The sequence below is a fragment of the Sceloporus undulatus genome, chromosome 1 (assembly GCF_019175285.1).
Source record: "Sceloporus undulatus isolate JIND9_A2432 ecotype Alabama chromosome 1, SceUnd_v1.1, whole genome shotgun sequence".
NCBI classification, from domain to species: domain Eukaryota; kingdom Metazoa; phylum Chordata; class Lepidosauria; order Squamata; family Phrynosomatidae; genus Sceloporus; species Sceloporus undulatus.
Window position 1 is genome coordinate 171,628,170 of NC_056522.1, and position 72,089 is coordinate 171,700,258.

At 40.2% G+C, this 72,089-nt stretch overlaps 1 protein-coding gene across 1 annotated transcript; it reads right to left on the reverse strand.

The window, feature by feature from the left end:
- Nucleotides 1-10,131: 10,131 nt before the first annotated feature.
- On the reverse strand, nt 10,132-58,901 carry OPN5 (opsin 5). Its single transcript, XM_042445391.1, is given in 7 exon segments — nt 10,132-10,417; nt 15,736-15,980; nt 20,681-21,015; nt 22,354-22,542; nt 26,425-26,544; nt 42,906-43,058; nt 58,681-58,901. Coding segments are annotated over 6 exon segments (1,095 nt in total). The 5' UTR covers nt 43,045-43,058; nt 58,681-58,901; the 3' UTR covers nt 10,132-10,350.
- Between the last annotated feature and the right edge of the window lie 13,188 nt (nt 58,902-72,089).

A 72,089-nucleotide genomic window follows, 5' to 3' on the forward strand; every position in this document is an offset into this window, starting at 1 on the left:
CTCTCTCTTTCCTAGCCTGTAAACCAATTACTACAAAGCAGATGAAATTAATTTTTAAAAACCCAACAAAGCAAAATATCTGCCCAAAATCTATCACTGGATCCCATATGTTCTGCTCTGGACCCCACCAGATAGATTGATTTCTTTTGGCATCAGGATTGTTTGCAAAGTTCCTCTCATCCAATACATACAAGGTTTTAGAGTTCCAGGAATATGCCTCCGAAGTGGTGGATACTCCATTGTTTGATTAATTTTGTGCAGAGCACTGTGCATACAACAATCCACATTTTCCCATTCCTTTATGTTTCTTTCTCAAACCTTTATGTTGTATTATATTAAATTTTATAATGTACAATGATATTTTTTAAAAAAAACTGCCAAAGGTAGTCTCAGTTTCCAGATGGACAATGTGAGTGGTGGTGTTTGTTTTGTGCCTTGAAGTTGATTCCTACTTCTGGTGACCTTGTAAGGTTTTCTTGGCCAGATTTATTCAGAGATTTACTGTATATATTCATGTGTAAGTCTAGAAATTTTACTCAAAAAATTGACCCCAAAAAACCAAGTCGACTTATCCGCGGGTCAATGTAAGTACTGCACTTCAACTCTTATTTAAAAAGGAACCATCTCCTGGTGAAAGGAAAGAGCATAATCTGACCTGAAAGTACTGACTCCCCTCTGCATTCTCATCCATCTATCCTTTAGTGTGAGTACAAACAGTTATTATGCCTCCTGGAATTTTATAAGTTATTTGGCATAGTTTTTCTTTACTATATCCTTTGCGTCATCCTTTACATCCTTGGTTACATGCCCCTAAATTTTACCCTCGACTTATTCATGAGTCATATTAAAATCCATAATTTTGGCCCCAAAACCTGCCCTCGACTTATACATGAGGTCAACTTATAGTTGAGTCTATATGGTATTGTTGTTGCCTTTCTTTAAGCCTGAGAGAGTATCACTTCACAGAGTCCCCTGGAAGATTGATGCTGAGGATGGGGGAGGATTTGAGGCCTGGTCCAGGGTGACCAGAGATCCTCCTTTTCTCAGAAATGTCCTACATTTTACCTTTATGCCCAGGAGTTCAGGAGGTATACCAAAATGTCCTCTATTTGAGTCATATGTCATCTGCTGCCTCAACAGGCAAGCAAGAGGTAGCTGAACAAATTTATTAATGCTGCCGCTTATTGGTTTTCGGCAAGCAATAAATATGACCAAAATGTTTAACCTTGCAACAATACACTGTAATGTCTACAGAAAAACTGTTGCCTGCATCAGAGAGTCAAAGATAAGGGGGTGTTAACCTGACCATGTGGTGGTTTTGTTAGTTTTTTCTGATGGAGGTGTGGAAAGGAAAGAAGGATCTGGGTTGTTGAAGCAGATCGGTGGCACCCAGGGCAAGAGTTGTGAACGTGGGTTGAGGAAGAAGTACGAGTGATAAGAGAGCAAACAGGAAACCGACAAATGAAAGGAATAATTCAAATATCAATTCAGTCAAGGGTTTGTTGCTAGTGAAATACAATTTTAAGCATTTGTCTTGCTCAGAGTTGTATACGTATATTGCAAGCCAACAAAGATAATTTCATCAGAAAAATATGGTTGAGCACATAATAAAATACAGTATATGTGCTATAGATGTAAATATACCTATATTTTTATATCAGTGATTTTAGCTTTTATTTGGTAATGTCTTACATTTTTCTTAAATGTCCTACATTTTGTGATGTCTTGTCCTCCTTTGTGATTATGACATCTGGTCATTCTAGCCTGGTCTCTTGGAGTCCAGTCCAGCATCAAATCACCACACCATATTATCATATCAGTATTAGTTTTGTGGAGCGTTCTATTAATGTGTGAAGGAGCACATGTGCATATTACTAAAAACAGCACAAAAATTATAATGGAATAAAACCTATAGTCACATTAAAATTGGGTTTTGCATAAGTTTTTATCAATGTACATTACAGATGAAGGGGGGAGCTGCAATTGAATGAAAAGATGTGCAAGTTGTAGTAAACTGTGCATACTCCAATTCCAGAGTTAATTTAGAAATTCTTCTGGTTACGTCAGGAGTCAGTACCAATGGAGCATGGAGAAGAACAAACTCATAAAAGAGTAAAGGGTTGGAAAAGGAGATCCCACTTTCCTTTCAAAATAATTTTGAATCTTGACTTTCTCTGCTATGGTTTGTCAGCTTCTTATCCTCAGAAAATCTGATGTGTGATCACTCTAGAATTTCATCAAGATCCTTAATAAAATGTTGAAAGGCCAAAAGAGAATTATCAGGGTCCTGGGCATGAAACTTCACTGCGGGGAAAACCATTCAGGAGCACTCACTTGGTATTGATGGTGGTGGTGTGTTTCTGTGCCTGTCTGTTTAATATGCTTTCCAGATAAATGAGACAGGACACAACAAATCAATTGAACAATATATCTAGAGTAACGTCCACGCAATAGTTAACACTGTGAGTAACAAGAAAAACTGGGTGATTAAAATATTTGGAGTACCTGTTCCACAATTGGTATATCAAATCATGGACAGAGATGTGTGCCAACATGTATAATTAAGAACTCAATCTGACATAGTACCTCCAGAGGCAAATATGTATTGTCTCATCAGAGTATTATATGAGCAGATGAGATACCACCTGTGCACAAGTTTAAATATAGGCTCTTGAATTTGAACCAAAAGAGTTTTAAAGGGTACACAGATCCAAATTATGCATCTGAGAATGCAAGGCTGAAATAATTCTCCCTAACTACTTTAGGAGCCATTTGTTTTAGCTAAGAGCAAGTTGCACAACAGAGAATTTTTTTTCTTTATTGGTGCATAGATTTTTTAAAATCAGGCATGCATTCTAGTAGCTTGCAGCTCAATTACGTATGAATATTTAAGTTTGACAACTTTGTATCCATAGCATATCAATCTCAATGGAGTACATCTATAATAAATAAATAATAAAACTTAATAAAACTTTTATTTCTACCCCGCTTTTTGTAAAAACAATCAAAGCGGCTTACAATAGTAAAAGAATACACCATATATACAAAATACCACCCCCTTAAAAAATTAAACAGTTTAAGGTTAAAATTACATGAACAATTAAAACAATAGCAGAAGGCAGAGTCATCAGTAATCTATATCTTCTGTATGCCTCACTCTCCAGTTCTGACATTGGGAATAATTCTCTGAAGCTGAAAACTGAGAATGAACCAAAATAAAACAAAAATAAAGTGGGAGTTCAGTTTAGAAACATTTCTTTTTTGAACTACAGTTCTCAAAATTACCCCATCCAGCATGGCTAGTGGCCATACTATATGAGGGATTCTAGATGGTAACATTTTCAAGCTCCGAGTAGAAGAAGTGAAATCCCTACTTCACATCTGTAGGAATATTTGCTATCTTTATTTAAGCTTTTAAAAGTTTGTGCGGGGGATTTTGTTTGTTTTGGGTTGTGTGCTCTCACATGGTCTGAGGGGGCTGATTTCCTTTGGGGTGGAGCTATCAGCCAGTAGTCTATATAATTGCTGCCCAAATCTTTTGTACTCAGTCTCTGAGGGCGGTCATCACTGATAGTAGGAAGAACAAGGGGTGAGGACAAAAGGACAGTTGGACTGGTAGCAATTGAAAGATCTGAGAAAAATAAAGAGAGGGTGAATTGAGGGGTCTGACAGGGGAAACAGCTCAGTCAAAACAAGGAAATGCATGGAATAGAAAGACAAACAGCTACTGGGCAGAAACAGTAGTGGTGGGTGACAATGATGTAGGATCTCACATAGAGAACAGCAGTGACACCTTAGCTAACACATGTTAGCATTGCACCCTGTGATGAGTCCGCTCAAATGAAACAAAAGGAAGGACTAGCACACAAGAGAGAGGGACAGAAAGGATCAACACTGTGAGATCACAACAGAGAGCTGATCTAGGACATAAATAAACTCAAAGATAGGGAGCCAAACAGCAGACATGTTCAACAAGGCAAAGCTTATCTGAAGCTGCATTACCAATATTATAGGAACATGGAATGCGGGAAGCATAAGCCAGGGGAAGCTAGAAATACAGTTGGCCCTCTGTTTCCATGAGGATCCCTTCCATCCCCCTGCCCCCGGATACCAAAATTTGTGGATGCTCAAGTTCCATTGTCCCCAATGGCAGTGTGCATACGCAGCCATGCTGCCATTAAGAACAACAGGACTTCAGTGGTGGCCCATGCATGTGGCTGCACTGTCATTAGGGACAGTTCCTGTTGTCAGTGGTGGCACATGCATGCGGCCATGCCGCCATTAGGGATGATGGGACTTCAGGTCCGCAGATACTCACATCCGTGGATGGCAAATCCACAGATACCAAGGGCCAATTGTAGTAGAAAAGGAAATGGGATGCATAAACATAACAATACTAGGGTTGAACAAGCTAAAATAGACAGTAATGGGTCACTTTGGCTCAGATTAATACACAGTGTTTTACTGAGAAAATGAAAAGACAGGAAAAAAACAGGGTAGCATTCATACTAAGGAGTCAAAGGATACAACATAAAATCAGGCTGAATCATGTCATTAAGGCTTCAAAGAAAACCTAAAAATATTACCATATTCCAAGTATATGTGCCAACCACAGAGGCAGAGGAAGAAAAAATTATAAGATTTTATGAAGGAGTCCAGGAATAAATTGACAACACACCAACACAGGACTTCAAACTAATCATAGGTGACTGGAATGCTAAAGTAGGCAGCAAAGAAGAGTAAAAAACAGTAGGAAGATTTGAACTAGGTATAAGAAATAAAGCCAGAGAGTGACTGATACAATTTTGCAAGACCAATTATCTGTTTATTGCAAGTACTTGCTTCATACAACTAGAAAGGAGACTATACACATGGATATCACCAGATGGTCAATGCAAAAAACAGATAGACTTTATAATTTGAAGCAGAAGATAGAGAAGCTCTATTCTTGCAGCCAAAACAAGATTAGCTGTGGACTGTGGTACAGATCACGAACTACTTATATCAAACATTAGAGTAAGGCTGAAGAAGAAAGCAAAAGCAGTAATCCTACCAAAATATGATCTCAATAATATCTCAACAGAATTTACAAACAATGTAAGAAACAGATTTGCACTATTAAGCATAATCAACTGGGAACGAGAAGAGCTATGGTCAGAAGCCAGGGACATAATCAAGGAAGAAGAATGCAAGAAGACACTTTTGATGACCACAAAGAATGAGAAGACGCAATGGATAACAGAGTAAAGGAGTAAAGGAGTTCAAGCAGGAAAGGAAAGAAGAGAAGCAAAACAACAGGGAAATAGCAACAAAATCAGAACCATGAATATAACTGTGTGCAAAGACAAAGAGGACTACTGTAATAATTGATGCAGAGAAATAGAAGACATTAACAAAAAAGGAAGAATGAGAGGTCTCTTCCACAAGATAATAGAACTCAAAGGGAAGTTCAAACCAAAGGCTGTGATGCTCTATGAAATCCAGGAAATCCAGATCAAAGCATTCCCAACAGATGGCCATCCAGCCTCCGTAGTGGAGTCTCTCTCCTTGGAGGTCTTCAAACAGAGGCTGAATAGCCATCTGTCAGGGATGCTTTGATCTGGATTTCCTGCATGGCAGGGGGTTGGACTGGATGGTCCTTGTGGTCTCTTTCAGCTCTATGATTCTATGATTCTATGAAGAGGAACATACTACAAGACCAAGAAGAAATGAAAACATATTGGTTGCAATACACAGAAATGCTATTTAAAAGAGATGAAAAAATTAACAACACATGGAATGAAAAAGCATATGAAGATGAACCCTAAATTCTAGAAAGTGGAATGGAAGCTGCAATAAGAGAAATTGGGAGAATAAATTGCCAGGAACAGATGATATTCCAATTGAACCGATACGCCAAAGAAACAGTATCAATTCCAATGTTAATTAAATATGCCAATAAATATGGAAAGCAAGATGGTAGACAACAGACTGGAAATGTTCATTATTCATCCCCACCCACAAAAAAGGAGACACAAAAGACTTCAGCAGCTATAGGACCATAGCATTAATTTCCCATGCAAGCAAAATGATGCTTAAAATTTTGCAACACAGACTCCAGTTATACATGGAGAGAGAAATCCCAGAGTTGCATGTGGGGTTCAGGAAAAGCAAAGGCAGTAGGGACCACATAGCAAACATATAAAGGTGAATGGAGTGCATCAAGGGATTCCAAAAGAAAATCAGAATCTCTTTATAGACTATAGCAAAGCTTTTGACTGCATAGATCATGAGAAGCTACGGATTGCTCTTAAAAGACATAGGAATGCCAATACATCTGATAGACCTGATGAAAAAATCTATACTTAGGACAAGAGGCTACGGTTAGAACAGAATATGGAGAAAGAGAATGGTTCACAACTGACAAGGAGGTCAGGTAAAGTTGCATATTATCATTATACATGTTCAACTTGTATGCAGAAAATATTATACAAAGAGCCAGTTTAGACTCAGAATGAGGAGGAGTAAAGATAGGAGGAAGTAACATAAACAATCTAAGACATACAGATGACTCCATACTGCTAGCAGAAAACATAATGGGCTTGGAACAATTACTAAGGAAGGTCAAGGAAGAAACTGTAAAGGCAGGCTTGTTGCTGAACATAAAGAAAACAAAAATAATGACCACGGAGGAACTAAAGAAATTCTACCTAGACAATGAGAAAATTGAAATAGTTAAAGGTTTTCTGTACCTCAGATCAAACATTGATCAGAACGGAGACTGCAGTCAAGAAGTAAGAAGACTAGGAATGGGAAGGGTAGGGATGAAATTACTAGATAAGATTTTAAGGAGCAAAGATATACAATTGAGCACCAAAGTTAGAATCATCCATGCTATGGTATTCCCCATCAGAGCTAGACAGTGATGAAAGACGATAAAAAGAAAATAATCTTATTTGAGATATGGTGCTGGAGAAGAGTGCTGAGAATACCATGGACAGCCAAAAAGACTAACAAATGGGTCCTTGAATAGATCAAGCCTTAACTCTCCCTGAAACCCAAAATGATTAAATTGCAGCTGCCATACCTTCGCCACATCATGAGAAGGCATGAATCATTGGAAAAGACAATAATGCCAGGAAAGGCTGAAGGCAGCAGAAAAAGGAAGACTGCATGCCAGATGGCTAGACTCAATCAGAGGTTTCCCACAATCAGTTACCAAATTTGAAATTTTCCAGTTTCTTAAGCAACAAATTTTCAAGAACAGCATAACTCAACTTGAGCTGGGTTCTCAGAGTGCCCTTCACAAAATTAAACATTCCACTGTATTAACAAAATGATGTTTTGGCATTTTGCTGCAAAGAGGATAGCCACCTCATTAGCCTTGGGATTCCCTCAATGCTGAGTTCTTCCCAGTGAAAAGATGAAAGAGAGTTTCACCACAATTTCTTTATAACTTTCTAATTCTTTCAAAAAGCTAATAGTCTGAGGCAGTACGTTTCTCCAGATCATACATTCCCCACTCATAGATGTTAATAATAATGGCAATGAACATACATGATATATTGGCATCTATGAGTGGGGAATGTTTGATATCTGATTTGTGCATAAAGGAGGTGGAAATGGTAACTGATAACTTCAAGAAAAGAAAAATTCCTGGGCCTGACAGAATTATAGGAGGATTCAGTCAAGATTCTAGTGATTTTAATAATTCCCAGGATTTTTTTTTCAAACTTACAGAAGAAAATAAAATGTGCAGTTCCTAGGCTGAAGCACTTAGCATTATGAAATTTAAAAAAAACACACACGAAAGGATGCTAAAAAAAGAAGATTGGACTTACCTGTGAGATGGCTATGTTCATCAGTGGAGGGGGAAACATCTTGTAGTGGTTGCTTCTCCTCTTTGCTCTGGTAAGGCAGGAAAAAATTCATAGAAGGGGCACTAGGAGAAGAAACCTTCTATGTCCTCAGCCCATGTCACAGCAAAGCAAATTAATAACTGGTATAGCACTCACATAAAAAAATTATGGAAGAGGTAAAGCAAAAAAGAGGAAGTACTTAATAGAATGTCCTATCTAATCACACCATCTAAGAGACATAGCTCCACTCTTTGATCATTGTACAATTTTATTGCCACTGTCATGTGATGATGTGTTAGTTTTTAATGGAATTATCACTGTTATTGTATTTGATTGATGTGTTCGTATGTAATTTTTAGATTGGAATCCCGCCTCAATCCATCTGGGAGCGATGGGAAAATAATAAATATTATTATTATTATTTATTGAGGAAAGAAAAGCCCTCAGTTCTGGATGAGAAGGATGTTCCATTGCTGAAAACAGATATCTCATGAGTAAGTCCAATGTTGTTGTTTTCCCCCAACAGTAGAGGGGAACCCAGTCCATAGTGGGACATACCAAAGCTCCCTTATCAATGGGTGAGCAGACTGAGGATGACTATTTAAGAAGTTACCACAGATTGTAGTAAATGTCTCCTGCGGGAGGCCTCCACTGATGTGAAGGTATATAAGAACAGTAGTGACATACAAATGTAGAAGGGGAAGCTTAAATAGCTGTCCTGCAAATGCATTGGAGCATTGGTAGAGAGTGCAGCAGAAGTAGCAGCATTCCATGTGGAATGAGTGACAATCATCTCTGGCACTGGCAACTCAGTCAAGGAACAGCATGTAAAATTATAGGCCCTTATCCATTTTGCTAGAGTGGAAGACAACACCTTCTTACCCATTATGGAGGATTCAAGATACAAATAGGCAATCGGATACCTGGACTTGTTGAGCACACTTGATATATATTTTCATAGCTCAGCAAACATCCAGAATGTGCCAGCACTTCTCTAGATCTTTTACTGCATGAGGACAAAAAGAAGGAATCATGACTCCCTGGGCTCTGTGAAAAGCCAAGATAATCTTAGGTATACAAGTGTCATCCAGCCTCAATACTACCAAATCTTGATGGAAAACGCAGAGTTCCCTACATATTGACAAAGTACTGAATCAGATTCTCTCGTGGCTGAAGTGATGATGTAGAAATAATCTTCCAGGTGAGAAATTTAAGTGACACCTCCTGAAGAGGTTGAAAGGGATGCTTAGTCAAGGCTGTAAAACCTTATGGAGATACGAAGTGGGATACCAATGAACTGCTGGTGGTTTTATTAATGTAGCCACACTCAAACAAATCTGTGAGCCAAGTTTTTTTCCTGTCCTAAATAGAGGAAATGGCTCAAACTTATCTTTTACGTGCATCTCATCATGGACCATTGTACAGTCTGTTCTGTAAGAAAACTGACAAGGTATTAATTGATACAGATTCACAGCACTGTCCTTTCCTTCTATACCACCTCACAAAGACTGGTAAAGACTATTTCAGGGGGAATGCACCCCCACAAGCTACCACCATTCATTTGTTATTTGGTATAAGCCAACACTACTATCTCTGTACCTTATTTAATTGTTCCAGGCAAGACAAATAGTTTCAGTGATTCTCCCCTTTCCCCACTCCACCAGAATACAAAGATTTTTGTGCACTATTTGGACTTTGGTGAAACCTATTTGAAAATCAATGAACCAGAAAATCAATGGTTCTGCTTTAGGAGACTAAAAACAAGAGGAAGAGGAGGAGGAAAGGAAATGACTTTGTGCAAGAAACACTTATCCACATAAGAATTGTTGTGTTTGCACAAACTATACAAAGTTTGCAATGGGTGAAAATGCACTGACTCCTGTGTGGACAGGATATTTCCTACACAAAATGCTTTCTGCTCTAAAACATGTTTTGTACACAGAAAAAAAAACCCACACAAACTCCCAAGTTGCTAAGAATCTTGTGACTATTCTCCTTTACCTTGGTGAGTTGCCTCAAATGCCAGGATACCCCTTTTCATTTCTCTTCAAGGATGTAAATATTAATAATCATTCTTCACATCCTACTTCAGCAAATACTAAGGGTGCCTTCCTGTTTAGGTGCACATGGCTGTAGTTGAGTGGATTGAGGATATTTGAATAAATGAAAGGTGAGTGAGCAGGCCAGGTGTCAACATTGACAATACGAACAATGACAAACATTTAACACAATTTATATAACAAACTTTATGAGGTTGTTTTTCTTTTTTTAAAAAAAATGTATGATTCTTAGAGCAGGTCTTTACATATTTCAGATATCTACAAATAAATCTGTGACATTTTGAAAAGTGTGAATTTTCCAATTAACAGGGAAGCAAATGCATTTTGTGCAACACACCAGAATAAGAAAACAAGAGCAACAGTGAAAAGGAGCTGCCATAATTTAAAATGTACTTGTAAAGGAAGCAATTGAGAAGAAAACAGTTGACTGGTGGGTTAACTGTTGAAGGGTTTCACACACTGTCCAGTTGGGTTTCCTTCATTACCTCAGATTTTTTGTCTGTAGCTATTATATACAGCCTGAGGGAAGAAATAAACACATATTGGTGAACTCAACTTTCTTGAAATTATTAGTCTGTATATAAAATAATATTCTTATTAATTCATACAAATTATATAAAATCTAGTGACTACATTCGCTTCTACTACTCTAGTGTTCATACCTTTTATGCAACGTTATAAGCAGGTTTGGGGCAAAAAACCTGTCAAACACACCATCTATTTCTTACTCAAAACTGTATAGTGTAGTGAGCCCTAATCTGAAGATAAGCCTGATTATTATCTTTTTTTAGAAAAAAATTATTGGTTAAAATAACATCACATCACATTCATCACATAAAACAAACAAAGCAAGCCTTTGATTGGTCCATAGAGGTTTAAGAAGACAAAAAAGTAAACTACATCTGTTGTTGAGTTTTCTTCTTATCTTCATATTCCGGACATCTCATGCACATTTACTGGTGTCTTCTTTCATTGTCCTTCTTCATCTTGTTCTTATCCCTTCTCAAATCTTCTCCTTACATACTCCAACCTACTTAAGTCCTTCTTCTCCTTAGCCTCTTCTACTTCACCTTTTCTTTCAACCATCATCAACTAAATCTCATTCATTCTCTTCCTCCACTCTTACCTTCTTACTATCTTTCCTTTATTTCATTCAAAATTCCTCGCATACCAACTACCTTCTCGAATCTTGACAGTTTCTTAACCTCTACTCTTATCGATTTCCAAGATTAGTATTATTTGGCTAACTTGTTTTTAATTCTTTGTTTGCTTATCTTTATCTTTTAATGCCACAATTGATATCTTTGCTACTATTGTAAAAGAAAAGAAAAAGGTGGATTATGTCCTTATTCAGTTATATACTATAATTGTATAATCATTTGTTTACATGTTTATTGTAACACAGAAGACTAACTAGACCTATATCTTCATCCATATATATATATATATATATATATATATATATATATGAAAAGTATGTGCTAAAATTCTCTCCCTCATTCTCTTGTAGTTTCTTATGTTTAATTACCAACAAATTAAACTGGCTTAATTACTGACAAATCAAAGAGCAATTTAAAATAGACAGTACAGAACAAGGGTTTTCTCTAATTCTCTTAGTAAATACATTTTAGGATCATTTGCTAGTTAATGCTCTTTCTATTTTCCAAATATGTTAAAATTGGTTCCCACTCTTTAAGGACTTCCTCCGGAGGTTTTAGGGACATTTTTTGGGACAATATGTCCATTTCTAACATATCATTTAATTTGGTTAGCCAATTCGTTGTTTCGGGTACTATTTTTAGTTTCCAGTTCTGTGCAAACAATATACATGCTGCCGTAGTCATATAAAAACAAATTTTTTCATTTTTTTTTCTACTTCAGGGCCCCACATGTTTAGTAAATAAAATTTGGGTTTTAATTGTATTTTTTTCTCTGGAATCTTTTCTACAATACTATTTATATTCTTCCAATATTGTTTGCTTTACTACATGTCCACCAGCAATGGTAGAATGTCCCCGGCTCTTTGTTACATTTCCAACATAAATTTGAGTTGTTCTTATACATTTTTTGCCAATTTTTCTGGGGTAATATACCAACGTAGATACATTTTGTAGAAATCCTCCCCCAAATTTTGTGATTTTGTATATTTCCCTATTTTGTTCCAAATATTTTCTCACTTTTTAAGTTCTATTGAATGCCCTACATTTTGTGCCTACTGAATCATTACATTTCTGGTTCCTGGTCCAAGTTAAGTATGAGTTTACAAATGTTACTAATCAGTTTAGGTTTATCCCCAATTATTACTTTATCTAATTCATTTTCCTCTTCCTCAAACCCTTGTTCTGTACTGTCTATTTTAAATCGCTCTTTGATTTGTCGGTAATTAAACCAGTTTATCTCCACCTGCTCCTCTAGAAGCTCTTCCAGTGTTTTTATGTTCCTACATCTTCCTTCCTTTTTAATTAAAGTTTTATATGTTATCCATTTCTCTCCTCCCATCATCTCTCTTCTATAAAATGCTTCCTGGGGTGAGATCCATTTGGGAATTTTCCTATATAATTTGAATTTGTATTTTTGCCAGGTTTTTAATAGTGAATTCCTTATGCAATGGTTGTTAAATTTTCTGTATGCCTCAACTTTCCCATATTGTAGGTAGGCATGCCACCCAAATTTCAGATCGTCTCCCTCTAATTCTAATAATTTTTTATTTTCCAAATTGAGCCACTCTTTTATCCATGTTAAAGCACAAGCCTCATAATATAATTTTAAATTTGACATCCCCAATCCTCCTTTTTCTTTGAAATCTTGCAGAATTTTCATTTTAACCCTCAGCTTTTTCCCATCCCAGATAAATTTTGTTATTTCCTTATTCCATATTTGAAAGGGTTTATCATTTAAGATTATTGGTAACATTTGAAATAAAAACATACATTTAGGTAAGATGGACATTTTACTTATTGATATTTTCTCTAATAAAGAAAACTTTAGTTTGCTCCCATTTATTAAATCCTTTTGATCTCTTTCCAAATTTTGTTGTAATTTTTGTCAAATAATTCTACAGTGTTCTTTGAGATATGAATTCCTAAGTATTTTACAGTTTTTTAAATTTTGATACCCATCATATGGCTCAACTCTTGATCTTCCACATTTGTCATGTTTTTTGTCAAAATTGCCAATTTAGCTCTGTTAATTTTGCAGCGCATAACTACACCAAATTCATCAATATTTTTCATGACTTCCAATGTGCTTTCTTTCGGATCATTCATTACAACTACTAGATCATCCACGAAGGCTAATGTATTGTAGGAATGATTTTTCTTTTTTAATCCATTTATTTTTTTATTTGATCTTATCTTGACTAATAATCTTTCCATGACCAGAACAAACAACAATGGGGAGAGGGGGCATCCTTGCCTCATACCTCTTTTAATTTGGAATCTTTGCATTTTATCTCCGTTCTGGCTGTTGAAATAATTTTTAATCACGTTTTTGGCTTTTAATATAATTTCTTCACTTAATAAATTTACAGCGCTTTATAAATAAAGGTTAATAATAATAATAATAATAATAACAACAACAACAACAACAACAACAACAACAAATCCTCATTTATCCTCCAACTGTACTGTTTTTTTCCCTTCTCTAAAATCATAACTAAAGGATTATGGTCAGAGAAAGTACATGGTAGTGTTTCAATACTCTTAATGTTGTTTGATAAACTTTTAGAAATCCACATCATGTCTAATCGGGAAAAGGATTTATGCCTATCTAAATAAAATGTATAAGATGGTGCTTTATCATGGAAGTGGAAGCCTGATTATTATCAATGAAAGCTGAGTAAACGATGAAGAAGCATGTGTGATAATCCTCAGAAAGGATTATCATATTACAGTACCTGGTTGGCCACATTTTAACTGGTCTCCAAGCATGCTAGTTGGTGCTCATTTGTACCATTAGCTGCGCTGGATTCCAAGGTTCCATTTAAAAAAAAATGTCTGTAGACCTCCCTGAGATCTGAATCTTTTTTTCCAAAGGATTCCCCAGGGTAAAAATTTTGGGAAAAGGTGAAATAGACTCTCATCTAGTTATACTAAAATGTTTATTCTGCATCTTAGAAGGAAATTACATCTTGATTTCCCCCTGCAATTACTGTTGATTGTCCTATGCACGTTTTGCTTTTAATACCACAGAAATGCCACAGGAAGCCCTTGTCATTCCTGGGGGTTTCCTTTGGCATTTCCATGAATCTATAGAGGGTTCCCCCCCCTCAATTAAAAAAAATGATGGCAAAAAACCTACAGTGATCTAATGAGAAACCCCCACTGGAGGTTCATGTGAATAACATTCTTGTGAATAACATAACATATTGTTATGATGATCCTTGTTGTTTTATTTGTGCAGCACCAGGAATGTACATGACCACCATATATGGTTGCCCTCCCCTCTTTAATCTCAACAAAAACCCTTTAAGACAGGTTTACTGAAGCATAGTGATGGCTTAAGATCACCTGGAAAGTTTCATGGCCAAGCAGGAAACTGAATTTGGGTCTCTATGTTCCAACTTCAGCATTATACTATTCTCAGATCAGTAGCAATGATAAAAACAATATTGAAGCTTCAACACAGTGGTAGAAAAAATGCAACACACACACTATTATGCCAGGCAAATTAGATACCTTGATTTGAGGAAATGGAATAAGTCAACCCTACCCACAAAAGAACTCTTATGAAAAGACAATAGATATGTATCTTATGGGAACACACTTCTACAAAGCCCATGTCTTTTCTTGTAGATGGACTAGATGTATCAGCTGGAATGATGTAATTCTTCTCAAAGGAAGCAATGAAGAATTTTAGCTATTTTCTTCCTAAAAGACCTTCTTGCAGCAAGACTATTTACAATTTGGGACTTAGTGTGCATAAAATGTACATATTTTTACACAGAAAACAGCATTTCCTAGATAGGAAATAATATAAAATGCTGTTTCCTACATATACAATGCTGCATGGTTTTCCGCACCAAAATATCATGTGTGAAATTTTTTTACAGAATAAATCCTGAAATGCCAAGATTCTTAGATATAGTCATGTTAGTCTGTAGAATCAGCATGCAAAGGGATCTTGTAGCACCTTTGAGACTAACTGAAAGAAAGAAGTTGGCAGCATGAGCTTTCATAGACTTCAGTCTACTTCTTCAGATGCATGTGATGAAGTAGACTTAAGTCTATGAAAGCTCATGCTCCTAAATTCTTTCTTTCAGTTAGTCTCAAAGGTGCTACAAGATCTCTTTACATGTCAAGATGCTTGTCAGTCCAGGATTCTTTTAGTCAGGGGTGGGTGTTGTTTTTTAAAAAATGAGAAACATAGTTTAACCATTTTTAAAATATTATCTCCATCCCTAATCAGCAGCCATTTTGTGTCAAAAAATAGAACTGTGCCAATCACATAGATGTGAGTGAATGTGAGAAAGATTCTAAAAGGCAAAAGGTACATGGGTTAAGAATGCCTCCTGTCTCCCCTCACCTTCCTACAACTTCTCTCTCTTGTTGTTTTTCCAAGGCACCTCCTCCCCCTTGGCCTTTTTTAAATGTCACCTAAACTGTGACATAAAAAGCATAATCAGCTGGGAAATAAGGGTTTGAGAAAAGGAGCTGCAGAAAGATATGTGCCTGGCGGTATTTTCAATACTTTGCAGTTAAAGTTAGAATTTCATTTCTGAGTGACTGGAACTACCATGATTTCTAGTTCAGCCCTTGAAGACAGGACCATGTTATTTTTGTGTGACATTTCACTCCTAGAAAATATTTTGTGTGACATTTCACTCCTAGAAAATATACCTGGATTTCTTCTCAGAGTTTTTCTTTTCTAGTGTCTTGAGGTCACGTGGCCTGCAACAGGCAGATTTGCAGTCAATGACCTGGTAAATAACTGGGTTGTACATAGCTGCTGATTTTGCAAGCAAAGTCGGTATCACTGAAACTTTGATGGGGACTGAATCTGGTCTTCCAAAAGCTGACCATACAGATACTACAGCATATGGGATCCAAGCAATCAGAAATCCTGCGCAGATCAACATTGCCACCTGGTGAGCAGAAGAGGTGGAATAGTGTTGTTACTTTGAATAGTCAACATATTTCATGCTACTCAGTCTGTTCTGTTTACTATTAGAGATACAGTTACTGCAAAGCAGGGTGCAAAGAATACACACATTCCAGTTATTAATATCAAGCAAACCAACACACATTCAACCTTTTGACATTTACTTTTGCACTGAATCCTACTCGGTATAACATAGATAACCTGTTAACAGATATCTTTCTCTCTTATAGGCCACTTATAGGAAAACAACTGTACAATACAATACACACACAATGTACACACACACACACACACACACACTCAAATTCCAAATAGCAAACTTTGGTTTTCCATTTTATATAAGGGACACTATTTTCCTCTGTCATTATATTTATTTTGTTATCCATGAATTTTGTTATCCACAGGGATTCCTGGAACCAAACCCCAGCGGATAAGAAGGCCCCACTGTAATAAGAGCATCCAGCTGCCATTTTGGCTGATTTTTTAGGTAGTCCTTGGAGGGCTCTGAAGAGTTGGGGAAAGAAACTGTTACTTCTGGCTGGTTTTGGATTTAAAAAAAATAATAACCTGAAAATTCTATAAAGGGTTTGACATGCTTTGGAGTTGTCAGGGAGGTTTCACAAAAGTGGGGTGAATGTAGACCTACAGCCTGCACCCCATACAAGCAGTTAGGTCCCACTGATTCAACAGATCTTGCGCACAGACGAATGTATATAAGACTGAAATTTAAATTACAAAAAGAGATAGTGGCAGGGTGGGCAGTGGTGGCAAACAATTAGGAGTGGTACAGTCCAGTAAAGCTTAGAGCCAATTAATACGAAAACTCCTTTTCTGAGGCATAGATGTAACAAATCACATGATTGTTTTCCAAGAAAATGTCACTCTTCCTAATGACCAAATGGGAAGGAACCACACCATACCTAATTTATGTGATTTGCGCAAATCCTGGAGCATAATTGTGCAAAACATCCATGCCTTCTGCCTACCTGGAGAGATTGGGCAATATCTTGATATGAAATAATCCTTTATTTTATTCCACCCAGTGACCTGCTAACATAGGTGGCATTTCAAGAGGATTACATCAATAGAGGAGTGCATTTTGTGTGTGTGTGTGTGTGTGTGTGTTTAAATCTATCCATGTGTACAATACTAATTTTTTGATAGTGCTAAGAATTAAGTACTAAAAAGAGAAGTGAGGCTTTCTGAAAATAAAATGAGGAAGATGAAATATGGACATGGAATTGCCAGAAATGAGTTCATATGGCAATTAGTATTTTGTATCTGGCCACTGTTTCTATATTATTCTGTTCATTGTCTTGGAACGTGAGCAGCTCCAATGTTTACCCTTAAGGCATGTCATTGTTTCAGATGAATTACTGGCTGAGCTCCTGCATCACACTGGCAGACTGTAAAGCTCCACCAAGCATAGCTACACGCCTTACATGTGCGCACACACACACAAGGACAGGCTCAACCTACCAGTTTTCCAGCTGGGGTGTGAGGAAGGAGAAGGAGCAGTGAGCCAGCTCTGTTACTAACATGGCAGCCAGCAGAAGGCATTGTCCTGGACTGCCTGAGGACTTCCAGGAGGATGCATTTGCCCTCCTTTGGGCAGCTGTAAGAATGGCTGCTCTTCATCCTGCCTCGCCCCCTCCTACTTGGCCACTGAATGGCTTTGGGTGGGTGTATTCAGTCCAAGAACATGTAGGTGGCTTGGGGATGAAGCTGTAGTAGAGGGCAGTGCTGAATGCCTCCATCTGTCTTGACAAAATAAAGTTAGACATGCAGGTGTAGCTGAGGCATGGTACAGACCTCCCCAGAAGGGTGGCCTGTAGCCGCTCCTTTTACCTCTGGTTGGTGTTAGGGCAACCTCACTGGCAGCCCTGCAGCCCCAATCCGGCATTTTTCCAGGCCAAAGAGAAGCGGAAAAGGGGTGTCCTTGGGGCTTCATGCCCCTGGACACTTCCGGCGCTAAAGAGGAGAAAGGCTGCTGCAGCCCCTTTCTCTGCTGCATTGTTGGGGCAGCTGTTTGGCTGCCACACCAATGATGCACAGGTTGTGCCTGGGGCAGCACGGAGACGTCACACACATGCCACCCTGTTTGGACGCAGTGAATGCATGCCGTCATTGTTACGTGCCCCATGTAGATGGTGCCATGTAACAATGGCTCTGTCCACATGTACTAGGGTTAGGGAGTGTGCGGTTGGTACACGCTCCCTAACCCTAGTATCGTTGGGGGCATGGCACATTTGGGCGGTCTGTACCGCACCCTAGTTATTAGTTAGTGCATGTCACTAACAGGATACCAGCTACTGTTTTTGAGGTGTGGGAAGCATTTGGAAGGGAAACACAGTAGAGGTAAATCACAGGATCTAATTTTTAAAACTTTGTACCAGAGATGTCAACCCAATTGAAATGTGCTGGTTTGGAGTATGAATTTTCACATTTGAAATTCCTGTTATTTCCCTCAGAGATTATCTACTATTTGAAATACAGATAGTGGCTGTGTGTGTGACCAAATCCAGGTTTATGTAAGTGGAATAGGGCTGTTGGTGCCATGCAGGCCCACAGCTCCTGCAACCAACTTCTGTGGAAATGCCAAGATAATAAGCGGAAAGCTGAGTTGAAACAAGTCTGAAGCACCCAACTTCTGTGGAAATGCCAAGATAATAAGCGGAAAGCTGAGTTGAAACAAGTCTGAAGCACCAGTCTTGGATGGTACATCTGCATCACCATTAACCTGCTTTGAATGATGCTGCACTCCAGATTCTTCCCAGAGGACTAGGTTCATTGTCCCAGAACATTTTATCATCTGCCCTTTTCACTAGAATCACTTCTCTGGCTGGCAGCACCTCATACTAGCTGTGGCTGAGGCTGAGGCTAGCAAATTACTTTTGTGGCTGACAGTACCTTATACAATAATCACTTGTGTGGCTTTACTATAATCACAAGAATCACTAGACTGAGTAGTGATGCTTCAATCATCCATGTCATAATGTTTGCACTGTTGTTGTTACTGTGTGCCTTCAAGTAATTTCTGACTTATGGCGACCCTAAGGCAAACCTATTATGGGCTTTTCTTGGCAAAATTTCTTCAGAGGGGGTTTGCCATTGCCATCCTCTGAAAGAGTGTGCATTGTCCAAGGTCACCCAGTGGGTTTACATGGCCAGGCCAGGATTTGAACCCTGATCTCCATAGTAGTCCAACATTCAAAACACTACACCACACTGGCCCCTTGGTGTTTGTGGAATTGCCTTTAAAAATAATCCAAGAGCTTCTGTTATTCTGGAATACAACAGTGAGATAATAAACTGAAAACTTGCAGTATGAGCAGATAATGCCTCCACAGCTTCATTAGTTATGGGTCCAATTCAAAGTACTTCTCTATATGGCCTCACCAGATGAAGTGCAGTAGTGAGAACCTGTTTACTGAATGGTCTCCCTGGAGAAAGATACTCCTTTCGTTATGTCAAGGCAAAATACATTTTCTTTAATACACTTTAACATTATGTTTTAGCCTGTTAAATCTGTTTTAATCCACTTTTTATTCTTTTATTTATTTAATTTTTATTTATAAATGATAAATGAGAAGCATATTTTTAAAGAATTTCTGTTTGTTGTTCTTCTTGTCTACATTTTATGCAAATTGTGAGCAAATTCTCAATGTCTTATAGAAAACTTTTATCTCAAAAGGTTTGTTTAGAGGATCATGGCATTATAGGATAGGGAGGGAGTTAGCAGAAACTATAGCAGGAGCTTCTATGTTTGTTTAAAGTGCTGGGAGGTTTCCCCAGAGCTCACTTATGAAGCAAAAATCATAGTTGGAAGAGACCTCAATGGCCATCAGATCCAACTCCCTGCCAGGCTGTGTCACTTCTTTTTCTGGTAGCTTGGGAGCATCACTGTAACTCCTATTCGGGTGGTTGGCTTTGTCTTGTGTCAGCAGCAACTTGTCTCCAGGACTTGGGACTAAACGTATAGGACATTTTACATTAATTTAATGCAACGCAAGTAACAATATGAGTTACTTAAGAATATACAAGTGGGAGTTATTTTCCCCCTAAAAATACTGATTCCCTTCCAGAATCATGGTGCAAAGTGCAAGCCAACTGCAATCTTTTGCCATCTACAAACTTTACTTCCCCTGCCTATTGTCCGAATTCACCTTTCCTTTGCTTTTACATAATATATACCATATAAACTTGACTATAAGTTGACCCCATGTATAAGTCAAGGGCGGGGTTTGGGGCCAAAATTATGGATTTTGATATGATTCGTGGATAAAATGAGATTAAAACTTAGGGGCATGTAACAAACAATGCAAAGGAAAATAGTGCCGGCAAGCATACAAAATTCCAGCAGGCATAACTGTTTGTGCTTGTATTAAAGTCTTTGTGTATGGGAGAATATAAAGAGGGTATGATTGTTTCCAGAAAAGATGACACTCTTGCCTTTCACCAGGGGATGGTTCCTTTTTAAATAAGAATTAATGTACAGTACATTATTTACACTGATCTGTGAATAAGTTGACTCAAGTTTTTGGAGTCAGTTTTTTGACTAAAATTTCTAGACTTATACATGAGTATATACAGTATGCTTTTCTCTATATATATTAAATTGAGCCCCTCACCTCATGCTTTTGTTCATTCTCTTCTAAACACCACCAGGCTTCCTATACCTACCTTAGTTAACTTCATTTCCAGTACATGTGAGTTTTGAATCCTGGTGTCATAGTGAGCTACTTCTTTGGTGGATGACTTGACTTTTGCTATTATTTTAACATAGCAAAACATAATCACGGCAGTTGGGAGCAAAAGACAGAAGAAAAGGATATTCAGAATAAAAGCCTGTCCAGCCACTGAACCTTGAGCCAGCCACCAGTCCAAAGTGCATGAGGTTCCAAATGGCTCAGGAGCATAATTGCCCAAGCCAGCATATGGTATTGTTGCCCAGAATGTAGCATAAGACCAGATGATTACTAAACAGATGAAAGCATGGCGTCTCTTCAGCCAGGAACCTAGAAGAGAATGAACATATCTCATTGTCAAGTGTAAATGCTACCTACATACATTTAAAAAAATCTCACATGCAAATTTTATCCCTAAAGTTATTGTGATGCTGGGGGTGGGGGGCAGCCTGGAAAAATGAGGAGGGGGCAAAGCTGACCTGCCTAGGGATAATAATTTTGCTCAGTGGGATTTAGGCTTTCATTCCCCTGCCTGACTTCTCCTGGGAGCAAATCTTCAAAGCAGCCTCCCTAGCAAAACAACAAAGAAACCTATGAGTTGCTTTGCTGGTAGACCAAAAGCCTCTTTAAGCTAAGAAGGTCCTCACACATCTCCCAAGCAATGTGACAGAAATGTTTCTTTGGTGTGAAGTACTGTTCTTATTTGCTTGAAAATTACCAAAATCTTCTCAGTTCATGAGAAGAAAGAACTCTGGACATTTCTGAGTAACTCCATTACCTATCTCTACACATTAATCTGAGAAGGTATGTGAGGATTTAAACAATGTGTGTATGTGTGCATGTGTGTGTCTTTCCATGCCTCAGAAATCTTCATACACTGATTTTCTAGGAACAATGTTTCTAAGAAGAATAACAAAAGGTTTTTGCTTAATTCATTATGCATGAATATGCTCCTTTTGTCTCTTGTGCCATGCCATGCATTTCTGGAAAGCTTAGAAAGTTATGTTTAAAAAGAAAGAATATAGTAACGTTAATTACATTCATGACTGAGCATCATCCTATCACTACTCAGTTATGGGTGGCTTCTGCAAGACATTATTCATTATTTTTAAAAGTATCCTCCCAAGTTCTGCTTCTGGGAATAAAAAGAAATGAGATCTGCATTGAATTCCTTTTTGTCTAGTTATCATATGTAATGCCATGTCCTTACACAATCCATAATTATTCAAGATTCTTGTTGTTGAATCTATAGTGAAGGTGGGCAGAAGTTACTGGTAGTGTATCTTGTTGATATGCAACATATGAGAAAATGGGAACTGAACTTAGTTCTGGTACTTAAATCAAATTTCTGCACTCACCAGCTAGTCCAAGGCATCAGGCTCTTTCCATGATGCCAACAGGTGTACTGGGATATCTTCCAATATAATCTTGTCTTCTAATACTAAATGTATTGCTCTATCCACGGCTTGAAAATATTCAAAAAAGTATAACTTTCAAGTATCAAACCTTGATTTGTCCATTTTATATAAGGGACACCATTTTGCTATGCCATTGTATTTAATGGAACTTGAGCATACACGGATTTTATTATTCACGGGGGTTCCTGGAACCAAACCCCAGCGGATAAAAAGGGCCCACTGTATTATTCTTTTACATATTTTAACTTACCATAGGATAAATAGCATATCTATCCTATAGATGATATAATGAAATATCTATCCAGGCTTACTGCTGTCATGGTAATAAGACTCCCAATGCCAAAGAAGAACCCAGCCCATCCATACCAACGGCAACCACTCCAACCGAAAATCCAGCGGTGGGAGAAGAAGGCAATGATGCTGAAAGGCTTTCCCACCACTGTAATGAAAAACACAGTCAGTTGGGTAAATTTGCTGAACTACCATATCAAAATCATATTTCAAGAAAGCATTTCTTCATATAAAATAATACCGAACAGCTAACTGAACTGAGGGCTATATTGGCCACACTGGAACCCACTAAGGGTCACATCCCCTCCCCACAAAAGTGTTGCCAGCTGACTGATGATCACAGCTTCACTTAGGAGAGGAATTATGGTGTGTCCAGTCCTTCCTGTAGGAGCGAGTTCTGAAAGTGGTGTTGAGGAATACCTGTGAGATGCCTACAGGATCTCTCAAGGCTCTATCTTGACCAACATGCTATTAAACATATATATAAACCCTCCGAGAAATGTTGTGTGGAGCTTTGCAGTGTGGAAGATTGTACCCAACCCAGGTCTACTTTTCCTTTCCATTTAAAATCTAGAAAGTTGTATGGATTCTACCAGTATCTGGAGTTAGTAATGAACCTGAGGAGGGTGAACAAACTGAAGTTTAATCCAGATAACACAAAACATTATCAAGTATAATAACATTACCCCAAATGCATGCTTGATTATTTTATATCCTCTATCCAGCCACATCCGTGGTAGAAAAAATTGTCCCTATACTTCTAAGATCACATGAAAAGGCTGCTTTGACTCTTTAAGCCTGAATCAACAGACCTACTTTCTAGGTCTGCCTTTCTTCAGGCTTTTTAATCCATTAAAGCCAAGGATTTAACACAGAATATATCTATATTTAAATAAAAGCCTAAAAATAGCCCATATTTAAATAAAACGTACGGTGTGTGGTGTGGTGTGGTTTAGTGATCTGAGCATCAAACAATGATTCTGGAGATCAGGGTTCAAATCCCCACTCTGCCATGGGAACCCATTAGGAACTTGGGCAGCCTCAGAGAAAGGCAAGGGCAAACCCTCTCTAAACAAATCTTGCCCCAAAAAACCCATAAAAGAAAAAAACACCTTAGGGTTATCATAAGTCAGGAACAACTTGATGGCAAATAATAACAACAACAACAGATCATATGTGAAATCCCACTCGTATCTAAAGCAGGACAGCTCGGATAGGTAAATAGCAAAAAAGCTACAGAATTAGACAGAAACCAAGTAACAGTTCATTAACTGTTTTTACTACCATGTTGTTGTTGTTGTTGTTGTTGTTGTTAATATTATTATTATCATTTATATCCCACCTTTGTCTCAATAATGAGGCTGAAAGAAACTAAGCAAATATTTAAAAACAGATTAAAACTATACAAAAACTTCTTTAAAAATATAAATAGAAAAGTTTAAAAACAATTAAATGATAAAGTTAATACATTAAAATCTATTAAAAGAGAACACACAAATCGTAAAACACCCTTAATTGTAAAATAAAAGCCATTTATATATTTATTCTTAAGGTCTTTTTGTTGACATTACAGATACATTTGTCAGTTGAGATGCAAGTTATATTAGTTGGTTCATTCATTCTGATAGCATCATAAATATGCACTGATGGAGAAATAGTATCTGTATAACACCTTCATAGGAAACAGAAGTGAGAAAGAGAGTAAAAAATAGAGAGTTCATGGGTTTTCAAGAGTTACACAGCTTTTCTTCGCAAGATGTCTCCAAAAAACATAAAAGGAAGGAAATAAGGAGGACAATGATGAGTTGACTAACTCTGCATCAGTGCATATAGTACAGGAAGTATTTTAATTTCCCAAGGAAATTAAAAGCATATGAGAGAGGAAAAAAAACATTTAGAAAGAGAAGCAAAATGTTAAGATGCACATGACAGAAAAAGATAAGAAACTAGGCAATTATTCTTGAAGCTTGAAAGTAATTCAAAGAGAGAAATAAAAACAGAAGAAAATCTAAGCAGTTTCTGAATTTATGTATGTATGTAATTTTTAAAAAAACTGTCTGAAACAAATATATTGCCATCACAACCAGTACAGACAGCCTCATTGTCTACAAATTGTATTAGGCTATATACAAGATTTTTTAAAATAATAAACCAAAAACAGCTGATACATAACCCAAAACAATCTGAAAAGCATTATTTTCTATAAATTCATATGAGTATGTTGAACAGTCCCTTATCATTAATCAGCATCAACATTGGAGTTTATCATACGGAGGAAAATTGGAAGTTTAAACAGAATTTATTCTGTGAAAATCATGCAACTACCTTTAAATTGCACACACACATTGGTCATTATGCCTGGAATAAGCAGGGAATAACCAGGCAATAAACAGCAACAAATCATTCACTGGATTTTCCAGTGAATGATTTGTTGCTGTTTATTGCCTGGTTATTCCCAGGTTAATGGTGCTTTAATTGCTTTTAATCATTGTGTGAAAAACTTTATTGCAATTGCACGATTTTTGCAGGATATTCCCGTGATAATGGTACTTTATTCATGACGTCGTGTGAAAATCTTAATTGCAAATGCACAATTTTCAAGGGATAAAACCTGTTTACACTTCCAATTGTCCCTGAATGATAAACTCCTCTGTCTGTACTCAGTGGCAGGTTATACAGTAGTTCATATCCAAGGATGCACCATCAGTTTTTATAGTGGTTGAGATTCCTGATCAGAAATTTTTGAAAAATCAAAACTGTCATATGAAAACAGATGAAGGTCCCATTCCCACTGGGCAAAAAAGCAGCTTATTTTGCTGCGATTCTGACTCGGATATTTTTTTCCGAGTTGTAATCGAATCTGACCCATCGTTCCCATTAAAAATGGGTGCAAACAGACCTGGGTTTTTTTACCCTTGTTTTCGTTCCCATTGGTATTTTCCCTGTGGTAATTTGAAGTGGGTTATTTTGCTCCCTATTCCCATTGCCCTTCTGAGACCTCTTTTTTTAAAAGCAGCTGTCAATCAAGCGCCTGAGCGCTTGACGTCACAGCCAATCAGCTGCTTAGGCGCTTTTCCCCTCCGGAAAAGGAAGAAGGAGCCTCTATTCCCCTCAAATCTATTCTCTGGAGAGAGAAGTAGCCACTATTCCTCCTAAACCCTTCTGCATCCAAGGCTCTTTTGTATCTTCCCAGACTCCCTCTGGAAGAGAGAAGTAGCCACTATTCCTCCTAAACCCCTTTGCATCCAAGGCTACTCTGTGTCTTCCCATAGTTCCTCTGGAAGAGAGAAAGAGCCTCTAATCCCCCCAAATCCCTTTGCCTCCCCCATTGCTCCCTGGACTGTTTGGGGGGCGATCAAGCAGGCATGTACTGCAAAGTCCATCTGCTGCTCAGGCGTTCAGGCAGAGGCGAAAAAAGAAAAATAATAGTTTAAAATGGTGTTCAATGGGTCTCCTCACACGCTGGTCTATTAATGTGGAGCAGGGAGGAGGTTGCAGGGGGAGTAATGTGTTTACTGCATTTGTAGTGCGATCGCCTTACCCTGCTTCCCACTCCACCGGGGGAAATGCTATGCGAATGGAAGAAAATAGTGCTGGTAATGCAGGGAAGAGAACAAGTGGGTGACACTCCCAGGCCAGCCCCTTGAGCACTACTCCTACCATCCTCAAGATCCCGAATCAGACACCCTTTTGTTCCCATTCATTTGCCCCGAATCAGACTCGGGAGACACAGGAAAACTGGCTAAAAAGCTCCTATTTTTAAAACTGCTTTATCGACCTATAATTCGGATTTTTCAAGATAAATGAAATCAGATTCGAATTTCAATGGAAACGATAACGGAGCAATGTGGATCGGATTCGCGCTCAAATGGAAACGATGCACCCATGATTTGCGTCCTGATCCACATTATAAGCTAGTGGGAATGGGGCCGAAGATATATCACTTTGCATACAGTGTCCACCCATACTGACCCACCACTGCTTACCAGTCGCAATATTTTCATTCTCAGCCCATTTGAAGTTAAATTACCTGAAATTCCCAGGTCACACACTGCTAAATTGACAGTCATTATTTCAGCAGGCTTCAGCTTCTTTTTCCGTTGGATAGACATGTATATAACATATCCATTTCCCAAAGTTGACAGGATTCCTGGATTAAAATAATGATATAAATTATATAAACTACATAAAACAACAATAGATGGTGTTAGAATATATCAGAAGAAGATTCCAGACATTTCCTCCCTAATACAAAAGATTGCTGTTTCAGCTCCAAACACTGAAATCCTTAAAAAGAGAGACCAGGATTAAAACATCTGAAAAAGTAACATGTAGAATATGGATGCAGAATATTTTAAAACCTGAAGGTCACAGTCACTTTTAGCTATCTTTGGGACTGAGGAGTGGACAGGATTACAAATCACAGTGTTTGCACACCTCTACACCTGGTTTGTACATACCCATTATTTCTCTCTCTCTCTCTCTCTCTCTCACACACACACAACATACAATGACACATTACACACAGAGAAATACATTAAACTTTTCATTATACAGTATGTAACCCCTTCATTATATTATATTATATACATTATATACCTTTGTATATTATAAACATTTGTACATTATACATTACATGTAAATCCTTCAGTACATTCTTGTCATCCCACAGCATATTCATATAAAATATCCAAGTTAAGATCATGACATAGAATCATAGACTTGGAAGAGTCCACAAAGAGTCCACAAGGGCCATCCAGTCCAACCCCTTTCTGCCATTCAGGAACTCACAAAGTACCCCCAACAGATGGCCATCCAGTCTCTGTTTAAAAACCTCCAAAGGAGGAAAATCCACCACTCTCCAAGGAAGGAGTGTATTCCACTGCCAAACAGCTCTTATTGTCAGGAAGTTCCTCCTTACGTTTAGGTAGAATCTCTTTTCCTGTAGCTTGCTCCATCCTCAATGTGACACCCCTCCAAATACTTAAACCGGGCTATCATATCACCTCTTAACCTTCTCTTCTCTAACCATACCCAGCTCCCTAACTCTCTTCTTATAGGGCATGGTTTCCAGACCCCTCACCATTTTGGTCGCCCTCCTCTGGACATAATCTCATACCTTCCAGTTGAAACCATACATAGTATAATATCACACATCACAGTTGGATCATAAACATGATACATAACATGGTCCCCCAGCACAATAATCATGGCAGGATTAGCCCAATCCTGAAAGCCTTCAGAAATGTAAACCCATCCAGCACAGTCAGAAATCTCTACTGCCTGTTCTGCCTTTCTAACCAAGAGCAATTCATCTTGTCTGGATTGTTCACCTTCATCCAATCCATTAATAAACAAGCAGTAATTTAGAACTTCATTGGAGTTACTTGGAAAGTGGTACAGTGGATTTTTACCATCCACAGGTGTTTGGTTACAGGCCTCTTCATGGAGGGCAAAAAACGTGGCTGGTTGTACCCCATGTTATTCAGTGTCAGCAATGTATGCATAGAGAGAAGGTCCTCCCCAGCAGATCTCAGAGCACTGACTCATAAGGGAGACTATAGTCATTCAAATAACCTGGGCCTGAGCTGAATTATGCCTGGAAACAGACTGGCAGCCAGTGGACCTGTTGCAACAAGGGAGTTGTGTAATCCCTGTAGCCAGCCTCAGGTAGGAGTAGGGCTGTGATTCTTTGGACCAATTGAAGTTTCTGAACACTCTTCTAAGGGAGCCCCATGCAGTGCACATTGCAGTAATCCAACTGGAATATAATTTAAGCATGTCTCACCATGGCCAGATCTGAAGTCTCAAGGAACAGGTGCGTCTTGCACACAAAATTTAAGTGTGCAAATGGACTCCCAGTCACTTCTGAAACCTGGGCTTCCAGGCTAAAAGATGAATCCAGGAGCACACCCAAGCTGTGAACCCGTGTCTCCTGGGAGAATGTAACTCCATCTAGCACAGGTTGAATTCCTATTCCCTGATCTGCCTTTTAACAGACCAAGAGCACCTTCATCTTGATTAGATTAAGTTTCAATTTGTTCTCCCTCATCCAGTCCATTACTGATGACAGGCACTGGTTTAGGACCAAATCAACTTCTTCGGCTTGTGGTGGAAAAGAGTAATAGTGTTAGGTGCCATCTGATGGCATTGAACATCAAAGTTTCAGATAACCTTTTCCAGTAGTTTTATCTATATGTTAAATAGAATGGGGAACAGAACAGAACCCTGAGGGATCCCATAGGCCAACAGCCAAGGGTTTGAACTGAAATCCCCCAAAACCACCTTTTGGATTCACCCAGTGGCATCATTAGGGAGGTGCAGATCACACCAGATGACACCCAGAGGGGTGATATACCTGAAGGCAACCACCACATGAGACTCGGAAGGCTTTGGGTGGACACTGCCTTCCACGTCCTGCCCAGCAACTGCCATACAAGAATCAGAAGGCCTTGGGGGGTACCTTCTGAGAAGGCCAAGCACCATGGCAACAAGGTGGGGGCATACCCTTTTGCCCCGCCTTTGGAAGCCTCACCCCTATAAGCCCTGCCCTCTGCATCAGGTGACACCCCAGGTGGGGACACTACTGGGTTCACCCCTCCAGAAAGGAAGCCACTATAAAATAATGCTCCAAGTCCCATTCATGCAAATCAACTCAGAAGGATACCATTGTTCCTGGTATCAAAGGCTGGTGAGAGGTCAAGCAAAACCAGCAGAGACATGCTCCCTGTTGAGCTCCCAGTGTAGTTCGCCCAACAGGGCTACCAAATCTGTCTCTATCCCATAACCAGGCCTTAAACATCAAAATGGATCTAGATAATCTGTTTCAACCACAGAACAACAGGAGTTGAAAGGCTACCACATATTCCAAGATCTTTCCTAAAAGTCAAATACTACAGACTAGCCAGTAACTACCCATAATAGTAGGTCTAGGGATGGCTTCTTTAGTAACAGTTTTATTGCCTCCTCCTTCAGGCAAGCCAGAACTCTGCTTTGTTTTAATAAGGCATTAGCTCTGTGCAACCTCTCCCAGCTGTTTTATACAGTCATATAGTTGAAAGAGATACAAGGGCTAACCAGTCCAACCCCTGCAGGAATACCCAATTAAAGGATTTCCGACTGATGACCACCCAACCTCTGTTTAAAAAGCTCCAAAGAAGGAGACTCCACTCCATTCTGTGGGAGAATCAATTAGAACGTGTCTATGAGGCTTGAAAGTGCCTGACTAGTTGGTATTTCATATAGAAGAGATGATAATAGAATTCTTGAGTTTCTCTTAACTCCCCAGGGAAGATCTGCCTCACTTCCAGAACCTAGCCACAATAAAACACCAGATTTTTCAGGATGCCAAAATCCTTCAGAAATGGTCTTTATTAATGGAGTGAATTTGGTTCTGTCCTATAGTTTAAATAAGACCCTTTACAGAGCAGCCTGAAAGGCCGGCATGGGGGCAGAGTTGGGGGATAGCATCCTCACAATGCACACCTGACTCCGCCCTCCCCACACGGTGCCCTGATGCTGTGCGCCGCTCCACATGATACATGGTGTCATGGCACATGCTGATGATGCAGTGCCAAAGGAGTGCCATATAGCCGCCGCAGCTATGGCACTCTTTCTAGGGCACAAGAAGGACCAACTTTTTGCAGCTCCTTTTTGTGCCTTCGAAAGGCTGGACCAGGCCGCAGCGTGAGGTTGCCACGGCCCTGATCCGGCTAGGAAAGGGGTGGCTGGAGGCTACCCCTTAGGGGCGATCTATTGAGCGTTTAAATCTTAAGGCTGCAGCTGGCTTTGGTTTTGTATGTATCAGTTGTGAGAACAAACAGCACATCATCTTTACACACATCAGCAGGTCACAGTACTAGAAAAACTATTAATAAAGTCATGAGACATGAGGCTCTACAATAGATCCATTCACATTTTGCATGAAATGTTAAGTGTTTACAGAAGAAAAACTCAACAGGGAATAAAGTCCCGTTAAGTGAAAATGCAGTTTAAATGTAGAAAATTTATTCTCATTTGGTGGTTGTTTCAGTCAAAAATTTAGCTACATACTAATGTTTTTCCAGAAAGGGACTGGAAATTTTCACTCTTCATATCTTCTAATCCTATACAGTATAAGATAAAATATGTATATATGTATACATACAGAGAGAATTGTACTACAGTATTCTGATGTACTTCAGGACACAGCTCAATTGCAGTCAACTCCAACACATATTCAAATCATAGAAGGAATGCTATGAAAGCAATCCTACACTTAATCTTAAAAAAGAAAAGAAATTTCTTTGGAAAAAGGTGGAGAAAGAGGACAGGAGTGTATAAGATTACACAAACAGACTTGGAAATAAAAATCACCATTTCAGTCCAACTTACAATATTTTAACTACTTCAGTGAAATCTAGGTTTCAGGAGCCCTGGTGGTGCAGTGGTTAAATGCCTGTACTGCAGCCATTCACTCAAAACCACAAGGTTGCGAGTTCAAGACCAGCAAAAGGGCCCAAGCTCGACTCAGGCTTGCATCCTTCCGAGGTCGCTAAAATGAGTACCCAGACTGTTGGGGGCAAATTAGCTTACTTGCTAATTAGCTTACTTGCTGTTCACCGCTATGATCTCTGGAATAGCGGTATATAAATAAAACAAATTATTATTATTATTATTATTATTATTATTATTATTATTATTATTAATCAACATGAATGCCTGGTGCAAAGCAGATCTGCAGATCTCAGATGAATGATTCCCCATGGGAATATCTTAAAGACATGATATAAAATATGTCCAAGACAGACAGACAGACAGATGTTAACTATACATGCGTGCATTCATATGCACACAGAGCAAATTGATATGATAGCAATATTGTGGTGCTATGAGCTTCATTTGGTATTAAATGTGTAAATAATATAATTCCAACACTGAAATGCCACCACTGCAGTTGCTTTCCTGGCACAAATCAAAGTGTGGATATTAATCTTTAAAGAGCTAAATGGCTTCAGGTCTGGCTATCTTAGAAACCATCTGACTTGTTATGAATCTGCCCAGCTGTGGAAGTCTTCAGGAAAGACCCTCTTAAGAATACCATCACCTGAGGAGGCTTTCTTGATTGGTATATAAGAGAGGGATTTCTCTATGCAGCTCCCAAGCTCTGGTATGAACTCCCCATAACTTAGTTATGATTAGTTCTCACTATCAAGGCTTTTAGGAAGGGTGTGAAGGTCTTATTATTTAATTTATTTAAGTGATGTTGCTGCAACTCCCACTCCAACTTCGCTTTGTTGATGGGAGCTACAATAAATTTTTAAAAAACCCAAGCGGGAGGCCTCAAATTGCCCATTCCTGCTCAAGGCACATCCAATACATACAGACATCAAAGAGAACCATGATCAGTCAACACAGGTTCACAATTATGCATGCACTAAAGGTCAACGGGAAAGGTTTTTCTTGATAAGATTGTTTAGTCATATCTGACTGTAGGGGGCTGTGCTCATCTCCATTACTAAGCCGAGGGAATCAGCGTCGTCTGAAGACGACTCCAGTGGTCATGTGGTCAGCATGACTGCAAAGAATGCTGTTACCTTCTCACCAAAGTGGGACGTATTTATCTACTTGCACTTTTACATGCTTTTGAACTGTTGGGTTGGCAGAAGTTGGGACTAGTGATGGGAGCTCACTTCGTTACACGAAGTTTGGGTCTTGAACTGCTGACCTTGTGATCATCAGAGTCAGTGTATTAACTGCAGAGCCAGTTAATACTACTTACACTACTTGAAATAAATCCATAACCTGCACTACCTAAAATAAATCTAGCTCATGTTTCTTTCAAAATTATTTTAACCATCAAATTAACATCAGATTTTACTTTAGGAGAAATTTTGTGACAACATTTGTTGTTTTTCAAATAAAGAAATATATGCCTCTTCTTCTAGTGCTTGTGCACCACTCAGAATAGTTCATGACAATTTATAGCAACAATGAGAAGGATGATAGAAGTGAAAAGCCAGGCAACAGATTTCGGTAATAACAGCAGAAATCCCTGATATTATTAAACAGAAAGGGTAGTTTCTAGCATGGGGCTGAGGAGATGAGAACTGAATGCACAAGTACATGGTCCATATAATATGGAGACATGAACAGTGGCATTAAAATCATTCCCATTACAACATTTTAATCATACAATATTTCAATCCTTTTACTTTGAAACACATAATTCTGAGGAACGCATTAGATATCATAAAAGAAATCCTGTACAGCATATCATTTTGAACTGTGAATTGCTTCTGCTATGTAAGCACAATCTTAAAAAACAGTAGCTACAACTCTTTCCCACTAGACAAAGAGGATAAAAATCAGCCAAAAATACACCAAAAGAAGTTTCATAACAGCTGAACATCTTCCATCAAGCTATTTTATTGCCCAGAAGTAAAACAACAAGAGTGCAGCAACAGTCTTGCAATTTGTCTTTTTTTTTCATACTGAATCAAACCATCATTAAAAAAAATAGAGCCTTCTTATTCTCTGAACATAATCAGAACAGTGAATTCTAAGACTGAATTGAGGTAAATTTCAGTTTTTCCATGTATACTTTTTTCCAAAAATAGTTTTACCTCCACGACCAAGTTAAATTTACAAAGACCTATTTACAAGGAGGGACAAAAGATACTACAATATTTTGATTCTTTCACACAACCTTTTGAACCTGTAGTGGATGTGGTTTTTGGTCAGCTACAGATCAGCCATTACTGTGGCCTCAAAAGGTCATGTGAATAAGCTCTGGAAACAGTAAAAATAGTTTTACAATAATTTTCACATGTGTGTTTTCCTTTAATAATTTTTGCAGACATTGAGCTTTGGACCCAATGTGCTAAGCTGTTTCAAATTGCACAACCCAAGTCAAGGCAGCTAATAACAAAAAAAGAAAGTATCAACCATAAACTGCAAATCAATGTTCCACAAAACCAAAAAAGTTTGGGATGTCACATAGATCCAATATAAGTGTAAATTTGTTTATTTGCTTACTTACTGTATTTATGTCAGGATGGTAAAGCAGACTGAGGACAGTTGAAGAAGCAGCTCATCCATACAGGTGCCAGCTGAGTGAGCAGCAAGTGTACATCCCAACTGAGGAGGCAGAGAGAGAGCCAAAACTAACAGAGCTGCAGCTTCAAGAAGTGTTTCTTGCTACCATGGCACAGTGGCTCTCTTACATTGGAGATTATTACACACAGACAGGATAGGGACGGGATTGCTCCCCCGTCCCTGTCCCATCATTAATCCATTCGCAACTGCGATAGTGCAAAGGGCTTTCAAATTGTAGTGCCAATCCTGCCATTAACCCATTCTTAAAGCAGCATTGCAATAACACAAATCTCTGTTAATACAAAATGCCGGCCAGTGTTACATTAATGATAGGTTAATGACAGGATCTGCATGATGTCATCTGACAGTCTTTTGTGTGATTGTGGTCAATCACGCTTTTTGGACAGGTTAATGATGGGATCTGCTTGACACATCATCTGAATGTCCTTCCCGTGGTCGCATGGGAAGGATGGGACAAGAACAAGTTAAGGATGAGTGTAGCCAGGAGGGGAATGGGAGGGGTCAGGTTGGTAGGGCTACAGTTCAGGAGATGGAAGAGGAACCCGAGCAGGGAGTAGAGGGGTTACAGGACCCGGGAGAAAAGAAGGAGGTGGAAGCCGAAACTGAGAGCAGGAGGATAAAAGGAGAGGGACAGGTGAACGCGGGGAGGAGGAATCGATGCAGAAGAGTTGGGCAAGGAGAGTTGGGACAGAGACTGTGGTTTGCAGCCCAGGGAGAGACGGCTGGCCAGTGACCCTGCAAAGAGGACGATGTAGACCTAGGGTGGGACCCCACATGGAAGTTTGACTGCAAGATGCAAGGTGGGAAGGAAAGCTTCTGGGGCTGAGAAGCTGAAGGTACCATCTCTCCTGGAAGCTCGAGTTTAGAAGGGGTGTGGTGGGACCCAAAAGGACAGATGTGGGAGCAAGGACCCAGCCCGGAAGAGGCTGACTGGAGAAGACCTACACGTGCCCCGAGAGAACCGCTTCTAGCCCTCAGTGATGCAACTGAGGAGAACTGGGGGGAGCCTGGCTGTGTGAATGGAGTTTCTTTGGTTGTTGGTTTCAGTTTGTGAGTAAACAGTTAAAAGCATTTGATTGGTTGGTGTCTTTTTGGAAGGTAAAGTGAAACTAAGGACACACACAGAGCAGCCGCACCTCTGAGACAAGGATAACCCCTGTGTGATAATCTCTATTATCTTCTTTCTAGAAGGGCACAGGATTTCAGATGGGCCAGATGGGGTAGTCTTGGGCCAGACGGGGTAGTCTTCCAGGTCAAATTCCAAGTTCCCCATACCTGCCCTGTTCCCATCTCCTAGAGTTGCTATCTGGCATGGGGAGAAAACAACCCTTGGCACCAGTGAGAGCTTCCCTTATCTGCCAGAGAAGGGGTCTAGTTTGAGCAACAGATATTCAACAGGGCTGTGATGTCAGAGGAAACTTCTCATATTCACACACATGTGTTTGACTCCTGACTGCTGGTTGTTCTTAAAACACAAACACACACACACACGTCCAGTGCCAAATTACATCCTCTCTATGTAAGCATGTTTTTTGCAAGTCTAATAACAGCTCCTTGTTTGTGGTGTGGGGAAAAAAGGGTTATGTTTATTTTTTTTTTTTTGTAGGAGCTGTGAAGGGTGAGTGACTATATTTTTGTAAGCAAAGAATGACTATATTTAAAAGTGACTGAACAACATTCAGCCTTGTGGATGAAACACTAAATTACAGTCTTCAGCAATTTCGCCAGATGTTAAAGAGAGTGGGAGCAAGAGTAGAACCTAGTGGATCATCAGGGTATGATTGCTAAAGGGATGAGTGGTGATCTACATCAAACCCAAACTTTTTTCAAGCTGCCTGAGGAGATTCCTGCATTATGAATTACAGTACACACAAGATAAAATTCTAGCTTCTCCTGTCACATCAGATAAGAGATACAGGTATTTCTTGGGTCTTGGATGGAACAAAATGACTCTTCAAAATTAAGGTGGAATTGGAAAACCAGGAGGCAGATAGTAGATTTAGATTTTAAAATAATTTTTAAAAATACACCACATGATTATGCAGGAAAAAATATCAGTCTAAAGCTGTCGCTTCAGATTTCTCTTTTTGAAGCAAGAGAGTCATAGCAGTTAACTTTTTCTCAATACATTCATGATGAAAATGTTAGAAAACCCTGTGGCTACTTTGGAGGAACTTCATTTCAGGTCATCAAATGGAAAGCAGAACTCTTAATGTTATTTTTACTATGTGGGCAAAGTCATTCAGAGAAATTTTAACTTCAGCGTTAAAAATATGATGATGAAGATGGTCACATTCTGCAATATCTGTTGTAGATGTTTAAATTATATATGCAGATTTTCAAGATTTGCAATTTTGTATTGCAAAAAAGACACATAGATTTTCTTTAGAAAGTTAACTTCCATCCTTTCTGGGTCAAACTCTCTTTCCAAAGATACATTGAGGCTACCAGTAAAAGTGGCATTGATTAAAGACAGAAACTAAAACAAAAGATCTCCTCAATACAGACTACTCACCCCTACATAACTTAGCAACTCACCCCTTTAAGTAGAAGTATCCAGGGCAATGGTGCTCAACTGCTTCTGCATGGGTTGCATTCCCCCTAAAGTAACAGTCAGGACATGAGGGTTGCTCCTAGATCCCACATTGTCAATGGGGGCATATTGCCTCTGTGACAAGAAGCCTCTCTCCCCAGTATCAGTGGCTGCATCAATTGTGACCTTTCCTGGGTCCCACTCTATTCTGCTTTGGTCAGACCTCACCTGAAATTCTGTGTCCAGGTCTGTGCACCACAATTCAAACACACTGAGAAGCTGAAACATGTATAGAGAAGGATGACCAAAATGGTTAAAGGTCTAGAAACCACGCCCTATGGGGAGCAGCTTAGGGAACTGGATATATTTAGCCTGAAGAAGAGAACCTTAAGAGGTGACATGATAGCCATGTTTAAATATTTGAACAGATGTCATATTGAAGATGGAACATGCTGGTTTTCTGTTTTCTGCTGCTGCAGAAACTAGGACATGGAGTGGCGGTGGATTCAAACTACAGGAAAAGAGATTCCATCTATATGTTAGGAAGAACTTTCTGATGGTAAGAGCTGTTCAACAGTAGAACATGCTGCCTTGGAAGGTGGTGGCATCTCCTTCTTTGGAGGTTTTTAAAAGAGGTTTGATGGGCATCTGCCAGAGGTGCTTTGATCATGTATTCCTAAACAGCATAGGGTTGGACTGGATGGCCATTGTTGTTTGGTCCAACTCTGATTCTATACTTCTAGCATTTAAGAGGGCTAAGTCTTGTAAAAACAGTAATTCCAGGTGCAAAGATGTAAGGCAGCCAGTGTAGTACAGTGGTTTCAGCATATAGCTGCATCTCTGGAAACCAGCGTTTGACTCCCTACTCAGCCATGGAAACCCACTGGGTGACCCTGGGCAAGTCACACTCTCTCAGCCTCAGAGAAAAGGCAATGGCAAGCCCCCTCTGAACAAATCCTGCCAAGAAAACTTTGTGATAGGTTTTTCTTAGGTCACCACAATTTGGAAATGGCTTGAAGACATACAACAACAATGGTCTTCAGTGAGGTGGGTGTCCCTTTACCTGTATCATCTGGCAGAGACCTTCCCAGAAAGACATTTAGAATTTCTTTCTGGATGCCTTGTGAGAGGAAATTGAGGTGGTAATCACCTGCTAGGCATAAATTGCTGCCCTATACTGTGAGCGCTCAGTTTCTAGGCAAAAGGCCAGAGTGAGGCGACTGAAGTTGGGTTGGCTTACTGCCCGTTCCATCAGAAGGTCTGGTGTGCAGTAAAGGAAACTTATGAATTGATAGGGACATTCTGAAAACCAGGACCAATGAATGGGTCACATCTCCCAAAATTTATCAGAAAACCACAGGAAGCCAAACAGTACAGCATTTTCTGCACCTCCTTACTCCTTTTCTTAAGCAAGACATAGTAGATGAGCATGCTGTCTAAATACAGGTGGAATTGTATGTGTTTCAGTTGTTGGTGGGCTACTGGATGAACACCTTCAGAGGTGACAAAAGGTCTAATGGCAGGACCTTTTACTGGAAGTACTTTTCCTATAGGTGAACCAAATGAACTGCCTATCTTAGTGATATGTTGGTACAGTACATGTATGCTAATACATCCATTAAATCTAAGGACACCATGAAGAACGCAGCCAACAAAGCCTCCAAGATTGTATCTAGTGTCTTCAGTCTGAATTTTTCCTCTAGACAAAACAATTTACTTGTTTCAAATCCAGTATCACCCTTCACTGACCATCCCTGGGCACAATGAAGAAAATTAAATAGTACTTTTAATAACTTTTTGAAGATGGAATAAGACATCCTCTTCAATATGATATCCCTTCAAGTATTTAAGCAGGGCTATCATATCACTTCTTAACCTTCTCTCCTCCAGGCTAAACATCACCGGCTCCCTAAGTCGTTCCTCATAGGGCATGGTTTCAGACCCTTCACCATTTTAATCTCCCTCATTTGGACACGCTCCAGTTTTTCAACATCCTTTTTGAATTGTGGTGCCCAGAACTGGACACAGTATTCCAGGTGGGGCCTGACCAAAGCAGAATACAGTGGCACTATTACTTCCCTTGATCTAGACCAGTGGTTCCCAACCTGTGGGTTGGGACCCCTTTGGGGGTCGAATGACTCCTTCATTGAGGGTCGCCTAAGGCCATTGGAAAACACCTATTTAATTACAGTTATGAAGTAGCAATGAAAATAATTTCATGGGTTTGGGTCATCACAACATGAGGAACTGTATTAAAGGGTCGCGGCATTAGGAAGGTTGGGAACCACTGATCTAGACACTATACTTCTATTGACGCAGCCTAAAATTGCACTGGCCTTTTTAGCTGCCACATCGCACTGTTAACTCATGTTCAACTTGTGGTCTACTTGGACTCCTAGATCCCTTTCACACGTAGTCTTGTTCAGCCAAGTGTAGCCCATGCTATATCTATGCATTTTGTTTTTCCGCCCTAAGTGCAGTACCTTACATTTCTTTATTTTGTTAGCTTTGGCCCAGCTTTCTAGTCTATTCAGGTAATTTTTGAATTCTGATCCTGTCCTCTGGGGTATTTACTACTACTCCTAATTTGGTGTCATCTGCAAATTTGATAAGTATGTCTCCAAATCTCTCATCCAAGTCATTGATAAAGATATTGAATAGCACTGGGCCCAGGACAGAGCCCTGTGGAACCTCACTGGTCACTTCTCTCCAGGATGAAAAAAAAAGCCATTGTTGAGCATCCTTTGGGTTTGGCCAGATAACCCAATACAAATCCATGTAATAGTTACTTTGTCTAGCCCACATTTTACCAGCTTGGTCTGTCTAAATTCTGTACTTGCTGTTTTATAGAGTGAGCATATCTCTATTTGATATCTGATCTTAGGTCCCCTATTTTCTCTTGGTTTAATGCAGGAGTGAGAAGAATGGAAAGAGGGCAAGAGTTGCTCTTATCCTCTCTCTTGAGAGGTTGGGCTAAAGCTTTCTTCTTCTTTTCTTTCTGTCAAAACTGGTTCTATGGGGTCACTGAATAGCTTTGTTCTCCCAAAGAGGAAATAAGTCACATTTTTCCTTGCCCTGTCATTTGCCTTTTAATTGGAATCACAGCTGCCTGGATCTCAGGAAGAAACTGTATAGCATTCAGTGAAAAGGCAGTAGGCTTGAGTAATTTGTTGATCTTTTCTCTAAAGTCAACCTCCTTCTGAAGAATCTCAGCCAAAATTCTTCAGCCCACAAAACATAGGCTTGAGCCATGATGGAAGCAGCTGACAAGGCTTGGGTGGCTAGGCACAACATTTCAAGTGATATTACAAAGGTAGACTCTTCTCTTTCATCCTGAATATTTAGAGAAGGAATAGCAAACTTCAGAGGGGAAAGGGGGAAGCTTTTGTCTCCATGCCCTTGCCCAGAAGGCTGCACTGGTGCACAATAGCCCCTAGACCCCCTAAACAAAACTAAAACAGAACAGGGTGCAAGGAAAGATTTATCCTATCCTATTTCTCATGCTGACTGAACATCTTGGGGGAGGATGTATCTTTATTATAAATTGGTGGCGTGTGTGCTCCAGGATTCTTGTATAGGTCTGACATGGGGGAGAGGGGTTATGGTTATGGGAGGTGGGTTAAGTTTGTCTTTCACTTAATTCTTGAGAGACTGAATGAGCCATGAGTCTCTCTAGAGAAACAAATTGTTTTGTTCATCTGGCAAGCACTGGTTGCATGATTTGGGAATAGGTGGAGAGGAAGGATCTATGACCTTCTTGGTGATACTTAATGTGATGCACTCTCAATCAATCAGATAAGCTGTGGGATCACTGAAGTGCATCATGGCTCTTGAGAGATTGGAGACTATCACATGGGAGAGGAAAGTGTCCTTCTCCCATGCTTAATTCATGTTATTAGCACGATCAGGGGGAAGATTATCACACACACACCACATTTATCCCGTTCTTCTACTGTCTGTAGACAGTAATGGACCTGTCATTGGGTATTGACGTTAATACCCAATGACAGGTCCATTACTGCTCACAGACAGAGAAGAATGGGATAAGTGTGTGAAGGTGTGATAATCTTGCCCCTGATCGCACTAATAACACGAATTAAGCACGGGAGAAGGGCGCTTTCCTCCCATGTGATAATCTCCATTGTCTCCATGATGCTGAGCAGAGGTTGGAAATAAACTTGTTCTACGCCAGGGAAAGGAAGGACAGAGAGTCCTTTGACATAGCTGTATTCCCTTCTTCCCTGTCCACTGCATGCTACTGAGAAGTGTGGTCTCCAGCTTTTAAGGTAATAGAGAGATGGCATGGAGGAGTGTATGGAGAGAGACAGGCTGAATGAAATATTCAGGGCAGCCAATCAGTATCCGGCTGAAAAAAAGTTGGGGGCTGGCCTGATGAGCAGATATAAAAAGGTGGAGGAACACTTGAGAGTGGGAGAGTGTGCCATGATCCTGAGGGATTAACAGCCAAGAAGGCTGGGTGTGACAGGAACACCCAGTGGAGAAGCTGAGATTTAGGTTCCTAGATAAGGAAGGATAAATTTAAAGAGGACAAGGGAAGTCCTAAGAAACTAGTTTAAAGTAATAAGATCTGTGAGTAGTGGAGAACTAGGGAAGTGAAACAGTAGTACATGCACTGGTAACCTCTCGATTGGACTTCTGTAATGAGCTCTACTTGGGGCTACCCTTGTGCCAAATTTGGAAACTTCAGTTGGTACAAAATATGGCAGCCAGATTGATCACGGGAACTTCTAGGAATGTTCATATAACACCGGTCTTGAAGTCCCTGCACTGGCTGCCTATTAGTTTCCAGGCAAAGTACAAGGTGTTGGTGATCACCTTTAAAGCCCTACATGGCTTGGGCCCAGAGAACTTGAGGGAACGCCTTCTTCCCTATTGTCCTCCCTGCACACTAAAGTCCTCTGGAAAAAATCTACTGCAGCCAAAAACATCAGTTTCCCAGAGGGCCTTCTCTACTACTATTCCTAAACTATGGAACGACCTGCCGGAGGAGATCCATCACATTTCCACTCTGACAGCTTTTAAGAAAGCACTCAAGACGGATCTCTTCCGGCAGGCCTTTCCAACTTACTTACCCTCCCCAGATATAGAGATATTGCCCCCTCATTTGTCTATTCTTCCCCACCTATGTTTCTGCCTTTTTTAAAAATGCTTTTAATGTTTTTAATGTTTTTTATACTATTATTGTTTAATTCTGTTTTAGTACTGGGTATGGAGGGGGGCGGTAGGTCTAGGGTTTGGTTTTTAACTCTATTGTAATTGATGTATTTTATTGTTGTAACCCGCCCGGATTCTTCGTGATTGGGTGGGCTATAAATATATTATTATTATTATTATTATTATTATTATTATTCAGATGATGTTAGCATTAATGACAATCCTGAAAGTAAAAAGGGGTCGGTTTTGTCACATTAACCCTGTTGTGTACAAAAAAATACCCGCTTTGGTGGGTTTTTTTCCTGTTTTTTTAAAATCCCGTTTCTGCACAGGTGATAAACTCCATAGCCTAAACACATGCAGGGCAAAGTGGTGGAGATGGTACACAAAACCCATCACCATCATCTCTGAGCACCTGAAGCTAAGTTAGAGTCTTATTGCATTTGAAAAGAAAAACGAAAGCCAGCTAGACAGAAAAGGTTTCTGAATTGCCTCCCACATGACATCATAGTACTTCTGTTCCCCCTCCAGAGGGAGCCAGTGGTAAATGCATGGCTTTTGTCAAACAGATTTTTCCAGCAGAACAAAAACCATGTATTTACAATGGTCTCCCTTGGCAGTAGAACAGAAGTGTTTCATAAGTGTGTGGGAAGATAAGACAGAAGCTGCTGCTGTCTCACTGGCTTTTGCTTTTCTTTCCAAATGTGATAAGGCACTTAGACGTTTGCATATAGTTCACAAAGCCCTTTAATAGGATCTGTATTCATGTTTGGCTAAATGCAGGTGGGTGGATAGCCAATCTTACAACTGTACCAGGGCTTACATATACTTGCAGTGTCCCCAGTTTAAGCCCTATGAGTGTTGAGCCAAAGGGCTGAACAAGGCTAGTGACAAGGAAGCATAAAATGTATTATGACTCCATCTACACTACATTTTGGATTCACTATAGTCCTGTGCGGATATTCAGCTGCTCACTTGAGGGCAAAACTGGGGACAGGGACACATGTAAGTCCTTGCCACTGAGCATAACTACATGCTCAGTAGCTTCCCAGACTTTCATGTATTCAGTAGTATTAAGTTTGTTCCCTGTGACTGAGTAATAAGCAGTGTAACTATGGCCTGCATTTGTGATGTCATCATTATGCATGCCATGTGGATGGCGCCACGTAACGATGGCACCCCCCACACATACTAGGATTAGGGAGCGTGCACTTGGTGTGCACTCCCTAACCCTAGTATTGCTGGGAGCACGCCGATGTTTAACTTAACAAGGCCCTGCACAAACCTTTGCTGTCAATGTACAAAGATCTGAGAAGCTGCTGGGTTTCCAGTAATGGCTGAAGGTAATTTAGCCCTAGACGCAAGCAGAGCTTCTGTCTTTCTAGGAAAGAAAATGCAAGTATTTGGAAGCTGCAGCTAGGATAGGATAGGAATTTCGCCACAAAAGTCTTCTCTGTTTAATTATTTAAAAATAAATATTTCTCTCTCTAATGGAAATTCCCTCTTCCGTTATTTCTAACACTTTCCTTCTGAACTTGTTAACATTTCTTAATGAACCTTTGGATTAGGATAAAAATACAATTTTAACAACTGCAATCAATTCCACTGCAATGTTACATACATCTAATCCATGCATGTTGGTTTTATATAGATATCCAAAGATAGCACAAAGAAGAACACTCACTTGAAGAATATGTCAATCTTACCAATCACTAATAAATAAAATCCAGCTACTATGTCAGCTTCCTTTGAGAGTTTTGATGCAAAAGGGTCTTCGTCTTGCTGGTAGTGGGGAAGATAATCATCTTGAGATGAGGTATTTTGCCTTGGGTCCATTCCAGTCATGCAGAGATTAGTATCTGAGAAGCAAAATAGTATTCAATGAATCACACTTGACACAATGTTTCAAATATTAAAAAAGACCATGATTCATTAAAAAAAAGTAGGAAACACCGAATCTCCATTATTATTATTATTATTATTATTATTATTATTCATATCCCAAAGCTGGGGTTCACAGCAGTGACAACATTAAAAACATTTTTTAAAAAACTACAATTAAAAGTATACAAAAATAGTACATTAAAATAGAATTAAATTATTCTCTCTCTGGCTTTGCTTCGCGAACAAAGATTCAGGAAGGACTCAACCTGCACTTTTTACAAGCGCGTTGGTGACTAAAAAGGCCAATCCAGGATAAACAGGTCCGGTTGCAGAAAGCACAGCGGAAAGTCTCCTTGGGTGATGTTTCCAGGTTGCGGTTCTTTCTGCGTTGTTGTTTCTCTTCGAGACTCATTTGGCGTGAGTTTTCGAAAAAGGCTGCAGCATCGTGGATAGTGCGTCTCCATGCCTCCCGGTGCAAGGCCAGGGCAGACCATTGTTGGTGATCAATTTGGCTGAGCCTGAGATGCTGTTTCAGGGAGTCCTTGTATCTCTTCTTTGGGGCACCCCTCTTACGCTGACCTGTGACGAGTTCACCGTAGAATACTATTTTGGGGAGGCGATGGTCCTTCATCCTAGAAACGTGTCCTGCCCAGCGCAGCTGCATCCTCAATAGCATGGCCTCAATGCTGGTGATCCCTGCTTGCTCAAGGACAGCAACATTTGTCACATAGTCAGTCCAGTGTATATTTAGAATTGTGAGTAAACAGCGCTGATGAAAGCGTTCAAGGAGTCGTAGGTGTTGGCAATAGGTGACCCATGTTTCAGACCCATAGAGGAGAACAGACAGTACAATGGCTCTATACACACTGATTTTTGTGCTTTGCCTCAAGTGTTTGTTACTCCAGACTCTTTTGTGAAGCCTTCCGAATGCACTATATGCCTTTGCTAATCTGTGATCAATCTCTTTATCAATCTTGGCATCTGAGGAGATGATGCTTCCCAAGTAGGTGAACTGCTAGACGGACTTAAGCACAGATGTGCCTACAGTGATGTGGGGATGGTAGTATTCTTCCTGAGGTGCCGGCTGGTAGAGAACTTCCGTTTTCTTCAGACTGACTTCCAGTCCAAAGAGCTCTGCAGCTGTTGCAAAACAAGATGTTAGGCGTTGCAGAGCTGCTTCCATATGGGCAACGAAGGCAGCATCGTCAGCAAAAAGCAGCTCACGGACTAGATAGTTTAGAGTCTTAGTGCGGGCCCTCAGGCGGCTTAAGTTAAACAAGCTACCATCATTATGGTAGCGTATATAAATGCTGTCTTCTTCTTTGAGATCTGCCGTAGCCCTTTGGAGCATCATGCTGAAGAAGATTGTAAATAGAGTTGGAGCGAGAACACAACCTTGTTTCACACCATTAGTTATTAGAAAGGGCTCCGAGAGAGCATCGCCATATCTGACTTGACCTTGCTGGCCTTCATGTAGCAGGATGATCATTTTGAGGAATTTGGGATCCTAGTCGTTCCGGGATCTGCCACAGACCTTTTCTACTCATAGTGTCGAGGCTTGGTGAGGTCACAAAATGTTACATAGGTCCTGTTTGTCTCTACATTTCTCTTGCAGTGTCTAAGGGCAAATACCATGTGCTGTAAGGCGCCTATTAGCTCTAAGCTAATATTATTACAATATTAAGTATCATGTTAAAAGAATAAAATACAATTAAGAAGATTAAAATGTTAAACATACTTTAAAACAAAACAATATCCACAGGTTAATGAAAGTTTTTTTAAATTAGAGTATTCATATTGCTTTTGTGTTTGTATGTTTCAGGTGATTCAATGTCAGACAGAGTAGGTTAAATGCAGGGTGGAAAATGACTTACAAATGCCTTCCAAACTACTTTCACTACGTCCAAAGCCCTAGTACAGTGATGGTGAACCTTTTAGAGACTGAGTGCCCAAACTCAAAGGTGTTCCCGCACCAGGTGGGGTGGTGGTGGGACATCTGGAGTGGGACTTCCCTGGAGAGGCAGCTAAACTGGCTTCAAACTGGCTTCAGGGTAGGATACAGAGTTGAGACTGCCTTGGGCATCGACAAGGGAATAATTAATAATAATTTAATTTGTTTTATTTATATACCGCTATTCCAAAGATCATAGCAAGTAAGCTAATTAGCAAGGAAGTGTGACTGTTGGACATCTCAGCTGCCTTCGATACCATAGACCATGGTATCCTTCTGGAATGCCTGAGGGAGTTAGGTATTGAAGGCACTGCACTCCAGTGGCTCCATTCCTACCTCTCAGGCAGATTCCAGATGGTGACACTGGGGGACAGCTGCTCTTCTAAAAGAGAGCTGACATCTGGCATCCCTCAGGGTGTCATTCTGTTCCCCATGTTGTATAACAGTTACATGAAGCCATTGGGCAAGATCATCTGGAGACATGGGGCACCATGTTAACAGTACACTGATGACACCCAAATTTATTTCTCTATGTTTCCGACTGTTGCAGTGACTAAGGATGACATCTCTCCTCTGGATGCCTGCCTTGAGTCAGTAATGGGCTGGATGAGGAAAAACAAACTCAAGCTGAATCCAGACAAAACGGAGGTACTTGCGATAGGTACCTCAAGTCCAGGGATGGAGATTTGGCAACCAGTCCTGGACAGGGTCACACTTCCCCTAAAGGACAAAGTTCGTAGTTTGGGAATACTCCTGGACTTGTCACTACAATTGTCATCTCAAGTGGATGCGACAGCCAAGAGTGCTTGGTACCAACTTCAGTTGATACACCAACTGCACCCCTACCTGGACCAAAAGCACCTGGAAGCAGTGGTACACGCACTGGTAATCTCTCGTCTTGATTTCTGTAACGTGCTCTACATGGGGCTACCCTTGTACCAAGTTTGGAAGCTTCAACTGGTTCAAAATGCAGCAGCCAGATTGGTCACCAGTTCGTCCAGCTTTGACCATATAATACCTGTCCTAAAATCTCTTCTGGGCGCAATACAAGGTGTTGGTTATTACCTTTAAAGCCTTACATGGCTTGGGCCCAAGTTACTTGCAGGAATGCCTCTCCCTACCACCCGCACACCCAGAATAACTGGGAAGAATGTGTTAGAACATCAATCAACTAGACTCATATCGACTTCCCAGAGAGGCTTCACAGCAGCAGCTCCAAAATTGTGGAACGGTCTTCCAGAAGAGATCCATCTTATTACCTCCTTGGAGGCGTTTAAGAGGGAATTTAAGACGGATCTCTCCCAGCAAGCTTACTCACCTGACCTTATGTAAGAGACAACTTCAGACTATTCTATGAATCTACTGCATTACCACTTGACGATGAGTTAGCTTTTAAGATTAATTGTATTTTTATGGATGTATTTTTATATGTATTTTATTACTGGTGTATGTGTTTTAGCAGACTGTAATCCCACCTCGATCTATCTGGGAGAGGCGGAAAATATAAATAAATTATTATTATATTATTATAAAGGCTTGGGAGGATGGGGGAAGAGGAGGAACATGCCTGTTCCTCATCTTCTCCCACCCTCCCATTTCTCCATGTGCCCTCAGAAATGGCTTTGTGTGCCAAAGAGGGCATGCATGCCATTGGTTCACCACCATGGTCCTAGTAGCTTGTGCTAGCCAGGCACAACTTCTTTTAGAATTATAGTGCAACAGTGCCATTTTAACTGCTTTTAACAATAGCTCTTTAAACAATTTAAAAGAAGGAAGGAGAAGAGTAGAAGACATTTTTATTCCAATATGTTTCAGAATTAAAAAGAAAATTAGAAAAGGAATAAATATTGCAGTTGGTGTTGGGAATTGCCAGAAAAAAGTCTATGGCCACAGAAATGTTGTTTGGATACTTAAAAAAAACATTAACACCAACAATCAAGAACCACAGCAACAAATGCTTAAATCTGCTGACACTCTTGCCCTATCAGGAGGAACCCTATAACTTAAAACAAAAAAATCTCTTACAAACCACAGGGCCTCCTTAGCAACCGTCCTAAGCAAATTCTGGGATTTGTAGCTTTGTGAGACATTTAGACTTCTCTGTGAAAGAACTCTGGTGTCACAACAAACAACAAATCCCTACCAATTCATAGCAGTGAGGCATGGCAGTTAAAATTGTGTCAAACTGGATTATTTCTGATGTGCAGATGCAGCTGTTATGAACGACAATTCCTAGAATTCCATAGCACTGAGCCATGGCAGTTAAAGTGGTGTCAAACTGGACTGTTTTCACAGTGTAAATGCAGCCTGAGGCCCAAAAAACAGAGGCAAATTGATGCAGTTTCAGACCATGTTGGGGGCATGCTGTTTAGACAATGCACGCCCTAAACATGGCCTGATGCTGTGCCAACAAAAAATAATGGGGCCAAGGAGGAGCAGAGCCTGGTAGAAAATCACAGCAGCAGTCTGGATTGGGACCAGGCATAAGTGATTGCTGAGGTCCAGATGCAAACGACACCAGCATGACCTTGCAACCTCTCCTTTGGGCCTGTCTGTTTCAGGCCTTAGTAACTTTTCCAGTGAGCACAATCCAATGCTAGTTCCACCAAACATGCTGGGACTTATCCTGTATCATGTAGCTGAATACATTTATGAATAATGGCTTTAAAAATAGTTAAAACCTATAGTTGGCCCTCCTTATCCACAGATTTGTTATCCATGGATTCAAGCATCCACAGCTTGAAAATAATCCAAAAAAGTATACATTCCAAATAGCAAATCTTGATTTTTCATTTTATATAAGGGACACCATTTTGCTCTGCCATTATATTTAATGGGACTTGAGCATCCATAGATTTTGTTATCCACGGGGGATCCTGGAACCAAACCCCAGCGGATAACAAGGTCCCACTATATTTCTTATTTTCTTTTTATTGTTAACTGTCCTCAAGTTGACCCTGGCTCACAACAACCATATGGCTGAGACATCTCCAAGACCTCCTATCTTCCACTAGCTTTATTTCTTTACTGGTTGTTAACCCAGAAGGTTTAAAACTGTAACAGGAATGTAAACCAGAAAGCTTTGTATAAAAGTGTATTCCACTGCCTGTGAATAACTGTACTGTGGTATTGATCACAGATCTGGGTATAGGTTATATGTGTTGAATGTTATATATGAAAATACCTATTTACACATGTAGTAGACTCTACTAGTGCTGAATGTAACAAATGAATGCTACTTATGCCATCACCGTTCATGTTACTAAATTGAGCTCTCTTCTGCTGTGTAACAATAACCAAGTTTAGTCATTATATGATTAGTGAGGCAGAATTCATAATGACAACACTAAACCCTAGGGGAGCTCCAGAGCTTATTAAAATATTTCACTTAAGAGGGGAGTAGGCAGGGCATAAGAGCCAGTGTGGTGTAGTGGTTTGAGCACTGGACTCTAGCTCTGGACCAGGGTTTGAATCTCTGCTTGGCCACGGAAACCCACTGGGTGACCACACTCTTACCCTCAGAAAACCCTATTAAAAGTTTGCCTTAAGGTTGCCATAAGTTGGAAATGATTGAAAACATACAATAATAACAAAGCAGGGCATGCTGGTCAGCATATAGATTGCTTCATTTGCCCATGTTTATCTAGGTACAGACAGTTTGAACTTTATCACACGGGCCCTAGAACGGGCCCATCGCTTTCCAAAAAGAGGGCATGACAAGAACCGGATGGGACGAGGAACACATCTTACCGCGCAGGGGAATGCCGTCGCTGCCGCTAGACATTCCCATTGCATTCCACATCCATCCCAGAGGGAGCGATTTATGAGAACTGCTCAAAAGCATTGTCAAAAATGGCTCCCTCTGGGACATATGTGAAACGCGATGGGAATATCTGGCGGCAGCAGCAACTTTCCACTGTGCGATAAGATGCGTTCTTCGTCCCATTTGGTTCTTGTCACTCCCCCTTTTTGGAATGCAACAGGTCCATTGTAGGGCCCGTGTGATAAAGATCTTTGTGTAAAAGTACACTTACTTTTGGTCTTGCTTGTTTGATTTGATAAACTGCAGGATCTGTATCGTTTTGGAAGGCACTGTTGGAATAGGCAAGAAATAAAGTGCCAGCAACATTTTAAAACAATCATGGTTAGAATACCTTTCCATTCAGTTTGCTAGCCTTTGTGAGGAAAGGAATGTACCTGGCTTTGCACACCCATTACAACATTATTTACTTATGATATGAATAGCCAGTTGGCCACTACTTGCTGTTCTTTGCCCTTCCTGTAAAATACTGCACCTGATTTTCTGAACATACCAAAATATTCCATGAGTGCATTCCCATTATTAGAATGTAATCATGCTGTATATTTATATATTAAATATTTAAATATTCAAAGCATATAATGTTTGCTAAGAATACTGTCTACAGACAGTACAAACAACCCTCCTGGATTCAAAGGAAGAGTAAATTGTTGAGAAAGAATTCATATTCATCCTTGTTTCTATTTCTTCTCCCATCTTTTGGTGAGTCTTTCACTGTTCTGTCTTCCATTGTGTATTATGCTAAACATTGCATATGCCTCATGACAGGGACCTAGTTTTGCATTATGCTGCAAAGTACCAGGCTCAGTGACAGTGCTATAATGATCATACCACAACCACAACCTCCAATCCTAGGACCTGTGGATAATGTCTAATTGTAATCCACTGCAGGGGGTGGTGCTCATCTCCATTTCTAAGCCACTGTCCGAAGACTGCTTTGGTGGTCATGTGGCCAGCATGACTTCCCTAAAAGTCATGTACCTAAAAGTGGTACCTAAAATAGGTACCACTTCCCGCCAAAGTGGTACCTATTTATCTACTTGCATTAGCATGCTTTTGAACTGCTAGGTTGGCAGAAGCTGGGACTAGTGAAGGGAGCTCACCCCATGAACTAGCACTCAGGCCTCAAACTGCCAACCTGCCAATCTTGCAATCAACAAAGTCAGTGTTTTAACCACTTGAGCATCATCTGTGGGTACTGGGCCATAAACTCAGAGAGCATGATGTTTTTGAATGCAGCTGAGTGAGCCAGTTCCCTAAGGTTGTGGGGTGCTGCAGGTGGAAAATTCACACCTCACCTGCCCAGGTGGGGACCCTGCTGCTCACCTTTCCTGCCACCCGAGAACTGCAGGTGTCCACTCTCTCTCCCTCAGCCATTTGCCACAGGAGATAGAGGATGCCCCCCAAGAGATGAAGGCAAGGGCACCCATTCCAAAAGGGAAGGTAATACCATGATGCCCCCATTATGTCATCATGCCAGAGGCAGCCTCTGAAACTGGGTATTCCCTGAATATCTGGCACCAAGGATTTTCAGAGCTAGGCTCTTTAGGAATGGTGACCTGGAAAATTATTTGTTTTCATTGCATTGGTGTTGTTTCTGGTACCCTAATAAGGAGCCAGAATCATGCGCTTTGTGTCAGGGACAGCCCCTGATATGTTGGGGGTAAAGGAATGCCAAAATTGTGTCCTCCTCCATGGTGGGCACTACTATAATCTTCTTCTAGGGAATCATTTTCTGTAGCAGTTGTGTATAGCAGGGAAGGTGAGACAGGGAGTTATCTGATGATACAGGTAGCTCCTCTTCCTGGTTGCCACAGCAGCATCCTGCTGCTCTAACTCTAGTAAGTGAGCAGGGAGATTTGTGTGGGTGATGCCATCACACAATCTTTTTTCTTTTTTGTATCAAGGCTGCAGGGAAGGTGGAGGATTACACAATGTCCTCTTCCTTGAGCAGTGGCATTGATGGACGCAATGCACTTTGGGAGTAGCACTTCACTTCCCACTTCAAGTAGCTGATAAGCTTTGGTCATTCCTGCATGTGTTTTTATAAAGCCATAGAAATGCACTCATAACTATATCCTGATATCTAGATGCCCCCAAAAGTATCTGCTTTTAAATTTTCTTTAATATCTCCCCCCCTCCCCGGTTCCTGGCTGGTAGGAATTCTTCACCTTAATTTTATATTTCTTACAAAATTCTACATTCTTCACCTTAATTTTATAGGCCCAGGCACCATGTGATGGAGTGAGCTCTCGTCACTAGTCCCAGCTTCCGCCAACCTAGCAGTTCAAAAGCATGTAAAAGTGCAAATAGATAAATAGGAACCTTTACAATGGGAACAGGGACGTAGCTAGGATGTTAGGAAGGGGAGGTCCAGACTAAGTGCACCATTATAATGGGACTTGGGTGAGGCGGCGCAGCAGCACACACCATTCGTTTTTCTAATGGAAGGGGGGGTCCGGACCCCAAGAACCCCCCCCCCCTCGGCTACTTCCCTGGTGGGGAGGTAACAACATTCTGTGTAATCATGCTGGCCACACAATCACAGAGTTGTCTTTGACAACACTGGCTCTTGGTAATGGAGATGAGCACCACCCTAGACAATCTTGTCAAGGGAAAAACTTTACCTTTAACCTTTACTGGCATTTAACCACTGTGAGACCAGTGCTCCTACAAAAATTAATAAGCTACATAAAATAACTATAAAACAAAGGAGAAAATATATGACTTCCAACTTATTAACTAATGATTATAGTTGCCAAATTATTCTACCTCCCCCACCTTTCGTTACCTAAATTTCAGGAGGCCCCAAGAAGGCACCCATAAATTGAATTCAATGGGGAAGTTCATGTATCTCAATCTGGAGCTGTGAGAGGGCCAGGGTAACATGAGCTGGGATTTTCAGCTTATGTTTACTGGTTCTGAAAAACTAGAACTCCAGAGTATTAAGTACAACTCACAGAATCATAGAATAATAGAGTGGGAAGAGACCACAAGGGCCATCCAGTCCAACCCCCTGCCATGCAGGAAATCCAAATCAAAGCATCCCCGATAGATGGCCATCCAGCCTCTGTTTGAAGACCTCCAGGGAGGAAGACTCCACTACTCTCCGAGGGAGTTTGTTCCACTGTTGAACAGCCCTTACTGTCAGGAAGTTCCTCCTAATGTTGAGGTGGAATCTCTTTTCCTGTAGCTTGCATCCATTGTTCTGGGTCCTAGTCTCTGGAGCAGCAGAAAACAAGCTTGCTCCCTCCTCAATATGACATCCCTTCAAATACTTAAACAGGGCTATCATATCACCTCTTAACCTTCTCTTCTCCAGGCTAAACATCCCCAGCTCCCTAAGCCATTCCTCATAGAGCATGGTTTCCAGACCCTTCACCGTTTCAGTCGCTCTCCTTTGGACATGCTCCAGTTTCTCCACATTCTTTTTAAATTGTGGTGCTCAGAACTGGACACAATATTCCAGGTGGGGCCTGACCAAAGCAGAATACAGTGGCACTATTACTTCTCTTGATCTAGACACTATACTTTGCATTGGCCTTTTTAGCTGCTGCGTCACACTGTTGACTCATGTTCAACTTGTGGTCTACTTGGACTCCCAGATCCCTTTCAGGTGTAGCTTCATTCAGCCAAGTGTCCCCCTTCCTATATCTATGCATTTCATTTTTCCACCCTAAGTGCAGTACCTTACATTTCTCCATGTTGAATTTCATTTTGTTAGCTTTGGCCCAGCTTTCTAGTCTATTCAGATCATCTTGAATTTTGATCCTGTCCTCTGGGATATTAGCTACTCCCCCTAGTTTGGTGTCATCTGCAAATTTGATAAGTATGCCCCCAATGTTGTCCTCCAAGTCATTGATAAAGATGTTGAATAACACTGGGCCCAGGACAGAGCCCTGTGGGACCCCACTGGTCACTTCTGTCCAGGATGAAAAGGAGCCATTGTTGAGCACCCTTTGATCAGTGAACCAATTACAAATCCATGTAACAGTTACCTTGTCTAGCCCACATTTTATTAGCCTGTTTGCAAGAATGTCATGGGGAACTTTGTCAAAGGCCTTACTGAAATCAAAATATACTATATCCACAGCATTCCCTTCATCTAACAAGCTGGTAATTTTATCAAAAAAAGAGCTCAGGTTTGTCTGGCATGATGACTTCTTTCTCTGAAACCCGTGTTGACCTTTTATGATTATGGCATTGCTTTCTAGATGTTCACAGACTCTCTGTTTAATTATCTGCTCTAGAATCTTTCTTGGTATAGATGTCAGACTAACTGGACGATAATTGTTGGTATCCTCTTTTTGCCCCATTTTGAAGATGGGGACAACGTTTGCCCTCCTCCAGTCTGCTGGGACTTCTCCTGTTCTCAAAGAGTTCTCAAAGATTATTGCCAATGCTTCCGATATTACATTTGCTAGCTCTTTTAATACCCTTGAATGTAGTTCATCTGGTCCTGGAGACTTAAATTCATTTAGATTAACAAGGTATTCCTCTATTCCTCTTTACTTATTCTGTGCTGAAATTCCCCTATTATGTCTTCTGCTCCATTATCCTCAGGTTGAGCACTCTTTTCTTTTTCTGAGAACACTGAAAACATTGAGGCAGAGAAGGCAAAGAAGGTGTTGAATAAAACTCAGTTTTATTATATGAACAAGAGGGATGTCAACATACACAGAAATCACTCACACACACACACACACACACACACACACACACACACACGGGTATATAAAAAGGTGGCTGTGGATAGCAATTAAAGGATGGCAATGGGCAATGCTTACCAGCTCCAGAAGCCAGGTGCCAATTTGGGGAATGGATACAGAGGGGATTGGACTCAGATCACTATGTGAGACCGTGTTTGACTAGCAATTGGTGGAGTTTTAGCTGGAATCCAACAGCATGTCTTCCTGACTGCAACTGAGACTGGAATAGGAATGCCCAACCAAGGGTATTGTGGGCCAAACGTCACTTGAGATAGTTTGAGTTGATTTTCCATTAATCCCCAAAACAACCAGATTCCCACCTGGCTGATGATTTTGACTTCAGAGTTACAAAAGGAAAATTTTTGATTGATGACAGTGGCATTGATTTAATCAAGCAGGAATAAGATCGGGGCAACCCCAGGGAGTTTGAGAGAGGATCAGATGTGGGAAAGTACAATAGGGGCTAGCAGAAAGTTTGGCTTAGGCTGACAAGCCTTTGTCCTGTGACCTTCAAGAGGAAATGCACAAGGCAAGGTATGGGGAAGCAGCAATATTCTCAGCCATAAAGCTACAGGAGTCCTTTCCACATGCCTTCGGGTAATGTGAGCAGTCATCAGTTGACTTAAAGGTTGTGTGACCTTTCCAAGTTCATGGTCTTTGGCCTCTCTGTAACTGGTATCATAATAAAATATAACAAAATATTTGTACCCCAAAATAATGTAGGGTATGCAGGGTGTGATAACAATATAAAGTACTTCTACATGTTATTCCATTCTACTATTCCTCAAATCTTAAAACTGCAGTTTCCCCCCCCCCCCCAAATATCTTATCATAAAATCAATTGTCAATTCCTAGTCTTTAATTTTTTTTTAACAGACTTCTGTCTACTGTAATCAAATTCGTCAATTTATCCATCTTTGCAAGATCATACAGTTTTATCAACCATTCTTCCTGTGAGGGGATATTCACATCCTGCCCCTTCTGTGCATAGGGTGCATTCATATGCTGGACAATTCCTCCATATTTTTTCTCTATCTGTTCATCCATCATCCCCAATGAAAAATGTTCTGGCTTCAATTAAGAATTGAAAGTTCAAAATGTTTTCCATAATAGAATATATCTGAAACCAGTATTTTCTCAGCTTAGTGCAGGTCCACCACACATGATAAAAACGTCTCTCTTTTTTATTACATTTATACATCTTTATACATCTTGGACAATCTCTCTGGTGTTAAATACCATTAACACCTCTTTTTATCAAAATTCTTCTTAAGATCATAATGGCTGCATCTGCACTGCAGAAATAATACAATTTAACACTGTCATGCCTCAATGCTATGGATTTGTAAGGATTTGTAGTTTGTTGCGGCACCAGAGCTCTCTAACAGAGAAAGCTAAATGTCTCACAAAACTACAGTTCCCAGCATTCCATAGCATTAAGCCATGGCAGTTAAAGGGGTGCCAAACTGGATTATTTCTGCAGTGCGGATGCAGCCTAAATCTACCCAGACAGTTCAACTGTTTCGTATTTATTATTAACATTTTTAAATGGAATCAAAATGCTAACGGAAATAAAATCATTTGCTGACAAGTATTTATTTACTGGGAATAACATGTTTTCAAGAAATGAACGGTGAGTGCGCACCTCCAGCTTTTGATCTATATGAGTGTTTTAACATATTGTTATCATTACATTATTAAATTGGGGCTGGGAGATAATAAAGGTTAAAAAATATTGAAAATGCAGGGCACGGGAAAGCAACAGGAATAGTTTAGCTAACCATACAATTTAAGTCTCCAAACAAAATAAAAAGGGGCAGGAAGGGCCATACACAAGAGGTTCATGTAGCGGCTCAGGCCTGGGCCAGAACGCAGTGCTAGGCTTCATCCTGATCTTCTCTAGCTTCAAAGGTGCTGCTGGATGAGGACTGCATTGAGGATATAAGTTGCAGATCCATCCTCTACTGTCTTCTCCAATTGGTACTTTTAATTCATACACTGTTTCTGAATTTTCCTCAGTCTCTTTCTCCAATCTTCCACTCTCCCTGAGACAGGACCTAGACAGACGGGGAGAAAGGGGCAGAGAGACGCTGCCTCTTTCTTCACGGAATGGAGACCGTGCCAACCAAACAGCACAGCCTCGAGGAGACCTAAAAAGAACCCGCTCCTAGCAGGTTCTTTTTAGAGTGCGTGCAGGGTGCTATTAGTGCACTCGCACACACTGATGACATCTGCACGGCGCCCCACTGGCGAGCAAGGACAGGATAAGGATGGGATCGAAGCACAATGCTCCTGCCCTTATGGTGCAATCACACAAAGATTATCAGACACGTTGCACTTATCCTGCCATTATCTAGTCAGTGAAGTGGCATTGTCCCGTCACTTTGGTATTAATCCGTTAACGCGAAATGGAGGTAAATGATGGGAGAATTCCACTTCATTAGCAGGATTAATGACAGGATAAGTGCAATGTTGTCTGATATTTGCATGATCACACCATAAGGATGGGAGCATCGCACTTTGTTCCTTTCCTTGACCTCTGTGTGATAATCTCCTCTGTCAGAGAGCTCGGTACCACAATAAACTAGCATTCCCAGGATTCCCTAGCACAGAGCCTGCCCTGTCTCAAACTGGATTATTTCTGCAGTGTGTTTTGAACCATGTAAGCTGTTGGGGGCTATCTGTATAGCTTAATTCAATACGTGTTTATCAACTAGGGCTGTCAAGAAAAATAAAACTCCTGTATTATTAATGGTTGAGTAGAAGAGGGAATTTCAGCAGGTGCTGCTTGCATGTGAATTTACCCTTCTACACAACTGTTAAAGATATTTCACCTATCCACTCTATCATCAGTTCACGCATTCATGTGTTCATTTTTGCCCAGGTACAGTTGTTATATTTGATGTTTACTCTGGATTTAAGAATATTCTTTTCCCTTAGTACAAATCAGGAGCAAACACAGATAGGAGAGATTTTCATAATCACTTGAACATGTAATGTTGAACACACAATGTAAACTGATATGCAATGCAACATGTGAACACCCTTAGAACAGCAGTCTTCAGCATTTTAAAATAATCAATATATGTACATTTCTGAAAGATCATTACAATAATTAGTCTAAAAGTCTGGAAAGGCTTTCTTTTCTCCTATTTCCAACAATTTCTTCTGCTGTTAGCATATGTAAACATCTGAATCATTCAGCTCTTCATCAGAAAAATATTTTTCAACTAAAGAATCTAAATAAAAGATATTTTATTTTCAGGAGGTCAGATAAGTATTGACATAATTCAAATACCAATCCTATTCTAATTGATCTGGGAGTAAGTCCTACTGTCAAGAAATCAGAAGAAGACTTGGAAGGGCAGCTATGAATGAACAAGACAAGTTCTTGAAGCGTAAAGATATATCATTGAATACTGAAGTTAGGATTGTCCATGTCACCTTTCCAATTTCTATGAATGGTTGCTAAAGCTGGACAGTGAAAAGGCTGAGAAAAGAGAAAAATCGACTCATTTGAAAAGTGGTGCTGGAGAAGAGTTTTATTAATATCATGGATTGATCAAAAGACAAATAAATGTGTCCTGGAGCAAATCAAACTTGAACTCTCCCTAGAAACTGACTAAACTGAGGCTGTTGTTTTTTGCCATATTATGAGACAACATGGCTTACTAGAAAAGACAATAATGGTTGGTATGGTAGAAGGCAGTAGGAAAAGAGGAAACACACATTACAGATGGAAACAAGGAAGCCATATCCCTGAATCTGCACAACCTGAGCAGGATAATAGATGACAGAACAACTTGGAGTTCTCTCATTCATAGAGTTGCCACAAGTCAAACTCAACATGAGGACAGTTAACAACAACAAAGGTCTTATTGATCCAGATACTCCAATCGAACTTACCACTGAGTACACACTTCTGGGACTGCCTTTTAAATAAATACAGACAGAGTCAGATTTGAGTCCATGAATCTGGGCTGCCATAAGGAAATTTTCCACCTTTCTATGGCTAGGCCTCCAGCTCCCTGCAATCCTACACAGATGAATGGGCAACACACTAAATGGGGTGAACTACATTGCTATGCAGCAGGGATCCCTGAAAATGGAGAAAGAAATTTTCTATTTGTGGAACACAAATCATGACTCTAGCCTAGTGGTACTCAAACTTTTTACCCTTGGGATCCTCCCCTTTATATCTACTTGCGGACGTTGCACATACAGCCCGATGTAGTATATGAATAAAAATATTAGTGTATTTTCTTTTGCACTTGCACATATATTCATATTTTTACATTCTATAAGAAAAAAGGTTCAAATTAGAAAAGGTTTAATTTAAGTAATTTCAATATTTAACTTAATGCATGTGTAAATTTTATACATAAAAAGTTGGGAAAGAAAAGGAGGAAGGGTTCCGCCCTACTGTTTGAGAACCACTGCTAGCAAATGATCCCTATTACTACATTTTTTTATCAATAAGCAAGTAAATATATGCATACATATATAACTCTTCATTTAAAGTTGCTTTTCCTACTGAAATCAACTGAGCGCCCAGTTTTGACTGGGCCTCTGCCCATACTCTAAAATTATATAGAAAACAACCAATACAATTTTTTAACATGAAACCTATTTGGGAGCATTAATTCTATTATGCAAGCTTCACAGGGGCATTCATAACATATCAAGAACCCATCAAACTTCAGCTGTCTTCTTGAGTTGCCCTTCTGAGGGATTGTGCAAAGATCATCTATAGAAACACACCTCATTATTGAATTGTTTTAAGAAATACAGTTACATGTAACCTGTGGCCCACTTCCCCACCACCAACAGAGATTAGAATCAGTACTCTGTTTACATTCAAAAACCTTCATTCAATATATGGGATATGGATTTAATTCTATTATTAACTTCATTGTGCTCCAGTACCCTTGAACCTTCTCAAGCCAAAATAAACACACCTGCTTAAATTAAGACCTGTGGATTGAAACATGACCCAAGTTAGCCATAAAGTGACTTCAATCACACTCCTGGGGGGAAATAAAGAAATCGCTATGCATACTCCCAGAAATTCCCATGGTTTGCCTTCAAGACAAAACTTGAACAAGAAACTGAAGTACCTCAGGTCTTGGAGTTTGGTGCAGTACATTCCTTCCAAAGCTCTGTTCTTGATGTTCAGATCAGACTCAATCCATCTGCTGTTGCATCTCCTAAAGGTGGTGGTGTCCTTTGCAGCTACTTGTAGCAAAGGGTAGCTAAATGTAAGAGAGAGGGATTGGTTGGAAGGTTTCTCGAGGCTCAGAGTACTGCCCACTGCCTTGAGTCCCTCTTGCTGGCTGCTTCATCCCTTCTCCCTCCTTGCCTGCTTGTCTTATGCTGTTGCAGAGAGCCTGCTCTTTTAATGCCTGGAGCTCTTTCCTTTTCTGGATCAGGAGCCAACCCTCTGGAGAGCTCCCCACTTTGGCTTCTGGAAAACCAAGCCCTCCTCCAAGGAAACACAAGGCTGCTGGCAGTGGAAGGAGGGAGGGGATAGATGCTGGGAATCATGTGCTCTGGACAAAAGGACTCTTTTCTAGCTTGTGCTTTGCCAACACCAAACCTTTTTATAAGGACCTGCCTTAAAACTGTGGGGGGGACCAATTTTTTTAATATAAAAATATAGTAGCAATAGCAATAGCGAGTACATATCTATACCACTTATCTGTGCACCTAAGCACTCCCTAAGCGATTTACAATGCATACGTTATATAATATAGTAAGACAATTTCTAGCTCTGAAAACTGGTCCTTGCTTTTTCTGCTAGCTTGTAGGCATTTACCGGAGCACACAAGATGCAAGATCAACAAAGTAAAGCACACTTGCTTTATTTATTTATTTTGTTGATCTAAATCCTGCCTTTCTCCCAATAATGAGACTTAAACGAATCAGAATTAAACACCAGACAGAGTCATTAATAAAAGAGTGTGTGTGTGACTTATTTAAAAAGTGATTAAGCAATTTCTAAAGCTAAAACATGTAACATGAAAATTTATTAAGAGGTTACATACAAACCTTAAAAACAGCACTGCCAGTGTGGTGCAGTGCTTTGGGCATTGGGACTAAGGTTTGAATCCCAGCTTGGCCATGGAAACCCACTGGGTGACCTTGGGCAAGGCACACCCTCTGAGCCTCAGAGGGTGGCAATGGCAAACTCTCTCTAAGAAACATGCTAAGAAAATCCCATGATTGGTTGTTGTTGTTATTATTATTATTATTATTATGCTTTATTTATATAGCACTGTAGATTTATACAGCACTGTACATACAAACAATAAAATAGATAAAATAAACCTTCCCATGGCATACAATCTAAGAAGTAATAGCATAATACATATAAATAATACATAACAATACAGGAAAGGCTACAATAAAGTAAAGCATGCAACAAATTAAAAACGTCAAATAACAGATAATACTCACGCAATGCCTGGGAATGCTTTTCTGAACAAGATGGTCTTCAACTCAGTTTTGAAACTGGTTAAAGAAATGATGAGCTGTGTTTGTGGGGGAAGGAGATTCCAGGACTGAATTGCCGTAAGTCAGAAGCAACTTGAAAGCACACAACAACAACAACAACAACAACAACAACCAGCATTAAAACCTCACCCCAGTTACCTTTTGAAAGCCAAACAGCATAAAAATGTTTTTACTTGCATTTTCTTCTCACCATGCAGTGTTTTATAGACTTTTATCATGCCTACCACCACCATCACCCCAATTGTTTTGCAGGGTTGTCATTGTCATCCCAAGTCCCATGGAAAGCAATGATCACTAAGAGTCCTCTAAAGCAACCTAGAGAAAATGAACAAATGATGCTATGAACAAATGAAGTTCCTCCTTAACTGAGGCAGGTAAGTAGGTTTATAATTTATCAGTGGTTAGAAAGAGGCATACTTTAACCAATAGGTTCCAACAAGAATCTTTTTAAAATGATGGTAGATTTAGCATTCTTGAGTGCTGTAAAATATTATAGAACTTAGTGAAACCTAGGACCCTGCCAGTCTCCTACTCCTTTATTTAAATAATACTAATACTAATAATTATTTGTATGCCGCCTCTTCCTGTATTGGATTTAGGCAGGTAACAACAAACAAAAACAATAAAATCAAACATGACTATCAATAGATAAAAGCATAACAGGACATATTAGATCCTAGTTCCCCAATCTCCCTCCCACCCTAAAATACCATTAAAAACAATTCCCAATAAAATGGTTAACAAAATAAATTGAGATCAAGGTCCAGTGGGTACAGCTAAACAAATGGAGAGTGAAAATTCTGAGGAGTTCAGTTTGGGAAGGCCTGCCAGAAGAGATCCGTTTTTATTGCCTAGCTTCCACAAAGAGGTGTGCGGTATACCCCTATGCAAATACATTCAGATCACACATCAAACCTCATGCTAATTCTAAACACAGGCATGCTGATGGATCCCCCTTGTATCTTGGCATCTACTCCATGTAAACACTGCAGAATAATCCCAGTAGCCAATTTGCTCCCTATTACAAAGTGCATCACCACTGGTGCAGAAGAGCTTTAATTAAACATAGGCCTTGATAGTGTTAGCATCTACAAATGGCAGATTTGCAGTGTCATCCTATCCACCATCTTTACTAGTCTTGTTCAATTTGTCTGTTTTGTGGGAAGGAAGCCTTATTGTGTCTAATGGTCTCAAGTAAACCAGCTAGGATCTCACATCTGAATATGCAGTAAGGATCATACTCTTTGATTTGAAGGGTCCGTTCTACTATCTGTTCTATTTCTGTTTTCCTGCTCATCTGGGACATTCAGTGACATATTCAGCAATGCTAATGAAAGCAGTGCATCTTACTCCATGCCCTGAATCCATACTGTGCCTTTCTATTTGTTTCATGGATTATTTCATAAATACTGTGCCACACCACCTGTACACACAAAAATCTGGAAAGTAAATAATCCTCCATTTCTGAAGCTGTGAGAGTAGATCAGCACTGAGATTTAATGGGAGGAATAACAGTGCACAGTAGGAGAGACTGAGGTGCCCCTCTTGTGTTTAGATGAAATGGAAGTTCAGGTGGAATTAGGGACCATGAATGTGCCCATGTTTAGAATTTGCTTGTCCCATAGCTGTGGTAATCCACAGGGCCCATGAAAATTTTGTTTTTTGTTGTGTGCCTTTAAATCATTTCCAACTTATGGTGCGCCTAAGGCAAATCTATCCCAGGCTTTCATTCACATGCGTTATCAGAGGGGTTTGACATTGCCATCCTTTGAGGCTGAGAGAGTGTGACTTGCCCAGGCTCCAGGGAGTATTGTGGTCCATGCCCTAGTGGTCTCACGACTTGATTACTGTAACGTCCTCCTGGCTGGGCTTCCTCTTTCTCACCTCCGTCCTTTAATATCTGTCCAGCACTCAGCTGCACGCATTATCACATCCACCTACCGCTCTGACCATATCTCTCCTGTGTTGGCATCCATTCACTGGCTCCCCCTCCCTTTCCGCATTCAGTATAAGCTCCTGCTGTCGACATTTAAAGCCCTCCATGGACTGGCCCCTCCCTACTTATCAGACCTTATTTCTCCTCACCTTCCCACTAGGGCCCTCCGCTCTGGTAGTCAAGGTCTGCTGTCTCAGCCCAGGATTTCCTCTGCCCCATCTCAGATTCGCCCCTTTTCACTTGCTGCCCCTCACTCCTGGAACCTTCTTCCCCCGCGAACAAGAGCCATCACTTCTTTAACCAGCTTCAAAACGGAAGACTGTCCTGTTCAGAGAAGCGTTCCCAGGCCTTGCATAATTGTCACTTACTATTTGATGTTCTTTTAGTGCCTGTTTATCGAACTATTTCCTGTATTGCTATGTACTGTATATCCTACTTGAGAGTATGTATTTTCCCTGGAAGAAGATTAACCATCCATTATGAAGCCAAGCCCTCCCTCCAGTCCATCTGCCTTGGTCCAGGCCTCAGAGGTAGAGAGTAACTGCTGGACCTCATCCCCTTTCCCTCCACCACTCCCTTCTCCTTTTGTGTCATGTCTTTTTAGATTGTAAGCCCAAGGGCAAGGAACCGTCCAATTAAAAAGATTGTATATACAGCGCTGTGTAAATTTACAGCGCTCCATAAATAAAGGTTAATAATAATAATAATAATAATAATAATAATAATAATAATAATGGCTGAACAGGCATTGGAACAGTGCAGTCAAAAGTCACATCCCTAATCAGAGCCCGTTCACCAGAGGCAACTTTCAGGAGTGGCCATGGTCAAAGAAAGAGATTTTAGGAGCTGGAGTAAGAGGATCTAGAATTCTTTTAACTCCTCAATGAAAGAATAATTTACCACATAATCCATGAAGCAATTAGAAAGGCACAGCATGTATTCAGGGCATGGAGCAAGACGCATCTAGTTAGGTCAGAATGCTCCTGAGCATCACTGAACTAAAAGCTGTTCCACATTTCCTATAAAGTCACTGGTGGGGAAAAATCTAGTTCACCTTTTTCCAGCCAATGTATGTTTGTGCATGAGAAGTGAAGCTTGGTAATACACAATTAAGCTAGAGGGATAGATAGCAAAATGGCAGTGGCATGCAAGAGATGTCACAAATTGTTTAATAACCAACTCTTGAATTAAAATCTGAAATTCTACAAACACTTCAAAGAAGCCCTACAGTTAATCCCAAGGCATGTTGGTTCAGGAAGCTAGCAAATGGATAAAAAGTAGTTCAGACAAATTTACTGGGGACAGGACAAACACCCTGACACAAACATAAACACATACAGGTAGTCACAAAACAGAATAAAAATTCATAGGTATTACAAATAGATAGGAAAGCAGGACTAGTAAAAGTGTTAGCTGGCAATACACAATGCCAGCTAAGCAAGCAACTCCCTGAAAAGGCATAAAACCTATGTCAGGTTGACTTGGGGTGTGTCAATACCAGCCAAAATACTCTGGGATGCTCTCAAAATATTCTGGCCCAGAAACTGCCCCGAATTCCCCCCAATATCTCCACACCTTGGAGTGGTGCCAGGCAGTGCCCTATGCACACATCTTGCTGTGCCATCAGGTGCCACAATCTCTGGTGTGAGTTGTTCACTCTGAGGCCACTAACAAGGTGCCCAGCATCAATCACATGGCTTGGCACTTCATTTTAATGTCAGAGGGAGCAACTTATGCCAGCAGCCATGCTAGGTGGCACAATGGACAACATGTGTAGACAACCACTCAGGATTGCACCAGAGCGCTCCAGGTTTTCCTGGGGGGGGAAACAGAGTAAAAGATAAATGTTTTTAATCTGTTTTAAGGTGAGGATGAGGCAGATTTGGGGCAGAACTAGGAACAGGGATATTTTCATCAGTGAGGAGACCTTGAAGACAGGTGGAGAGCATCTGGATAAAAATCAGAAGGGAGGGAAACAACAGAGACATTGTTGTGGGAGTCTACTACAGACTCCCAAGTCAAACTGTGGAATTGGATGGTACCTTTCTAGAACAGATGACCACACACTCAGAAAGGAGAGATGTAGTAGTGATGGGTGACTTCAACTATCCTAATATTTTATTGAAAGTCAAACTCAGCCAAATCCTCAAGGTCTAGCAAATTCCTCACTTGCCTTGGAAATAGCTTCATTGTCCAAAAGGTGGAAGAGGCAACAAGGGGGTCATCTATTTTCGATCTGATCCTAACCAACAGGGATGACCTGGTTACTGCCCTTACAGTCAGGAAGTTCCTCTTAATGTTGAGGTGCAATATCTTTTCCTGTAGCTTGCATCCACTGCTCCGGGTCCTAGTCTCTGGAGCAGCAGAAAACAAGCTTGCTCCGTCCCCAATATGTCATCCATTCAAATATTTAAACAGGGCTATCATATCACCTCTTAACAGTCTCTTTTTCAGGCTAAACATCCCCAGCTCCCTAAGTTGTTCCTCATAGGGCATGGTTTCCAGACCCTTCACCATTTTAGTCGCCCTCCTTTGGACACACTCCAGTTTCTCAACATCAGAGTGCAGCAAAGGCACATTTTAGAACACACTGGGCCCATTTCAGTGCCAGTGCGATAAACTTCATCCTTTCTGAATTGTGGTGCCCAAAACTGGACACAGTATTCCAGGTGGGGCCTGACCAAAGCAAAATACAATGGCACTATTACTTCCCTTGATCTAGACACTGATGCAGCCTAAAATTGCATTGGCCTTTTTAGTGCCGCATCACACTATTGACTCATGTTCAACTTGTGGTCTATTTGGATGCCTAGATCCCTTTCACATGTAGTTTCATTCAGCCAGGGGTCCCCCATCTTATACTGTATCTGTGCATTTCATTTTTCCAGTACTTTTAGCAAAAAAAGAGATCAGATTTGTCTGGCATGACTTGTTTCTCTCAAAACCATGTTGACTTTTTGTGATTGTGGCATTGCTTTCTAGATGTTCACAGACTCTCTATTTAATTATCTGTTCTAGAATCTTCCCTGGTATAGGTGTCAGACTAACTTGATGATAATTGTTGGGATCCTTTTTTCCCCTTTTTGAAGATGTGGACAATGTTTGACCTCCTCCAGACTTCTGGGACGTCTGTTCTCCGGGAGTTTATTGCCAATGGCTCCGATATTACATTTGCCAATTCTTTTAATACCCTTGGATGTAGTTGATCTGGTCCTGGAGACTTATATTCTTTTAAATTAAAAAGGTATTCCTGTACTATCCCTTTACTTATTCTGTGCTGAATTTTCCACTATTCTGTCCTCATGGTAGATAGAGGGAATACTGTGGATATAGCATATCTTGATTTCAGTAAGTCTTCAACAAGGTTCCCCTTGACATTCTTGCAAACAAGCTTGTAAAATGTTAACTAGGCAAGGTAACTGTTACATGGATTTGTAATTGGTTGACCGACCGAACCCAAAGGGTGCTCAACAATGGCTCCTTTTCATCCTGGAGAGAAGTGACCAGTGGGGTCCCACAGGGCTCTGTCCTGGGCCCAGTGCTGTTCAACATCTTTATCAATGACTTGGATGACAGAATTGGGAGCATACTTATCAAATTTGCAGATGACACCAAACTAGGAGGAGTAGCTAATACCCCAGAGGACAGGATCAAAATTCAAAATGGCCTGAATAGACTAGAAAGCTGGGCCTCTTTGTGCCCTTTTCAATTTTCTTCTTCAACCTACCAGTTTCCATATGGTTTGGACTACAAAACCTGCAATTCAGTTGTGTGATGGGGAAAATGGGATTTATATTCCAAAACATCTGAAAACTACTGAAAAAGCTATTTTAAAGCATTGTGTCTATCAAGCTGTCAGTTAAGTTTTGCCTGAAACTTTCTTCTCTCCTTCCCCAGTCACCACTCCTGCCAATGTGCCTGCTGTTTTCTCGCTCATCAAGCTAATGTGGAACATTTGTTTGTATTAAAGAACACTGATAAAGAATTAAGAGGTGAATAAAATTATTGTCCCAACTAGAGCAGACCTATTGAAATAAATGAGAGTTGGTAAATTTAACACTAATCCAATTGATTGGGAGTAGCAATTGTCTATACTTCAGTTAGGGGACACTGATCCAGTGAAATATGGAAGCACAACTTATTCTGCTAGATTTCTGCATGCAATAGGGGTTTTTTTTTATTTGTAGGGAAGTATTAGAAAGCAATCTGAAGTTATGTCAGCCCAGAAACGGTATCACCATTCTTCTATACCTCATGAATGAACTATCTCCTGGAGGTGCAGGAGCTGGAATTAAAGCGCAATAATAAACACCACCACCTCTTCAGTTTTACTCAACTGTGTCTAATAACTGACCCTTGTACTGAGGTTAGATCACCCCACATTGATCTCTCTTATTCCCTTCCCCCTTTCACATTTGAAGAAAACACAACACACAAATATTAAAATACCAAAATGATTTTTGATTTCTAAACAGATAACTGATTTCTGAACAGATTACTGTGAAATTATCTGTGTGGTATCTTTCCCCAGACCTATGGAATTTGTCTTCATAATCACTCTGATATTCATAATCACACTGACATTATAACCAGTGTAATTTTATAGGATGGACGTAGGCCTTCAATGAAGCAGTGCAATGATTATTAAAGAGAATTTTCAGTCTCTTATATTAGACTGTTATTAATGAAAGCAAAGTATGCATTTCTTTCTTACCACCATCCAAAAAACAAGACTGTGTGTATTCTCTGCAAGAGCAGAGACACAAAGACAATTTTCATTATTTTTACGTATACCCTCAAGGCAGCCTGCGCTTGTCTTGAGGAATTTCTGCCTTAATCCAATTTAAATTATATCCTACAAAAAATGAACAAATGGTCTCATGTCTTTAGAAACATATTTGATACATAACGTTGTATTCCTACATTATCACATTGTTATATCAAAGCTGTCTTTGTTTAAATGGTCTGAGCCTTCTATTATCTGACAAAAAGAATTAAGCCAAACTGCCTGAGGTTAGATATCAGCTGCCTCTTGTGTTAAAACAAGTGTGAGGATGTACATAGGGTAGTTATTTGGGGAGCTTAAATTTCTTACATGAGCTTTCAAGAAACACTTTGACCCTCAAGACACATGATCTACACATGCCCATCTAGATGTGATGTTAATTGGGTCACTTACAGCAATATACTCACACAGAAACCAATTCATGTCTGGGATTATTTGGATTGGGACTACAGTGCATGGAGAGGAAATTAACCCTGTCCTTCATCCTCAGCAAATAGTAATCTAAAGAAAATTCCCATTGATTCTAATCTAATAGAAGCTTGTTTTGCTGTTGCTCTCCAGACTGGAGAACAAATTTATTTTCAGTTTGTAGTAATAATAACAACAACAATATTTATTTATTTATTTATTTATTTGTACCCCACTCGTCAGCCAAAAAGCTATCAGAGCAGCTGCAGTAGGGATGGAAGGAGGTTACACTCACTCCCTACTGGGAATACCAGGGATGGCCAAGAAGACAAACAAATGGGTTCTAGAACAGATTTTTATATGGCTGCTATAAAAATCCTGCTGGCTGGCATCTTGTGGGGAAGTTACAGCACAGTAATTTGATTTACAGTTGATTTACGATTGTGCAATGTTGGTGTTCTCAAAAGGGAAAACACTGAGGGGGCAACACTATTGTACAAGCAGGATCAGCAGCATGGCCATTGCAGTAGGTCTCATGTTGCACAACAGAACACTGTATGTGGCTCCCTGTTTCACATCATTGCAATTCACTCAAAAGGCTGCGTAATTGTATTAGAGATGTAGCTACATCATCATAAAGTTATGCACCATAGCCTCTGGTCTCAGCCATTATATGTGAAATGCTGCTGAAAATAAACTACAGAGCTTATCGCTTGGCGTTTTAAATTGGCTCCAGCCTCCTGGACTGCAGCCAGGATGTGGGATGGAGGCGGGGATAACTGCATATTAAATCGCTGCCGAATTACTGGCTGTCATCAGCCCAGGTCCAATCTGCACTCCGCCAGCAGTTTTTAGAAGTCAGAAAGCTTTCCGACATCTAAAAAGTGCTGGCAGAGCATGGCTTGGACCCATCTGGGATCCAGGCTGATGGCGACTGACAATTCAGAAGCGATTTAGTGTGTGATAATCCCTGTCTCCATTCCACGTCTCAGCCGAGCTGATTTAAAACGCCAAACGATAAGCTCCTACATGGATCCTTCCCATCTGTGGGGATTTGATTCTGGGCCCCACTTGGATGGTAAGATATATATCTGATAAGTATGCAAGAGCTGAAGCCAGTCAAATGCTTGGGCCTCATGTCTGTCTGCTTTATCACACTAGGCAAACAGGATTTAAACAAGAGTTAAACTAGAGAAAACCAGGAAATGCCTGAAGTTTATCACATGACATTTCCTGCTTTTCTCTAGTTTAACTCTCGTTTAAATCCCATTTGCCCACTAGTGTGATAAAGCAGTAAGTTTGAACAGCCAGGTAAGCACTTTAAGGAGCACAGTAGAATGAAGACTCATCCCTTCACAGAGTGATTTGAAAATCACTCAGTTCGTGGGACGTAGAACAGTCCTCATCTTCTTTGTACAAAAATACGTAATAGATAGTATTTTCTCCTTTTGACTATTAGCAGAACAGAAGACTGTACCTTCTCATTGTTTTGCACTACTACAGTGTTAGAACCCTCCCAAGAAATTCCTGATGATCTGACAATATCTACATCAGCTTTTTATTGTGCTGGTTTTCAACCATTGATCCATATCTGGTAATACACAATTTAAAATTGAAATTGAAAAATTAATTTTAAATTTAAAACAATAGTATGTTTTTAATCTATTTGCTAGAATAGATGTATAACTTTTGTAATCAGTATTGAGGAGCAATATGGTTCTATAGTTTGCAGTTAGTTTTTTTAAAGACCAAAATTATTACCTTGCTGTGAGATACATGAGAACCAACATAAGAACCCTTTTGAATATAACAAAATATTACCAAACAAACAATGTAAGAAAGATGGCAATGATGTTTGTAGATGCAGAAAAAACCTTTGACAGTGTAAAGCGGGATTTTATATTTGAAGTGATGCATAGGATAAGGTTGGGATGGAAATTTATTGCAGAAACAAACCAGATCTAATGACAACAATCCACCCAGCTGATAGTAAATGGAAAGGTAACAGCTGAATTTAAGATAAATAAGGTGACCAGACAAGGCTGCCCACTTTCTCTGCTTTTATTCATCATTACCCTGGAAATACTTAATGCAAATGCTTAGATCAGACAAGGTGATTAAAGGAATTAGAGTCAATAGTCATGAACACAAACTAAAGGCTTTCACAGACAATCTTGTCATAATATTAGAAGATCTCTTAGAAAGTATGAAACAACTTTTAAATGAAACAAAAATCTTTGGAAGCTATTTGCGATTTAAAATGAATAAAGAAAAACAGTGATTCTCACTAAGAATATGACTAAATTAGAAGAACACAAACTAAATTCAGTCCCAAAATGTACTACTTCAAAGAAGGTTAAATACTTGGGAATCTGGCTAACAAAATGTAGACTTGTATGACAACAATTAAGGCCTAACTTGGAAAGAATCCCAAAGGGATTTTCAATGGTGGTCCAAGCTACATTTATCTTTACTAGGGAGAATATCTTATCTAAATTATTATTTTTTGCTTCTGAACTTGCTACTAAAGGAACAACTTTTTTAGAATGGAACAAAGCACAGCTGGCTCTTCCTTGCTTTCCTTCTGCAGATTGGAGCATCTCAATGACAGTGTATGCACACATTGCACCAACACAGTCACTCACATGTTGCATCGCCATTGAGAAGAATGGGACTTGAGGTCTTGCAGAATTTGCTTTCTGTGGGGGGGTCTGAAACAGAATTCCCATGGATACAAAGGGCTGACTGTACTGAGGAAATAATTGTGGAAAGGGGAAAAAAACAAGGATCAAATTGGAAATTTTTAAAGATATAAAGAAAATGGGGCCGCCTGGCTTGAGTGACCCCAGAAGCCCCAGTGCAGGGCTGCTCGAGTTGTGATTGGCTCTAGGAGGGGGCGAGAGGTGGGACTTTCGCTTCACCGCTGGGACTACAGGTCCTAGCGGGCCCTGCGGGTGGAAGTGCCCGCCGATTGGGCAGCGTCATCAGTGGGCGCCGCCCGGGATTGGTGGGGAGGCCGGGAAGCGGGCCCTGCTGCCCCTCTCCAGCCTCCTTTTGGCTGGTGGGCCTACAAAAGGCCCACGAGGCGCCAGAACCGGCACCATTGTTCATCTGCTCACCCACCCACCCTCCTACAACTTTGTGTGGTGGTTGCATAGGTCTTGGATCTGGTGGGTGTGGTTTCCAGGGCTGCGTAGCACTGGATCGGGAGTCCATATGGACATGGGGGTGCTGCGAGCAATGTGGTGTTGCCATTGCGGGGGCATCACCAGCACAGTGTCCCCCGTTAACAAGGGATAGTTATGCGATGGTGCGCATTTGCGGATATGCGTTCAATTGCCTGAGCGATCGATGAACTGATAATCCCTTGCCATCCCGAAGCTTGGCTGTGACCAAGCACTTTGGTTCATCTGGGCTGATGGATGGCAGATCCAGACCTCATGCATTGGAGCCAACCCTATATTTCGTGTTTTGCTCTGCCGTTTTGTTATGCTAATAAAGTTGTGGCCTTTACCTCCAACAAAACATTGTTCTCACTGTGTCCGTGGCAGCGTCCCTCTTAGGCAAAGGGGAGAACGTGCCCTTCCTGACCTTCAATTGTACCATATGGCTTGTAGCCTTTGGCTACAAGATTGGCTGAAACTAGATAATAGGAAAATGCTGAACTTAGAAGGGTCTTCAGCAATCTTCCCCAGCACCACATTTCAAATGAATTGATTTTCTTCCTATCTGCTTTCTTAACTATCCAGCTCTTGCATCCATACATTAATAGGGAATAGAATGGCTTGTACAATTCTAACTTTTGTATTCACTTGTATATCTTTACATTTTAGTATCTTTTCTAGTTCTTTCATAGCTGCTCTTCTCATTCCTAATCTTCTTATGATTTCTTGGTTGCAGTCCCTGCTCCAATCAATGTTTGATCCTAGGTATGGGAACTCTTTTACTATTTCTAATTCTTCATTGGCAAGGTTGAATTTGTGTAGATCTTCTGTGGTTATTATTTTTGTTTTCTTTCAGCAGTAAGCCTGCTTTTCCACTTTCCAGACCCCCCACCCTCACGGATAGGAAAAAATGCAGGACCTGAAGTCCCATTCTTTTCAATGGGTGTATGTGCATGCCTGCACCCACTTGCACAGCTATGTGCATGCATGACCCTATAAAAAACTGGGACTTGCCATCTGAGGAAACTCAGATCCATAGATGACAAGTCCACGATTGGTGCAGGCATGCTGTACAACAGAAACAATATCTGATGCAAAAGGCCTGTGACTATACCAGTGTCACCTTTCTTCTATTGTATGATTTTTTAAACATCTTTTGCTTGATGAAGACGCCAACTGATTAAAGAAAGCTTGAATGATGTATTTTGTGCATTTTGGTTGGCCAATAAATGTATTGCTGTTTTGTAGATTTTGGGTTTTGTTGTACTTTATTGAATGGCCAATACAGCTGAGTGGCTTGCTTCAGATTATGTTGGGCCAGATGGGGTTGCCTAGCAAATTCAAAATTCCCCATCCCTCCCTAAAGGATTTCCAATAGGGTTGCCAGAGTGAAAACAGGAAAGGGCACCTATAAATTTAATGGCTGTGTAAAAGAGGGAATTTCATCAGGCACTGTTTGTTATCTGGTCTCATAACAGTTAGCTCCTGCTAATATTCCTTCTTCTATACAACCATTAAAAGTATAAGAGCCCTCTCTAGTTTTCCCTCTTGCAAATCTACTTTCCAATCTATCTAGCATGGAAGGAAGCCAACCTTGGCACCAGTGAGAATGTCCTCCTCTGCCAAAAGGGAGCTTAAGGGAAAACTAGCAGGGCTATGGTTTAAGAGCAAAGAATTAACTGCCCCTCCACTGAACCCTCAGTCTTTGCATGCACACAC